The sequence below is a fragment of the Scyliorhinus torazame genome, chromosome 21 (assembly GCF_047496885.1).
Source record: "Scyliorhinus torazame isolate Kashiwa2021f chromosome 21, sScyTor2.1, whole genome shotgun sequence".
In the NCBI taxonomy this organism is placed as follows: domain Eukaryota; kingdom Metazoa; phylum Chordata; class Chondrichthyes; order Carcharhiniformes; family Scyliorhinidae; genus Scyliorhinus; species Scyliorhinus torazame.
In genome coordinates, this window is record NC_092727.1 from 10,207,655 (window position 1) to 10,268,602 (window position 60,948).

The 60,948-nt window shown below is 46.5% G+C and overlaps 1 protein-coding gene across 1 annotated transcript; it reads right to left on the bottom strand.

Annotated features, from left to right (window-relative positions):
* Nucleotides 1-26,193: 26,193 nt before the first annotated feature.
* Nucleotides 26,194-59,639, bottom strand: LOC140398731 (5-hydroxytryptamine receptor 3B-like). The gene is made up of 9 exons (XM_072487746.1): nucleotides 59,603-59,639; nucleotides 51,577-51,734; nucleotides 47,395-47,439; nucleotides 40,666-40,775; nucleotides 39,198-39,367; nucleotides 32,586-32,743; nucleotides 31,639-31,849; nucleotides 30,388-30,597; nucleotides 26,194-26,637 (listed from the first exon to the last, which is right to left on the bottom strand). The coding sequence occupies exons 1-9, from the start codon at nucleotides 59,637-59,639 to the stop codon at nucleotides 26,354-26,356; spliced, it is 1,383 nt and encodes a 460-aa protein (XP_072343847.1). The 3' UTR covers nucleotides 26,194-26,353.
* Nucleotides 59,640-60,948: the final 1,309 nt, after the last annotated feature.

A 60,948-nucleotide genomic window follows, 5' to 3' on the forward strand; every position in this document is an offset into this window, starting at 1 on the left:
GAGGATAGAACTCTCCACCTTCAACTACGAGATCTTGTACCATCCGGGGAAGCTGAACGAGCCTCCTGATGCCCTGTCCCGCGGCACTTGTGCCACTGCACAAGTGGACCGCCTCCAAGCCCTCCACGAGGACCTCTTCCACCCGGGGGTCACGCGTCTTTTCCATTTCGTCAAGACCCGCAACCTGCCCTACTCAATCGAGGAGGTCAGGTCAGCCACCAGGGACTGCCAAATCTGCGCGGAGTGCAAACCGCACTTCTAGCGGCCAGAGAGGGCGCACCTGATAAAGGCTTCCCATCCCTTTGAACACCTCAGCATGGATTTCAAAGGCCCCCTCCCCTCCACCGACCGCAACACGTACTTCCTGAACGTGATTGATGAGTACTCCCGGGTCCCATTCACCATCCCCTGCCCAGACATGACCACAACCACCGTCATCAAGGCCCTCCAGGGTATCTTTACACTGTTTGGTTTCCCCGCATACTTTCACAGTGATAGGGGGTCCTCCTTTATGAGCGACGAACTGCGTCAATTCCTGCTCAGCAAGGGCATTGCCTCGAGCAGGATGACCAGTTACATACCCCGGGGAAACGGGCAGGTAGAGAGGGAGAATGGAACGGTCTGGAAGACCGTTCTACTGGCCCTACAGTCCAGGAATCTCCCGGTCTCCCGCTGGCAAGAGGTCCTCCCGATGGCCCTCCACGCCATCCGGTCACTGCTCAGTACAACCACAAATCAGACGCCTCATGAACGTCTCGTTGTTTTCCCCAGGAAGTCCACCTCCGGGTCCTCGCTCCCAAACTGGCTCGTGACACCCGGACCCATCCTACTTCGGAAGCACGTGCGGGCGCACAAGTCGGACCCGTTGGTCGAAAGGGTCCACCTGCTGCACACTAACCCCCAGTACGCCTACGTGGCATTCCCTGATGGCCGGCAAGACACAGTCTCCCTTCTGAATCTGGCGCCCGCCGGAACCCCACGCGCACCCGAGCCATTGCCCCCACACCGCCTCCCCCACAGCACCTCACTGGAGGGTCAGTACTCCCGCCGCTCCTGCCCAGGCCCGACCACCCACCGACGCCCCCTACAGTTGCCCCACCTCCCTGTCAATCTTTTGCCCCTACAGCGCCACCTAGGGGTTCTCGTCAGAATCACCACCGAAGCCCAGACACTCCAGAAGGACGACCAGGCCGCCTGATCGACTGATTGCTGCACTGTGAACACTTTGTACATAACCTCAACATCACGGTACCTCCATACCTGGTCATACCATGCTAAAGGCGATTATTAACGGTGGCCACCACCCTGTGTTGGCTATGTCCTCATTAATGCCGGGCCAGTCCACTGCCTCTCGGGCCCGTCAGCGGCACATTTCCATGCCAAGGTGGCCCTCGTGTAGTTATTCCAGGACAAGTTGGCGCATGCTATGCGGGGTGACAATGCGGTTCAGTTTTAGAAGAACCCCACCTACTACCGCCAGATCATCACTGACATTATAGAACTGAGGGCATTGGCCCTTGAGCCACCCGTCGGTTAGGTGGCGCATGACACGCTGTAGCAAGGGGTCAGCCGCGGCGAATTTGGACAAGACGTTCATCCGTGGCAGGTAGATTGGAGGCCGCGAATGCCACATGGACGTCAACCTGGCAGACAAATCCCGCTGGGTCACATGGAGTGTTGACTGTCCTGGAGAGAGTGTCTGCAATGATGAGGTCCTTGCCTGGGTGTATACCAGCTGGAAGTCGGATCGCCGGAGCTTGAGAAGAATACGCTGGAGGCGAGGCGTCATATCGTTCAAGTCTTTCTGTATTATATTGATCAGCGGGCGATGGTCGGTCTCGACGGTGAATTGAGGAAGTCCGTAGACATAATCGTGAAACTTAACCACACCGGTCAGAAGGCCCAGGCACTCCTTTTCTATCTGCGCGTAGCGCTGCTCCGTGGGGTCATCGCACGTGACGCATATGCAACGGGGGCCCATGATGAGGCCTTATCACGTTGAAGGAGCACTGCCCCAATGCCGGATTGACTGCATCAGTCGAAATTTTGGTCTCCTTTGCTGGATCAAAGAAAGCTAAGACCGGGGCCATGGTCAGTTTTGTTTTGAGTTCTCTCCATTCGCACTCGTGGGCAGGGAGCCATTGGAAGTCTGTCGTCTTCCTGACCAGGTTCCTGAGAGCCATGGTATGAGAGGCGAGGTTAGGGATAAACTTCCTTAAAAAATTCTTGGAAAGCTTTATAAGAGATAGGATGTATAATCATCTGGAAAGGAATAATTTGATTACAGATAGTCAACACGGTTTTGTGAAGGGTAGGTCGTGCCTCACAAACCTTATTGAGTTCTTTGAGAAGGCGACCAAACAGGTGGATGAGGGTAAAGCAGTTGCTCTGGTGTATATGGATTTCTGTAAAGCGTTTGATAAGGTTCCCCACGGTAGGCTACTGCATAAAATACGGAGGCATGGGAGTCAGGGTGATTTAGCAGTTTGGATCAGAAATTGGCTAGCTGGAAGAAGACAGAGGGTGGTGGTCGATGGGAAATGTTCAGACTGGAGTCCAGTTACTAGTGGTGTACCACAAGGATCTGTTTTGGGGCCACTGCTGTTTGTCATTTTTATAAGTGACCTGGAGGAGGGCGTAGAAGGGTGGGTGAGTAAATTTTCAGATGACACTAAAGTCGGTGGAGTTGTGGACAGTGCGGAAGGATGTTACAAGTTACAGAGGGACATAGATAAACTGCAGCGCTGGGCTGAGAGGTGGCAAATGGAGTTTAATGCATAAAAGTGTGAGGTGATTCATTTTGGAAGGAATAACAGGAAGACAGAGTACTGGGCTAATGGTAAGATTCTTGGCAGTGTGGATGAGCAGACGGTGTCCATGTACATAGCTTTTATTGGTAGAGGGATTGAGTTTCGGAGCCATGAAGTCATGTTGCAGCTTTACAAAACTGTGGTCGCCGCATTATAGGAAGGATGTGGAAGCATTGGAAAGGGTGCAGAGGAGATTTACCAGAATGTTGCCTGGTATGAGGGACTTGAGGCTGTTTTCATTAGAGAGAAGAAGGTTAAGAGGTGACTTAATTGAGGCATACAAGATGATCAGAGGATTGGATAGGGTGGACAGTGAGAGCCTTTTTCCTCGGATGGTGATGTCTAGCACGAGGGGACATAGCTTTAAATTGAGGGGCGATAGATATAAAACAGATGTCAGAGGTAGGTTCTTTACTCAGAGAGTAGTAAGGGCGTGGAATGCCCTGCCTGCAACAGTAGTGGACTCACCAACACTAAGGGCATTCAAATGGTCATTGGATAGACATATGGACGATAAGGGAATAGTGTAGATGGGCTTTAGAGTGGTTTCACAGGTCAGCGCAACATCGAGGGCCGAAGAGCCTGTACTGCGCTGTAATGTTCTATGTTCTATGTTCTAAATTGACCATGCCCAGAAATCGGAGGACCGCTTTCTTGTCTGCCCTCTGGTGTTTTCGTAGCTGTGATGGCAGCTACCTTGTCCGCATCCGGCTGCACACACAATTGGGAGATGTCCCTGAGGAACTTGAGTTCCGTCTGACCAAAAGAGCATTTGACCCTGTTGAGGCCGAGGCCATGCTCATGTATACATCTGAATACGCGCTGGAGGCGACTAACATGCTCCTGCGGGGTGGTGGAACAAATTATTATGTCATCGACATAGACGCGAACACCTTCAATGCCTTCTATTAGTTTGTTCCATAATCCTATGGAACACTTCTGATGCAGATATTATCCCGAACGGCATCCTGTTGTAACAATATCTGCCAAAGGGGGTGTTAAATGTGCAAAGTTTCCTGCTGGATTTATCGAGCTGGATTTGCCAGAATCCTTTTGAGGTATCGAGTTTGGTGAAGAGCTTGGCGCGAGCCATCTCACATGTGAGCTCTTCGCGCTTGGGAATTGGATAATGCTCCCTCATGATATTGCGATTCAGATCCTTGGGATCAATGCAAATTCTCAATTCGCCGCAAGGCTTTCTTTACACATACTATGGAACTGACCCAGTCGGTTGGTTCCGTGACTTTGGAAATCACTCCTTGGTTCTGGAGGTCCTGCAGCTGCTGCTTGAGGCAGTCCTTAAGGGGTGCTGGGACCCTGCGTGGTGCGTGCACCACAGGCGTGGCATTCGGTTTTAATAAAATATTGTAGGTGTACGGGAGCATGCCCATGCCCTCGAAGACATCGTGGTACTGGTTGATAATGGCGTTGAGCTGCGCCCTGAAGTCGGTGTCCTGAAAGGCAGACGCGTCAGCAGGAGAGAGAGAGTGAACTCGCTGAACTCGGTTCAACAGCTTGGATGCCTGCAAGCCAAGCAGGGAGGCTTTCGAGGAGCCCACGATTTCAAAGGAAAGGATGGCTTTGAGTGACCTGTGCGTCACTTCAAGTTGACACGAGCCGCTGGCAGCAATGGCATTGCCATTATAATCTAACAGCTGGCAGGCTGATGGGAGGATGGCTGGTTTGACACAAAGGCTTTGGAGGTCAGACCGCGCAATGAGATTGGCGGAGGCACCAGTATCCAGGCAGAATCGTATTTGGGACCGGTTGACCGTAAGGGTGGCACACCGCTCATAGTCCGGATCAATGCTGTAAACCGACAGAGGCTGGATTCTTTGCTTCGGGGACACACTGGTTTTTGTAACGATACCGACTCGAAAAGGTGCCTTCGGGTCCTCGGTGTCAATAACGGGTAGTAGGTCCGCATCGAACTCGGTGACCGTGGTTTGAATGGCCCGGACATTCCTGCGAGGCTGGCTGGAGCGATACGAATTGGCAGGCTGAGCTGAACTTTCATTCACCTCGATGTTGCAGTGAGTGTCAAACTTGAGGAGGACCGTCCTGAATTTTGATTTATCTTCACCATCACCAAAGGTGAGAGAATTGAAAATGTGGATGGCATGTTCCCCGGCCGTGGATAGGAAGAGAGCGATCTTCCTGGTGTCCGAGGCAACTTCCCAGTCTGTGGCTTCAAGGTAGAGCTGGAAGCGTTGTTTGAATATCTTCCAGTTGGCCCCTAGGTTACCGGTGATGCGGAGCGGCGGCGGCTGGCGGACGCTGTCCATTTTGCAGGATGGCTGTATGCTGGTGGAAGGCAGATCACTTGCAGGTAGGTCTAAGAAGTTCTAATATCCCTCAACTCCTGGTATCATGATGTGTTGGGTGCTCTGGATCCGTGGAACACATACAGGCCACCAACACTTAAAATAGTGCAACACTATTTTATTAAGTTAGAAACTGTTGAACATACTTTCACTGTGGATTAACACGATGTTAGATTAAACTAAAGGCCTATGCCTGTCCGAACCAGTCTATGCACTCAGCACATGGTGAGGATCTGTGCTGTAAGCAGTAAGCTCTGTCCTTGTAGGAGGCTGCATCCCGAATGAGCGGGAACTCTGATGCCCTCTGTCTTTATAGTGAGTGTGCTCTAACTGGTGATTGGCTGCGGTGTTGTGTGTGTTGATTGGTCTTGCTGTGTGTCCATCAGTGTGTGTGTATCTGCACCATGATATACTGGTGTATATTATGACATGGAGTTGGTGCACCTCTTGACCAACCTCTCGAAGCACTTCATTGCAATCGATGTCAGGGCTACCGGACAATAAACAAATCCAGTCCAATCCATAATTCTGAACACCTTCATCCAGGCTCGCTAACCGTCTCTGTCCAACCGGGCAAATGCCCACTTTCTCAAAATGAGAAACTCCCACCTGACACATCATCTTAATAAATCTATATTTATCCTCACCAGGGTCCTGACATACTTCCTAAGACAGGGTGCTCAAAACTGGACCAATATTCTAGCTACAGTTTAAACAATGACTTGAATAGAACTTAGGACATTGGAGCAGGAGTAGGCCATTCGTCCCTTTGAACCTGCTCTGCCATTCAGTATGATCATGGCTGGACTTTTGTCTCACGTCTGCTTTCTGTACCCATATCTCCAAATTCTCTTCAGACCCAAAACCCATCAATCTTGAATGGACAGATGTTTGGATGGATTGATGGATGGATTTTGTTTATTGTCACTTGTACCGAGGTACAGTGAAAAGTATTTTTCTGAAAGCAGCTCAAACAGATCATTTAGCACATGAAAAGAAAATACATAATAGGGCAACACAAGGTACACTATGTAAATACATAGACACCGGCATCGGGTGAAGCATACAGGAGTGTAGTATTAATCAGGTCAGTCCATACAAGGGTCGTTTAGGAGTCTGGTAACAACGGTTTAAACAATTAATGGGATTAAAATCTCTTCCATCTGTAAACGTCCGGTGTGTACTTAATTTTGCGAGTTTCAATCCAGTTTACACTAGGCATGTGTGCACATTGTCAAGCTGCCCCTAATTTGACACCTGTTATTATTGTCATTCAAACAGAGCTAAGGATGGTTCGAGAGAGGAGAGAGAAAATGCTGGTCTAGTGCAATAGGAAGTGCTTTTGCTAGGATGGGAGAGAAAGCCAATGGTTGGAGATGATGTGGCCCGCCCCCCCTTTTGCTAAAGTGTACCTCAGTATAATGGTCATTCCATTCCACAGCATCAGGCGACAATCTCAGTCGGGGAAGACTCAGCATGGCCGATATGGTAAATGGTGAGGGAAAGAAAATTCAAAGAAAAAGTGGTTCTGCTCTTCGTAGCTCAAACCCTGATGGAGCGCAATTCACAAACATAATTAGAATCTGGCAGAACATTCATTCCTTTGACTATCAAAGATTGTGGCTCCAGTTACCTCTTACGTTCAATGTCATTTGACCTGTTGCCTTTCAAATTACCAGAAGTCTGTTGGTAATCATCTCTTAAATTTGCCATGCAACCAATTAAATTGGAAATTGATATCCAAATTGCTTCAATTTACTAGTTCATTAATTTTAATCTGTTTAGTCCTGATGAGATCAATCCCCTTCTACCTTGCTCAAAAGTCAGATCACTGGTCTATCTTGTGAGGGGATGGAAGATTTACCATGCTGTTTGGAGTGGTCAGTATTAAACTACACATCATTTCATTTTAAAATGAGAAAAAGCCTTGCTTAAAAGTTACGTAGCCCCATGCCGTCGCCCCCTCCTGCTCATAAAATAGTTGGGATTCAGTGTGACAGAATTTAGCTCTTTAATCCCAAGTTCTTTTGGTTGTAACAAGAAGGTGTTTCTGCTCCACTAATTCGGGCCTAATTCAGGCCCATGACTTTGAGCGAACATCACCAACAGGAACAACTTGCATTTTCTATCCCCCCACCCCGCGGCAGCTTTTCGTACGGTAGATGCAATGAGGGGTCGCCTAGTCCCAGTGAAGCCTGTGAGCTTCTGTGTGGTCCACCCACCCACTGCCGGGTAACCCATGCGAGGGGTCAACTACGACAGGACCATAAAATCCTGCCAGCGGGAGGGGGCCAGAAAATCCCACCCAAAAGTGTCTTGAACAGAATAAAACAGAATAAATTCATACATGGCAGGCCAGTATAGATGGCTAGGCCAGCATTTATTGCTTGTTATAAACCTCATGGAGGTCACTGCATCAAGACTATCAGATTCCCCGTGACATCCACTGAATCCGAACCCTCCCGGTAACGAGTATGGGGGGACTTCCCCTTAACGGGGGTTGGATCACGAGTATAAAAACCCTGACTAGGATGCAGCTCAGGGAGGGAGACCCTCCAGGGAGTGGAGGGATTGTATATCGTAAATAAAACCTAACCTTTGTTTCCTACCTGCTTGGTCAATGCCTACTGCTTTATCAGGTTCTACATTGTCCATCGTAATTGCCCTTGAGAAATTGGTGGTGAGCTGCCTTCTCGAACTGCTGCAGCCCATGCAGTGTTGGTACACCCACAGTGCTGTTAGTGAGGGATTTCCAGGATTTTTACCCAGTGACAGTGAAGGAGCAATGATATACTTCGAAATCAGGACAGTGGAGATTTGGAGGTGAACCTCCAGGTTGTGGGGTTTCCATATGTCTGCTGTCCTTGACCTTCTAGATGGTAGCTGTCGTGGATTTGGAAGGTGCTGCCTAAGGATTCTTGGTGAATTCTTGATTAGAAATAATGTAGGCAATGGCAATGCCTCTGCCAATCAGAGTCCACTTGCAACCCAATCAGTACTCTCTGCTCATACGGTATAAATTGTTATTCCCCTTAGATTTGGTATTCTCCTGAATCTGTCCTGAAAAGTGCAAGGCGAAAAACTTTGATAGCATATCTCTTTTTCAAGCAATAACGTAGGTCAGTGAGCACAGGGGTGATGGGTGAAAGGGTTTTGATGCGAGTTTGGATACTATTGGTAGAGCTTTGTATGAACTGAAGTTTTTAGACAAATAGCTTGTTAGCCTGTTGTGACATTATAGTTTAGTTTCCAAAGCTAGTCAATGGATTAACATCGACTCTCAGTTAAAACAAATCCAAACATGGTGCCACATTGCTATTTTGTTTGCCAATGCTGTTATGCTGTCAAACTAGCTTCAAACCATCCTGACCAATTTTTTGCTTTAAGTGTACAGATCTCTAACAGTCACAAAATGGAAAAGATGTGCCTCGAAGCAAACTGTTAAGATGCCTTCTGTTGGAAAAGACATGACCCACGGTGCTCTAAGGAAGGTTTTTCAAGTTATATGAAGGATATTATTAAGACCAACCAAATCAAAATGGTCATCACGTTAATGGGGCCAAATATCGGAAGAAACAAGTTCAACTGGGGAAATTGGAGTTGGATGTGATGTCAACCATTAACATTCACAGGGTAAAGAATTGCGGAATAAATATTGAAATAAGCAGTATTAATGGGTTTAACTAACTACCTGTATGTTTAAAATCCATAGTTGGTTGTCTCGTTCTATAATTTTCCAACTTATCTTTCCAGTTATGTAATCTTTATTAGTGTCACAAATAGGCTTACAGTAACACTGCAATGAAGTTACTGTGAAAATCCCCTAGTCGCCACACTGCAGCGCCTGTTCGGGTACACTGAGGGAGAATTCAGAATGTCCAATTAAGCATGTCTTTCACGACTTGTGGGAGGAAACCGGAGCACCCGGAGGAATCCCACGCAGACACGGGGAAAACGTGCGGACTCCGCACAAGCAGTGACCCAAGTCGGGAATCGAATCCGAGTCCCTGGCGCTGTGAAGCAACTGTGCTAACCACTGTGTTACCGTGCTGTCCACTCTTTATTGGTCTTACGAATTATTACCTAATTTGCCAGGTTCATGTTTGCCCTGTGACTGGAAAAGATGGGCATGATGTGCAAATGCGGGTGGGGAAAGCAGCGCCTAATATAGCCCAACTCTGTTAAAATTAACATTACCATGTTAAAATACATTTAGATACATTTCTGGAGGGAGAAATAATTGAAAGAAAATCTTGCCTTTCTATAACACACATCCCAAAGCACCGTACAACCAATTATGTCCTTTTCGAAATGTAGCTCCTGTTGTAATAAAGGAAATGCAGCACCTAACTTGTGTACAGCAAGCTCCCACAAATAACAATGCAGTAATGATCAGATAACCTGGTTCAGTGATGTTGGTTGAGGGATAAATATTGACCAGGACACCAGGGAGAACTCCTATGCCATTGGATCTCGTATGCCCACCTGAGAGGGCAGACCAGGCCTTGGCCTAACATTTCAACTGAAGGACAGCGTCTCCAAAAGTGCAATATTCCCTCAGCACTGCATTGGGAATGCCAATCTAATTTTTGTTCTCAGTTCTCTGGAATGGGAGTTGGAGTCCCATCCTTCCTGCTCCAAGGTGGTGTTGCTCTTTTTAGCCTTAGTCTAACTTGCTCTGATTTCGTCACCTTTGCTCACGAGTCGCCAGGTATCTTTATGATACCGCCACGTGGTTCAAGTTCAAGTTATGATTAATAATACAGCACACCGCTTAGTAAGGATTAAAACAACGGTCATTTATTATATACAACAAGCAATATTAATACACTAATACTACTATCTATATAATAAACCTATCACTACTGGCCAATACTTAACTTAGGAAGAGCCCACCAGGTCAGGGAAACGAATGGCTTGTCCAATCAGATCTGGCCCGCGGGATTCAAAAGGCTGCTACAGGTCGGTGGCTAGGTGTCTCTACCGGATAGCGATCGCTGGATTCAAACTTACAGTTGCCGGTTGCTGGTCTTGCGAAGGTCTCGAGCAGGCGAAGAGGAGAGAGAGAGAGATCTGAACTTGGCCCCTCACTTTTATAGGGCCCAGGGGCTTCCCGTCTCCCGGGGCGGCCCTTGACCCTGAGTCCCAAGTGATTGGATTTGTCCCCAATCCCTGGGGTCGATGTGTCCAATGGTGAAGCGATTCCTCGATCAGGGGGTGGTCGTTCACCTGTCTTTGTTTTGGCCACTGCAGGCGCCGACAGGTCTGGCCCGGTATTCAATTGCTAATATGTTGCAATTGTTCCCGGGGATAGCCAATTTAACTGCAGCTGTCTGGATAGATAGGTTGCTAACAGTCCTGAATGTAACTGCAAATATCTGGGTTGATGGGCTGTTGTTAGCTCTGAGTATCGATCTGGGCCAACTTCCCCAGAGCCAAATATGCAATACTGTCTGCAGCTGCCTGCTTGTGTCTTGTTAGCTGTTTTTCCCAGCAGCCTTTCGGGTTAGCCATTTCAAACTGGGTTTTGGCCAGATTAATCGGGATGCAGCCAATTTACGTGGCTACATTCCCGCCTTGTGATCCTAACGCGAAGCGTGAAGGATCACATAAATGTAATCCTCTTCGTTCCCTGAAAGGGGGCGGGGGGGGGGGGGCACCTCCTACATGGCCACTACTCTGACCCTAGCTATGCACAAAAAGTTACCTAAACAATTCTTGAGGGCGCTATGTCAGGCAGGGGCATGTGTCTAAAAAAAATAAACTGGGAACCTCTAATTTTACCTAAACAATTCTTCAAACATTATACAATCTTATCTCTCTAAACATACAATAACAGTCACAACCTTTAATATATTCTTTCCTGGCTTGGCAGTCAAGCTCAGGATCATACATTTCCATACATTTTTCTTTTATTTACAGGAAAAACCGCCAGTGCATGTTTTATCATTCATATGTCGCGGGGGCCTGGGGTCTGGTCATAGCTGAATATCGGGGATTGGATCCGATAGACTGGGGTTCGAGCGCGGTACACTCTCCTTTTCCACTTGCGGAGGCGCCTGGTCTGTACTGCACAACCGAGTATAGCCAATGCTAACAGTGCCTCAATGATGTACGATAAGGAGTACCAAGTTATGGACTTGGCACACCAGGATAATGCAGCGTGGTTGGTGACTGGGCCCTCGGTACTACTGGGCCGTGAAGTGTTAACAGTAAAGGGGTTTGGAGTGATGGGGTCCGCGTTCCCGCGCAACCAACTGTCCAGAACGAACATGTTGAGCACGATGAAAGGAGTCCTCATGGCTGTCCTCTTTCTTTCCTTTTCCTGTGTTCGCTGGTTTTCTCCGGACTTGGAGCTTCTGGAGTTCTGTAAGACAAGCGTAGTGTGTGTAAATACTTCGGTTTAATATCTGGTGTGTTAGTGTGTCTGTCCTTCTTGGGGGCCAATTAAACCCTTATAATTGGTCACAATATGTGACTCTCCCCCCCATTTTTTTTCCAAAACAAATGTTTGGACACGGCACACTTCCCAATGGTGGACCAGTGCTAAGTTTATCATCCAAATGTTCCAGGATGTAAATAGCATGTGGCAGCAACCCAAAGGTTGCCTAAATAAAATAAAACTGTTTTTGAAAGAAAAGGTCGAATGAGGTGCGTGTGGGCCGCGACGGGTATGATTTGGGTGGAGTCCCCGGGTAGGACGGCTACCAATACCGTATCTTCCCTACCCGAGCGTTTTTGACCAACGGGGGGTCCCCAGGCAGGGCGGGTCTCATGCCGTTTCTCCACTGCCTTAGCAACCAAAGAACGGACAAAAATGTAGTCATCATGGTGGGGTTACTGTTCTGATTCTACCATCAAATCAGAAGAGCAGCTACGATCGGGCGTCTGGTACCCGAACCAGTATCAGCTGAAAAGCTAGTTCCTCTGAATGGGCGTCTGGTCTGGTGACCAGGTGTCTGTGGACAAGTTGGTACCGCTGAACAAGCGTCTGGTCTCGGTGGGCCTCTGAGGCAAGTCCTCAGAGGTTTCGGCAGAATGGGCGTGTGGCCGCGGTGGGTGTCAGTGGGAAAAATTAAAAAGTTCAGGTGAATGGGTGTGTGGCAGTGAGAACGGTCTCCTGTTGGACGAACAACATTAAACAAACATACAAACAACGGAAAACATTCTGCAGGTTCCATCAGGAAGGACAACACTTTTCACCAAGTGTCTCCTTTAAATCATCATGTGGACACCTCAGTTCTCGGTTGCGAACAGGGTCGCAAAAGGGTTGGCGGAGTCAGGCCCGAGGTCGTCACCTTCTCCCGGGTGCCAAACTCTGGAGTGAATCAGGGCGGAAAGGGCTGCGTGGTGTGAGTTGGGATCGTCCTCGTCGTTGCGGACGAGTCTGCAGGAGTTGTCGCGGTGCCAATGAGTGGTGTCGAGTTGGGTGGGGACAAAGTCGGGGTCGTCCGTGTAGTTCGGTGGTCGGTGGTGGGGTTTATTTAAGTAGGTGATGAGGAAGGGGTCACTGGAGTCGAGGTCGGAGTTGCTGGGTGTGGGACCAGGATGGTAGGGAGGCGTGCTGTGGCTGTCGTCAGAGTCACAGTCGCTGTCTGTGCTGCTGCAGTCTGTGGGCGGTCCGGGGCAGAGCGTAAAGTTCGTGGGTGGAGTTGGTGGCGAGTCCGTGTCTGGGCTGGACGTGGAAGGGGTGGGTGTGGTTACGTTGGCTGTGGGCGGGGTTTGGTCGGCTGCGTCAAGCATGACGTGGTGGGCGTGGTTTGACTGTGCTCCATAAACCTTTAGCTGGTTTATGTGAAACCTAGCAGTCTTACCATTTTGGTATTTAATCTTATATACCGACGGGCTTATTTTGTCCGTAATTGAATAGGGACCCGAGTATTTTGGGGACAGGAACATGCTGGGGTTGTACACGGACAACATTACTTGCTGTCCTATGTTGTACTCCGTAGCATGTACTGCCTTTGCAAAACAGGCCTTGCTCTGTTTTCTTTTAGTGCCCAGTTTAACAGCGGCTGCTAACTGAGCCGTTTTTATATTTGTAGGTAATTGTTCGACGGCCTTCTCGTGGGTGAGAGCCGTGATTTCAGGGCTGGTTAGGTCTAAACCTAACAAGTATTCTGCCCCTTTCATGGGGCGTCCGGTCATGAGGGTGTGTGGGGTGAAACCTGTGGAGGTGGAATCAGTGTTACGCAGAAACATCAGCGCAAAGGGGAGGACAGAATCCCAAGTGGTGTTATTCTGCTGGACCATTTTTCTAAGGGTGGTTTTTAGGGTCCGATTCATGCGCTCCACTATACCACTCGACTGAGGGTGGTACGCAATGTGAAATTTTTGGGTTATGCCAAATATCGTGAGGACGTTCTGCATGACCCGTCCCGTAAAGTGAGAACCTTGGTCCGATTCAATGCTGCGTGGGAGTCCCCATCTTGTAAAGATGTGGTGGGTTAGGATTTTGGCGGTGTTGGTGCGGGCTGGATTCAAACTTACAGTTGCCGGTTGCTGGTCTTGCGAAGGTCTCGAGCAGGCGAAGAGGAGAGAGAGAGAGATCTGAACTTGGCCCCTCACTTTTATAGGGCCCAGGGGCTTCCCGCCTCCCGGGGCGGCCCTTGACCCTGAGTCCCAAGTGATTGGATTTGCCCCCATTCCCTGGGGTCGATGTATCCAATGGTGAGGCGATTCCTCGATCGGGGGGTGGTCGTTCACCTGTCTTTGTTTCGGCCACTGCAGGCGCCGACAGGTCTGGCCCGGTATTCAATTGCTAATATGTTGCAATTGTTCTCGGGGATAGCCGATTTAACTGCAGCTGTCTGGATAGATGGGCTGCTAACAGTCCTGAATGTAACTGCAAATATCTGGGTTGATGGGCTGTTGATAGCCCTGAGTATCGATCTGGGCTAACTTCCCAGAGCCGAATATGCAATACTGTCTGCAGCTGCCTGCTTGTGTCTTGTTAGCTGCTTTTCCCAGCAGTCTTTCGGGTTAGCCATTTCAAACTGGGTTTTGGCCAGATTAATCGGGACGCAGCCATTTTACATGGCTACAGTGGGAGTGCTACTCGCTGAGCCACTGATTGAAGAAAGAGATGTGAAACCCTTTGCAATTGCATCAGTTTTAGAAGATGGATGCTCTCCTGATAAAGGCGCAGGCTTTTTCAGTTTAATTTGCTATTCCTGTTTCTAAATGTCCTTACATTTCAAAGTGCGGGCCACAATAAAGACATTCCCGTTAAAGTTTATTGAAATCTTCTGTGAATACAACCAAGGGACTGAGTCAAGGGGAAAGGTGGTCTCCGAGTACAATCAGCAATGAATTATACAAGGAAAATAACGTTTACTTCAATCTGTCTCTAACTCAAGATGGCGTTTCTGAAAAGGTCAAGAAATTATCATAATTTTCTCTCCTGACCTTTTTTAAGTGGAACAATTTAACTAACATGTGTGTTTATCCAATGTCATTATGGTCTTTTTGAAGTCTAATGATGGTCATTAACTGCGCCTGAAATGCATATGGGTCAGTTGATTGTTCATTCATCTTCTTTCCTCTGTGTCGCTCGGGTTCAGGAAAATGGACTTGAATACGTCCGTGATGCAGTTAACCTTCATTTATAGAGCAGAGACCAGTGCTGTTTTACTAATTGGGCACAGACGCTTTCATTTCAATGCAACCGTTTTTCAATCACAAGGAGGCACGCAGCAATATTGATACAGTTCCCCATGTACCATTAGATTAGCTCTGCTGCCAATCAGGATGGTTGTGGTCATTGCAAAGATGTTTTGTCTCCAGGTTTTCCTTTGGATCTCCAATGCCGCCTCAGATAAGAAGGGAGGAGAGTTAGTACCCATGTCACAACATTGGTGTCACTGTCACTAAGAGCTGGCATGTTATGTTTCCTGTGAACATATGGCATTTTCCACTTCTGCTCATTCTAAGTCTTGCCTGTGGAGGAATGTTTATCCTGCTATCCGTTGAAAACGAATGGACGTGAATGGAGAAATAACTGCAAATCCAGAAAATTACAATCACCAGGGAAGTGGAACTGAGAAATGTGTTGGAGTCACAGGCTGAAAAGTCTCCAAGTCCTGTTGGATTTCATTTTAGGGTTTTAGAAGAGGAGCTAGTGAAATAGTTGGTGCTTTGGTTTTAATGTTCCAAAATTCCCTAAATTCAGGGAATGTTCCAATAGATTGGAAATTAATCAATGTAACACCTTTATTCAGAAGGGGAGGGAGCATAAATCAGTTAACTTAACATCTGTCTTAGGGGAAATGTTAGAAGCTATTATTGAGCATGTTACAGGAGGACACTTCGAAAAATTCAAGGTAAGGTCAACATGGTTTGGTGAAACCACATCTGGAGTACTGTGTATAGTATCGATTTTGTTATTTAAGGAAGGATATAAATGCATGAGAAGTAATTCAGATGTTTACTGGACTAATTCTTGGAATGGGTGAATTGTCTTATGCTGAAAGATTCAACAGGCTAGGTTTGCGTCCACTGGAGTTTAGGCTTCTTTTAGACCTCCTTCTGCACTGTAGGGATTCTATTGGATCTTCTTGAGTAAGAGATGACTTTGTTGAAACATATAAGATCCTGAGGGGTGACTGATGAAGGTGGAGAGGATTCTACCTCTTGTGGGAGAATCTGGAACCAGGGGTCACTATTATAAGAGTCCTTCCTGTTTATTTCCTTTGTTCCCATTTCTGCTGTGCTATTCTATTATTTTGGTCTGTGGACTCATAATTGGAATGTGCCTTCAAACAGAAGACTCAACGTTGAAGCAGCCTGCTTATCAGGACACTGTGTTCCCAGGTTTTGTCTTTAGCCAGACTCATCGGCACTGAGTGCATCTTGAGAACCAGGTTTGAAGTGAGTTGGCTCAATTGGTTGGTTGGCAACCAGTAGGTTGGCCAGGGTCAGTGTTCTACCTGTCAATGGCCAGTGATTGATTCTGGTGTGATGCTTTCTGAAAGAACTGGGCAGAAGCATTCACCTTGGAAGTGAAAGGAACTCTCTCCCTCTTTCTCTCTCTCTCTCTCTCTCTCCTCTCTCTCTCTCTCTCTCTCTCTCTCTCGCTGTCTATCTCTCTCTGTCTCTCCCTCTGTGTCTCTCTCTGTCTCTGTCTCTCTGACTCTTCTCTCTGTCTCTCTCTCTCTGTCTGTCTGTGTGGGTGTGTGTGGGTGTACATAGAGAGTGGGGGGAGTTAGAAAGGGGGAGTTGAGAAAGGGGTATTAGATAGTCTGTTACGTTTTCTGCCCATTTAATTATAATACTGTACAAAAGGTTACTTATGTTAAAGTTACAAACCTGGTGACTGTAATATTTAGGCTCAACCAAGGACCAGGGGTATTTTAAATAAAATCTAATTTACCTGTGTTGCGACTACGGTCCAGGTGGGGCTGGATTTGACCGTTTACTAGCCCAATGACATCTCGTGAGTCTCTGCAACTCTCTTCCTCAAAAGGCAGCAGAAGCAGAGCCTTTGAATATTTTTAAGGCAGAGATTTTTGAGATGCAAGCTGGTGAAAAGTTATCAGGGGTAGGCAGGAATGTGGAGTTTAGACCACAGTCAGATCAGCCATGGTCTTATTGAATGGCAGAACAGGCTCGAGGGGCCGAGTGGCCCACTCCTGCTCCGAGTGCATATGTCTGTATGTTTGTATGACCCCTGTTTTGGATTATCATTGAATTTCCACTTGTCCAATTTACTCAGTGATTCAGTTTGGGGATATTTCTAAGACATCATGTGGAATGGTCTTTATTTGAAAACACAATTTTTACCTTAGTTTCCCTATTCAGCCTGTGGTGATATGCATCACTGTATATACACAAGGTGTTAATATAAATACACTACAACTAAGTAACCACAAGAGGGAGCACCAGAGATGTCATGACATGCAGACATACAGCCAATTGGGCATTAGAACAGGATACAACATGAAACCAGGAGTGGCTGTTCAATCTATTTAGTTCAACTTAGCAAGATCCGTGACAACCAGCAACCAAACCCAGGCACGATGATCGAGATTCCAGTTTCTAATCCACTCAGATACCACGGCAATCTCAGTGCCAACTGGCGTGCATTCAAGCAACGATTTCAGCTTTACATGGAAGCATCCGGCCTAACTGGCGTAGCCGATGCTGAGAAGATTGCTCTTCTAATCACCATTGCAGGTGAACATGCAACAGCGATCTTCCGCTCCTTTAAATACTCCAAAGGGTAGGACAGAACGCAATTCCAGACAGTCCTGGACAAATTTGAAAGCTACTGCGAGGTAAACACAAAAGAAGTCGGTAAAACTGGCGCCAATACTCACCACGAGGCAGAGGTAGGGTTGCAACAGAAGCAAACGGCAATTTTGAATGGCAGCCATCTTGCGCGTATCCAGCCAGCCCAGTCCGCACATGCACAGTTCCCGGGAAGACGCGAACCGGCAAAACAGCCTCCCAGCTTCCCGTACCAGCCTCCCCGAACAGGCGCCGGAATGTGGTGACTAGGGGCTTTTCACAGTAACTTCATTTGAAGCCTACTTGTGACAATAAGCGATTTTCATTTCATTTCATTTCATTTCAACAGTGTTTTGCGCATGCACGACAAGCACAGGTGCGAAAAGAGCGCACAGTAAAGGAAAAGCGATTTGCGCATGCGCAATCCATTCCTACGCTTTACGTCACAAGCATCATGACATCAGAGGCCCCGGACCACGCCCACTTAAAGGGGAAATGTCCGAAAATTACAAAGAAGAGATTTAAAGCCGCAAAACACCATTCTTTCACCTCAAAAGACAGAACAATGCCTGAACTTCTACCAGTAGTTGAAATCAACCTCCGCAGAACCCTGCAACAAGCAGTTAGCACCACCCAAAGAGATGATTTGGGCCTTGAAGACCACTACTCAGACGATGATTTCTTCCTTGGACACAGAGAGCGCAATGACAATACCGAAACACAAGAAGATAATTGGTTTATCGAAGAATACTACTCAGACATGGCTGAGTTATTCGGATATGATGATCATGCAAGCATCAGCGCCACGGTTGAAAAGCTCAAAACGACTCTACTCATGGTAGATGAATCCAATACCATGATGCCATGGCAGATCGTCGATACATTGGATGACAGCAACCTGTCAAATACCTACAAAGAAGTCGAAGCCCACAGAGAGCGGCCTGATGCCACACAAAAAGTGGTCCTTGCACCACGAAGAGTCCCCGACTCCACACAGGGAGTGGCCCACGCACCACGAAGAGTCCCCGACTCCACAGAGGGTGGTCCATGCACCACGAAGAGACCCCGACTCCACACAGTGGGTGGTCCACGCACCACGAAGAGACCCCGACTCCACACAGAGAGCGATGAAAGACTCCATAGCGAGACCACTGCACAACTCCGTTGAGAGCGCACAGATCGACTCCACAGCGAGACCACTGCGCGACTCCACACAGGGAACAATGCCAGACTCCACAGAGAGAGCGATACAAGCCTCCACAGTGAGCTCGTTGACAGACTCCACAATGGGAGCAACACAAGACTCCAAAGCGCAGTCCATGCATGAACAAGACCATGAAGGTCTTAACAACCTTATCTGTGCAACCAGCAGCATACGATGCAAGTCTGCCACGCTCACGTGAAACAACAGAGAGACTACGACAGTCTACCCAGATTACGTGAGCCACCAGAAGAAGACTCTGACGGTCTACCCAGCTCATCTAACCAACAAGAAGACACTGCAGGTCTCCCCACTGTATGTGAGACAAGTGACAAAGGCATCACAATTCCCATACAAGATGTGCAACATCACAGCGAGACTGACAGATCTCAGCTCGTATGCACAGAGGTACTCGACAATCCAAGTGAAACTACTCGTGAGTCCAGTGCGACCACGTCAATTGAAACCTCATCCACTCGAGCCTCTCCACAAGAAAATGAAATCTTGAACATTTTGACTCCAGACGAGGGGCATCAACAATCCAAAGATGATTCAGGTGAACTGGACATGACTCCAGACGGGAAGCACGGAGGAATCAAAGACAAAACGCTCAATGAAACAGCAGATGCCACAAAGGACACTGACACAAGTAACTTTGTGAAGGACTTGAATTCTCCACTCAGAATGGTCATTGAGCGCAACAAACACAACAACAAAACCTACAAAAACAACAACACAGACAACAACAAGAAGCGTACCAAAGGCACCAACGTCAACAACAAGCACAACAAAACCAACAACACTGGAATAACGACTGGTACGACATGGTACAACCCTGCCAATGCAGGACACTGTGACAGCACAGCTCAAGACAATGTCAAGTGTGCAGACATACCATGGCATGATAACGCATCTTACAAATGCACGTTTGCTACACTACAAACAAGCAGACCAGCTTTCAAAGCAGCTGACATACGGCATCAATACCGCAAACACAAACACCAGTCCAGGTCAGACAGGAAAGATGACATCCAGAATCGTTACCACAAGCATCGAAAAAAAAAAAAGAGTCCAAATCAGACAACGAAGTGATTTGACCACGAACACCTCCTGATGACTTCTTGGTTCCTTAAGCACAGGGACACTGACGGCGTTCACAAGGAAATGACAACATCAACATCGACACTTCAATAACAAAACAAGAAAGCCACTCGACCATATAAATTCATGAACTTTGGACTCATAAATATTATTTGGTATTGTATAATCATCACTGTCATCGTGACTTGTACATGTTGTCACTTATCCACCTATTTTGTTCAATTTTCTTTAACCAAGTACAGAAAATATGTAACACGGAAAAGGGGGGGAATGTGTGATATGCATCACTGTATGTACACAAGGGTTTAATGTAAATACACTACAACTAAGTAACCACTAGGGGGAGCACTAGAGATGTCAGACATGCAGACATACAGCCAATGGTCATTAGAACAGGACACAACACAACCAAAAGCAACTGATTGAATTTATCTAGCTCCTTTACTCTAGTAAAACATGTCAAGGTGCTTGACAGGAGTGTAATCAACTTAGACCATTATTCCCAAATCAGAGAAGCTCCCCAATATTTCTTCTCTCCTGGAAAGGGTGTGTGAATAAACTCATTGTTTGTCACATGATGTCTTCCTCACATGTACTCTCCAATTTTTTTCTCTCTGTAATACTCTATTTTATCTCCTTCAGTTTTGTGCCTGTCTCGTTGCATCTATTGCATCCTATCCCTTGCCTCTGATTCAGTAAGTTGTGGGGTCAGGCCATTCTACAGAGACTTAAGCATAGAATCCAGGTTGACATGCCCAGTGAACTGCTGAGGGTGCTGCACTGGTGGAGATGCTGTCTTTCAGCTGAAATGTTAAACCAAGGGTCCCGTTTATCCTCTCAGGCAGATGTGAAAAATCCTTTGGCACAACTTTGAAGAGCAGGAAAGTTGTCCTGTTAGTGGCCTAGCCGATGTTAATCCCTCATTTAGTCAGTAACACATTGCTGTGTGTGGAAGCTTGCTCTCTGCACATTGACTGCTGGGTTTCCTACCTTACAAAAGTGACTACACTTCAAAACTACTGCATTGATATTCAAGTGCTTCAGGATGTCCTGAGGTTATGAAAGGTGCTCCAGAAATGCAAGTTCTTTCTCCCACAACCTCACTGTGCTGAAGCAAAAGCTGATTTAATTGCCCAACTCTGTAATCGTGCAGAAAATCTCAAAGAGCCATTGACCTTGCTTGATTTCTCTCCTCCTGGGCACTTCAGATTTTTAAAACCAAGGTTAAATCTCATCGAATCCAAGTGATTAATGTCTGTCCTAACTCTTTTCACCATAGGAATGTCACAGGACCTTGGCCCTGTACTGTGAGCGTGATTCAGCGGACAATGGTTAAAGTGCGCTTTGGGGCCCGTTTGGTGGGGTGTTTTTCAGCGGCTGCTGCCTGGAATCACCCCGCTATTCAACGGCACTTTGCTGTTTTGTCTGGCCTCGGGGAGTTTCTCCCCCATGAGGTACACACTTAGGCAGCTGTCCTGCACTGCTGAGCTGATCCTGCCAGCAGTATCGGCACATCGCAGATCGGGGTGCCATTTTGGAAGGTTGCACCGATCTCCAGACCACTCCTTTAAGTCCCACCTCTAGCTTTCAAGGCCCCCCACCCCTCCCCGCCCTTCACAATCCCAACCTTTTCTGGATCCCTCAAACCCTTCCTCTTACGGGGCCCCCCATTCCCGTCCCGACCCCTGGCACTGCCTACCTGCCACCTGAGCATCTGCCAGGGTGCTGGGGCACTGTGAGGGTGCCTGGCTGGCAGTGCCAAGGAGCCCGGGTGCCGGGGGAGTGCCAGGGTACCACCTTGCTCTCACCCCGACCATCGGGGAGCTCTAACACCCTGTGAGACCCCTCAACGTGCCTGGTCCACGTTTGTGGAAACCAGTGCTAAATGGCACCCTGGCGAGGTCTCGCAAAGGTGGCCATTGACTCCTGGGTGGTGGGTGCATATGACATCCAAGTATTTAAATGAACCATTAGTGTGCAGATCTGGATCTCGCCCAGCGAGGGCGCAATCCTTAGCATACCAAGCAGAACGAGTCGGGTGATTCGTGATTGGCCCGATACCTGGCATGGAGCCAGATTTGGGGCTCGCATGCAATTCACCCGTTGTGCGCAGATTCACGCCGGGCGCAACACGGTTGCTGAATCGCACCTTGTGTCTCTCCACAGAAAAAGTCAGACAAAAGGTCACATTTCATCCAGAATAATAAGTTTATTTTTTTTATACATACAATTCACACACGAGCTCTTTTATCAAGGGCAAGAAATGTACATGCAACTTGGCATTCACTTAGTACAGGAATAAAACCATAGAGGATGGCGAAGCATCATTGGAGTCTATCTGGCGAATCCCAGTGAATGTAGGGTGCCAGTCCAGAGCTACAAGGTGGCCCTATCCAAGTGCAATGTGCACAAGTGGAGTATCGCAGGATAGTTTTCCAAATGGGTCTCCATGGGTCATTTGTCCACAGATAGCTGGGGTGAAGGGTATGGATAGTGCTAGGTTTACAAACACTTGACCCAAAATTGTCTCTCAATGTGATTTACTTGCCCACATGATTCAGTTTGGATTTTGTCTCTACACCATTCGCGGTGAGGTATCAAGAGTCCTTGGCCGGGATTCTCCGCCGGCGTATTCTCCGTTATGCCGGCGCCCGGGGGTTTCCTGACGGAGTGGGGCTGCCCCACAATGCGAAACCCCATTGACTGGCTGGCGTAACGGAGAATCTCGCCGGCCGGTCGCGGAAGAAATGTGGCGCGACAGGGTGGAGAATCCCGCCCATTCTTGGGTGTTTCATATTGGTATTACCATGAACCTCAGGTAAAGGTCCCAGCAGATGCTCTCGACTGTGGAGAAATCCCAATTCATCGTTCAGATTTCGATATTTAAAAATTGAAACCCTCAATTCTCAACTGGGATTGGGCAAAATACTTTTCGGCTGTTATGCCTCAAATATTTTAAACTCGGAGGCTTTAGAGATGAAGGGCTTGATTCAACGGGAACATTTTAAAGTGTGAATTTGGGCGCATTTGACAGGGTGCGTCACAATGGCTGCATTGTCGAGATGGAGACCGCTATTCAACGGAACTCAGTCGACTTTCTGGGTTTGGGGGAATTTCTCCCCGGTCGAGGCTTTGAAATTTTTACGGCACTGGGGAGTTGAACTCGCCAGCACGACCGGCTCCTCAGAGATTCGGGCCGCCATTTTGAAAGGCTGCCCAATCTCTATGTGAGAGTGAGAGTCCATCACAACCCTCCTTTTCATTTGGTCTTCCTCTTAGGAACATCCCTCTTCACCCCCCAAAACGTTCTGCAACCCCTTCATACCCCTTTCATGGGCATGGCCCTCCTCAGGCCCTGGCACCCAGGCAGTGCCAACCCCACACCCTGGGTCCCCGTGTGTTAGCGGCAGTCTAAGTAAGTTTCTCATCCCTGGGATTATTTTTCTGCATTCTTTCCTTCACATCCTTCCAATAGTTTGGTGCCCAGAATAGTTCACAAAACTCCACCTAAGGTCTAACTAATGTCTTGTACAAGTTTAACATAGATGATTTGGAGTTGGTGACCAAGTGCAATGTGCCCAAGTTTGCAGACGACACTAAGATGAGTGGTAAAGCAAAAAGTGCAGAGGAGACCGGAAGTCTGCAGAGAGATTTGGATAGGCTAAGTGAATGGGCTAGGGTCTGGCAGGTGGAATACAATGTTCACAAATGTGAGGTTATCCATTTTGGTAGGAATAACAGCAAAAGGGATTATTATTTAAATGATAAAATATTAAAACATGCTGCTGTGCAGAGCGACCTAGGTGTGCTAGTGCATGAGTCGCAAAAAGTTGGTTTACAGCTGCAGCAGGTGATTAAGAAGGCAAATGGAATTTTGTCCTTCATTTCTAGAGGGATGGAGTTTAAGACTAGGGAGGTTATGCTGCAATTGTATAATGTGTTAGTGAGGCCACACCTGGAGTATTGTGTTCAGTTTTGGTCTCCTTACCTGAGAAAGGATGTACTGGCACTGGAGGGTGTGCAGAGGAGATTCACTAGGTTAATCCCAGAGCTGAAGGGGTTGGATTACGAGGAGAGGTTGAGTAGACTGGGACTGTACTCGTTGGAATTTAGAAGGATGAGGGGGGATCTTATAGAAACATATAAGATTATGAAGGGAATAGATAGGATAGATGCTGGCAGGTTGGTTCCACTGGCGGGTGAAAGCAGAACCAGGGGCATAACCTCAAAATAAGGGGAAGTAGATTTAGGACTGAGTTTAAGAGGAAGTTCTTCACCCAAAGGGTTTTGAATCTATGGAATTCCCTGCCCAGTGAAGCAGTTGAGGCTCCTTCATTAAATGTTTTTAAGATAAAGATAGATAGTTATTGAAGAATAAAGGGATTAAGGGTTATGGTGTTCGGGCCAGAAAATGGAGCTGAGTCCACAAAAGCTCAGCCATGATCTCATTGAATGGTGGAGCAGGCTCGAGGGCCCAGATGGCCTACTCCTGCTCCTAGTTCTTATGTTCTTATGTTATTATAACCTCCTTGCCTTTGTACTCCATTTCCTTATTAATAAAGCCAGAGACTGTATGCTTCATCAACTGCTCTCTCCATCTGTCGTGCCACCTTCAGTGGTCTATGCACATATACACCCAGGTCCCTCTGTTCCTGCAGCTCCCTCTGTTCCTGCACCCCTTGTCTCTCCATGTTCTTCCTATCAAAATGCATTACTCTCACACTTCTCTCCATTGAACTTCATCTCCCCACTATCTGCCCACTCCACCATCTTGTCTTTGAGTTCTACAACAGTTTACAATGCTGCCTGTTTTCTATAACCTGCAAACTTTGAAATAGCTCAGGGCTTCCACCCCATGGGGGTGGGGGGAGCTCCTGAGTAACTATGGTACTGATACCTCCGCCCGACAACCGACAACTCCTCCCAACCCCCCAACTATTCCTCCATACTTGACCTGTCTCCCGACCCCTTGACTCCCCCATTCCCCCGGCTACCACCCGCCCTCCCAACCCCCATTCCCCCACAACCCCCACCCCAAACTGATCTCTACTTTACCCCCCCCATAATCCTTCCAAACCACCGAGTCTTCCTCCACCCTCCAACTACCCCCACCCTCTGACTACCCCTGTGCTTTCTCACCCCACACTCCCCAATGACACACTAATCCCTACTCTTACTAGCCCCCACCCCACACTCCCCTCCCAATTCCCTGACAATCCTTCATCCCCTGATTGTACCCCACTCTTGACTGCACCTCCCACAACCAACTACCCACCCGGCTCAAAGAACAAAGAACAATACAGCACAGGAACAGGCCCTTCGGCTCTCCAAGCCTGTACTGGTCACTCCTCGATAATCCCTCAACCCCTGACTATCCTGATCCCTGACTACACCCCAACCCCTGACTATCCACCTCCCACGACCAACTACCCTCCCAGTTCCCTGACAATCCCTCAACCCCTGACTGCACCCCCACCCCTGACTACACCCCCACCCCTGATTATCCCCCCCCCCCCCCCCCCCCCACGACCAACCACCTTCTGACTAACGTAAATGGAAATCAAAGCAGGGAGGGTTGCAAATAGGACAGTCGATTCGTGTCCACCAGGTGGCGGTTGCGATTAAGATAGAACTCTCCGCATTGAGATCATTCAGTGGAAACCTGACAGAAAAGATCTCAGGCTGATACATTGAACTGTCCTCTCCTGTAGCGTGGTATCAGATCTGCTGCGCATTTGCAGCAGTTTCATATTGACTTTAGTCTGGAATTGGGTATATTCAAGCAGAAAAAAATTGCAAATGACCTTGAAATCATTTTGGTCGGATTTAAGAATCACTTTGAAACTATCCTTATTTACACACACTTCATGCTGAGTGGTTATACTCTCGTAACACTATTTCTCACAACATGCATCCTGATGGGTAATCTGTTGTGCCTTCAGGTTTTTAAGGTATTTGAGGATCTGTTATTGATTTTTCAGAGTTAAGTGTTCAGATCAGAGACTGCAGAATGAAACACTTGCTTCTTGCTGAACTATTTAGCTGTTGAGGGTCACAGGATGGAAATTCAGCCGCTGATTTCAGAGCAGCTTTTGGTGAAGAGCCTTGTGTGGCGGGTTTGAGAAGCGGCATGAATCGGCACGGGGTAGCTGATGGATTTACTACCCCTCGCAGATGATGATGCAGTGACAAAGAATGGTACATCAGGGATGCAGGCCAGCCAGCCCATTAGTCCCTGACTGGTCGACCGCCAATAAAATGAAGGGAGGAACTGACCAAGGAGCAAACCAACGTCTCACGGCACCTTACTCCACCCACAAGGGAACTGCTCAGGCTTGACATGTCGATAGTGACGTTTAAGGGGCATCTTGACAAATACATGAATAGGATGGGAATAGAGGGAAACGGACCCAGCAAGTGTAGAAGATTTTAGTTTAAACGGGCAGCATGGTCGGCACAGGCTTGGAGGGCCGAAGGGCCTGTTCCTGTGCTGTACTTTTCTTTGTTCTTTGTTCTTTGTTATGTCATCCCGTCGGCACTGCTTATCTTACATTGAAGGTTGGTTTCCTCCCCAGGCAGCCCAGCTTTCAGCAAAAGGGGCAAGAAATGTCTGAGTGGTGTAATATTGTGATGACTGACTGTTTTTGCTGCTTCAGTCTGCAGTCTCTTTGGGCTTTGCTATTTCAGGACTATGAGCTACTCCATATCAGCCAGAGAGCGGCCATTGTAATAGTGTAAACTCCAAGTATCACCAAATACAAACGGAAAAGAAACGTATCAAATCTGTAACAAAATGCCAGCCAGTCATTCTTGGGATCGGTCTCATTCTCCAGCTGGCTCAAGCAGAGCTTGATTGAAGAAATCTCCCTCAGCACCTCTTTCATGGTTAACTCCTTGGTCTGCACACTTTGGGCCTCTGTGTCCAGGACGTCCTCTTGCGGTTGTAGCGGAGTTCCAGTCTCACCGTCAGAAACTGTGTTAAGAGGGGACACAAGAGCACTTCAGTAAGTGTTGAGCGTTGGAGATGCGGCAATCAATGTGAGGTTGACTTCAGGATGGAAAGCGTAGTGATCACAAAGAACTAAACTAATTTTATTTAATAATAATTAATATAATAATCACTTATTGTCACAAGTAGGCTTCAATGAAGTTACTGTGAAAAGCCCCTAGTCGCCACATTCCGGTGCCTGTTCAGGGAGGCCTGTACGGGAATTGAACCCATGCTGCTGCCTTGTTCTGCATTACAAGCCAGCTGTTTAGCCCACTTTGCTAAACCAGAGTTCGACACTTAGTCCTATGGTAAACAAATATTATTAAACTACACTCATTAACACTATCTCTATATTCTAACTACAATTATATCTTATCTTACTAGCTCTACAGTGCCTCCAGTCTCCTCTAACTCTAATTTACCCTTTCCAGCTCACTCTCCCAGAAATCCAAGAGTCAGTGAAATTTATAGTACTGTCCCTTAGCTCCCTCTTGTGGCTAGTTTCAACATAACATTAACTCTTCGCATGCTGTACATTTGTATAATGTCACAGCAGTAACAAGAGGAGACCATTCACCTCCTTGAGCCTCATCCACCATAAGATTAGTCCCTGCCTGATCTGTATAATACTTACTCCATTTACCTGTCTTGGCTCCGCATCTCTTAGACCTGCCTGACAGAAATCTCATCAATCTTTGTTTTTCAAATTTATGATTGACCTCCAGCAATGAATCCTTTCATCATTTTAAGCATTTCAATTTTGGGTGCATTGCTGTTAAAAATTCTTACTGTCGTGAAATTGTGTTGACGGTTTTGAAAATTCGCGGGATAAGCAGGCCAGAGCGTGTGGAAGAGATCAAAGCTAATTTTCCGGACGATGTAGAAACCAATTTGCCATGGGCTCCGCCTGATCAATATGAGTGGCTGAGGAACAAAATGTCAGCTGTGGTTCCATTAGTAGCACTCTTGCCTCTGAATCAGAAGATTGTGGGTTCAAATCCCACTCCAGAGACTCGAACACTTGGCTACACTTAGTGCAATAAGGAAGAGGTGCTGCAATGTCAGAGGGGTTAACTTTTAGATAAAACATGAAATCAATACCCTATCTGTCCTCTCAGCTGAACATAAAAAAAGGTCCTACTGTGCTACCTTGGAAAGGGAAAAGGTAATACTCCCCCGGCGACCTGGCCAATATTAATCTCTCAACTAATATTCACAAAAACAGTTTAACAGATCATTTATCACATTGGTGTTTGTAGGTGCTGTGATGATGTGCATCAATGTAAATGCCTGTAGGCTAGCTAGACACTAGAGGGAGCACAAGAGACATCACACACACACTCAACCAATAGATCAGTTAGATAGGACACAACCAATGGACATTCACGATACACACCGAGGTGACACAACCACAGGAGGGCATTACACCAATCCATATATAAAGGACACCACACACATGATCTGCCTCTTTCCAGTGGAGACAGTCAGTGAGAACAGACACAGGGTTGATTCAATATCACTCCCACCACGTGGATTGCAGCAACTGGTTAGTCAGTCTGGGTAGCTATAGTAGGATTAGCAGTAGCGTCGAACCCGAGTAATAGAAGTGTAAATAGTTTAATAAACGTGTTGAAGTTATCTCCATGTCTGAACCTTCCTTTTTCAAGTGCACCACAAGGAATCCGCTTATGTTACACCTAGAACATAACAAATCATGGTACCAGAGTGAACTGTTTCAATCCATATGGCCATACCTCAGCATACAGTGACAACCAGCAACAATATCCAGGCAAGATGTTCTAGATCTGGGTTCCGCGGCGGCTCCAGTGCCACGGCGATCTCCGCAAAAACTGGCGGGCATTCCGGGAAATGTTTGAAATCTTCCTGGTAGCAGCCGAACTAGAAGAAGTGGCCGATGCTGAAAAGACAGAGCTTCTGCTCACCACCGCCGGTGCCGGAGCAGAAGAAATCTTTTAAAAATTCAAGTTCTCCAAAGGGCAAAACAGGAGCGATTTCCAGGCAGTCCTGGACAAATTCGGCAAATACTGTGAGGAAAACACATTCCAACCAGCAAGAAAAGGTAAGAGAAGCGCCAGTACTCACCTCGAAGCCGAGATCCCGGAGCAGAGAACAATTTTGATCGGCGGCCATCTTTCTAAAGGGACTGCACTTGCGCAGTTGCGCGAGAAGCGCACAGAACGGGAAGGTCCGTTTGGGCATGCGGAGACGGCCCGACATTGGGCGGGAGCGGGATCTTCTGGTCCTGCTGTTGTCAACAGGATATCCTGTTGAGTTCACCCCTCACCAGGACTTCCTGTTAAATTATGCCATTCTCCACAGTGAGAATGCGAAGGCAGGAAAGACAAATTTGCCTTTCCTTGCATGATATTCCCAAGAACCCAGCTGTGCAAGATCTATCATGTTCTTTGAGCTATTCAACTCTTTCCATAGCTTCCAGATGCCTTGGGTAGCGTGGTGTTACGTGTTAACAGCCGCCGATCCCGCCTGTGAGAAGGAGTCTTGGCCTGGCTTGCTTTAATCCTTTCTCTTGCTCTCCAGGATATACTTCTTTTTGAGATTTTCCAGTTGTGTTAGGAATATTGCGAGGGCCCTGGTCTCTGGTGAGTTAGCAATTCTTAAAAGAAGCAATAGAGGGAGTTCTACAATTGGTCCAAGCTCTCCCTCCAACCAACCTCTCCCCTCCTCCACTCTGTGGTGATCAATGTGAGGTTAACTTCAGGATGGAAAGCGTAGTGATCACAAAGACACTTGAAGTTCTTTTCATGAACTAAACTAATTTTATTTACACTACTTGATTTAGAGATCAACACTTATTCCAATGGGAAACAAATATATTATTGAACTACACTCACTAACACTATCTCTATATTCTAACTACAATTATACTCTATCTTACTAGCTTTGCAACGCATTTTAGTGGTGGCACGGTAGCACATCAGTTAGCACTGTTGTTTCACAGCTCCAGGGTCCCACGTTCAATTCCCGGCTTCGGTCTGTGCGGACTCTGCACGTTCTCCCCGTGTCTGCGTGGGTTTCCTCCAGGCGCTCCAGTTTCCTCCCACAAGTCCCCAAAGATGTACTGTTAGATGAATTGGACATTCTGAATTCTCCCTCTGTGTACCCGAACAGGTGCCGGAATGTGGCGACTTGGGGCGTTTCACAGTAACTTCATTGCAGTGTTAATGTAAGCCTACTTGTGACAATAAAGATTATCACTAATCCAGTCTGCTCTAACTCTAATTTACCCTCTCCAGCCCACTCTCCCAGAAATCCAAAAGTCAGTGCAATTTAGTACTGTCCCTTAGCTCCCTCTAGTGGCTAGTTTTAACATAACATTAACTCTTCACATGCTGCCCATTTGTATAATGTCACACACTCCACAGCCACCATCCTGCTGGGATTGGAGTGAGTTAGAGACCAGGCAGGATTCCAGTTCCCGAATCCTATCCAGTGATCCCCTTTTCAAAGTATTTGTGACCTGCAAACCAGGTGGGGACCAGATGGAGTCTGACTATGATTGTTCTCACAGATTGAAAAGCCTGCTGGCACCTCCCGGTGAGAATAACCACATGAGGGTGGTAATAGAAAGCAGCTGCACCCGTGGAACCCAGAGAAAGATGAAAAGGGACAAAAACAATAAAAGGCCAGCTATTGGGAGCTAACGTGGGGACTGGGAGTGAAGAGTTTTTGCAGCAGTAAATGGGGTCTCACCCCTGTCATCACAGATTCCTTCTTGAGTCCTCAGTGAAGTGCAGGGGCTGTCGATGGTGCTCCGATCTGAAGTAGGATCCTCAGAGAGGCAGCACTCGGAGAAAACAGTCTTGGCCTTGGATTCCTCATTCATGTTCAGGAGCTTTGCAATTAGGATCGATTCCGCCAAACTGATCACAAGTAGGGCCATACAGACAGCAAAGAACACCCCTGAGGAAGGGCAGATCAATGGTAGATGTTTAGTTTCAGTGAGTACCCAAAGGCTTTTAAAAAAAATAAATTTAGAGTACCTAATTCTTTTTTTTCCCCAGTTAAGGGCCAATTTAGCGTGACAAATCCACCTACCCTGCACATCTTTGGGTTGTGGGGGTGAAACCCACGCAAACACGGGGAGGTTGTACAAACTCCACACGGACTGTGACCCAGGGCTGGGATCGAACCTGGGTCCTCGGCGCCATGAGGCAGCAGTGCTAACCACTGCACCGCCATGCCACCCTGAGTACGAAAAGGCTTACTTGGGCATTTTACTCCTTGTTTCCCATCAGATACACAACTTCAAGTTTTAACTTTAAAATTATTTCCCCAGCTTTTCTCTTCTGACAATTAACCTGATTGACAGAAGCCTCTGCTTTAATGAGCCTGATTAACAGAAGCAGTAGCAGAGAGGACGGGGAGGAGCCAAGGAGAGATTGCCATCTTGAGGGAGGAGTCTAGGGATAGTTCACAAGGGGAGAGAGATGGTGGTCAGGCAGGTGGAGTGTGGCCAGGGCAGAGGGGGAAACAGAAAGGTGGGTTATATGTAAGGTTGTTAGATGGGAGGTGGGAGGTGGGGAATGGGGTAGGGGAAGCGCTTCTGTTTCTCTTGGACCACAAGCAGCGCTGTAAATGCAACTGTCCTAAGGATCTAGATTTTCGGGCCTTATTTCACCTGACAGATTTCCTGAGGCCCGGGAAACCAAGCTGGCATCAGTTAACAAAATAAAATTACTGTTAAAACGCTTTACTTCAAAGATTTTACTGACTTACCCATTTCCTTGCCTATTCCCTATCCAAAATTTTCTATCCTCATTTTATTTCAACATCTGGGCTGAATTTGAGCCAAAGTCTGCAAGATGGAAGGCCAAGGAATAACACACCAAGGGCCCAAACTCTGCCAGTACGAGATATTTGAATGCAGATAGTTGCTCATTTCTGTCTCACTGTTTATTTTAACAAATGGCTCAGGGCATGGAAAAGGAAAGAGGGTATTACCAATGAGAGGTGTTTTCATCGCAGTAGCAGGAATGTCATCACTTAGGTTCATCCGAAACACAGTGTACCCCAGTAGGATGCTGCATTTGAAAGTTATTCGTCCACTGCTGTTCGGGGGCAGGAAGTAGCTGGTCACATCTACAAGCATTAGAAATATGCTGGGCAGCAGCAGACGGACCACGTAAAGCAGTGGCCTTCGTCTTATTACAACCTGCAATGCAAAGTTTGAGTTGACTGTTCATTATTTTTGCCACTCCCCTTGAAGAAGGGGAGGAGAGATGATGAGAGATTTGCAGAGCCAGTCCCAGTCAGGTCCCAGGACGCCTCAGCAGTGACCTCCTTGACCTGAACCAATCTCTCATTGCAATATGTTCAGGGGTACTCCCAACGCCCAATGGATCAAAGAATCATTTACGTTTTAAATCTAGCCTCTACCACCCCACCCTCAATGTGGAGCCACCCTGGATCACCCCTCCGGCATCAATTATCCGACTGGTAAAGGTTTTGTAGGATTTTAAATGACCTGAAATGAGACCCTAGCCAAGGGAGCCTGCTGAGACTCCAAGAGGTTAAAGGAAGGAAATCCTTGAGGCAGCTTTGGAAAACCATTTCCCCGCCCCAAGATATGTCCCAATAAAGAGGCCAATGTGTGTGCGGGGAGGATGTCGTGGCTGCTTCGTAAATTGTCCATGGTCCCCCCCCCCCCAACCTTCAAACTGCAGTTTTGAAGGTGGGAGTGAGGTGTAATCCTGGGGGACTGTATCTAGTTTCAATTCTGAGTGCATCTGCAAAATCAAGCCACCCCCACGCCAGGGAACCTTAGAGCCCCTGTATGACTAGGTGGTTTTGAAATGAGCTGCATTGAATGTATTAATTTAAAAAAGGTTTGCGAAATCTTGCTGATCGTTATGCGCATGGCTTGGACATGACCTCTCATATCTACTTACGTTGAACTGAATTTGCGCATATTCCCTCCCTTCATCGAACATCTTTTCATATTTGGAAGGAACAGAAAGGAGTTCCCATTCACCATCGCCTAAGAACGCCCTGGTATTATTCTCAATCTCTTCGAAGCTTCTCCAAAGCTTGAGATTGATATCATTCACTGCAAAATGAAGAGAGAGAAGGGGGTGAGGTGGCTACTGAAGAGGCTCGTCAGTTGAACTTAAACCTTTCACACGTGGAGCCAAGAGAAGCAGGGATGCTGCTTTTAGAGGCCTCACAAGGAGGGTCACAGCTTTCACGACCATGCATTAACCTCACCCCCATCCCCTTCCCTCCTCATCCCTATAATAATAATCTTTATTGTCACAAGTAGGCTCACATTAACACTGCAATGAAGTTACTGTGAAAAGCCCCTGGTCGCCTCATTCCCGCACCTGTTCGGGTACACAGAGGGAGAATTCAGAATGTCCAATTCACCTAACAGCAAGTCTTTCGAGACTTTCGAGCACCCGGAGGAAACCCACGCAGACACGGAGAACGTGCAAGGGAGAATTCCAAGCCTGGAATTGAACTTGGGACCCTGGCGCTGTGAAGCAACAGTGCTAACCACTGTGCTACCATACGCCCTTGACTGAGGCTGGTGCTGCCTGTGTATCTCTTATTCATTCACAGGATGGGGGCATCATTTGCAAAACCAGCATTTATTGCCCATCCTTAACTGCCCTTGAGCTGTTTCTTCAGGCAGCTGAGTGATTAGCTAGGCCATTTGAGAGGGCAGTGAAGAGTCAACCACATTGCTGTGGGTCTGGAGTCACATGTAGGCCAGACCAGGTAACAAAGACAGATTTCCTTCCCTTTAGGAGACTAGTGAACCAGATGGGTTTCTTTATGAGAATCCGGTAGTTTCATGGTCACCATTACTGATACTAGCTTTTTATTTCCGTTTTAGTTAATCAAATAATAAGAAAAGTCAATTGGGTAAAAGCCAACTTCAATGGGGTAAGAATGGATCTGGCCCATATAAATTGGAGTCAAAGATTATCAGGAAAATCAGGTCCTAGGGTGCTGAAAGACATGGAGATTAAACTGAAGCAGAAAAAATGTGCTTAAATGACAGATAACAGGTAAATAATGTGGTGATATACATCACTGTAAGTACACAAAGGGTTAATGTACATACACTACACCTAGCTAGACACTAGAGGGAGCACCAGAGTCATGACACACAGACAGTCACCCAATAGGACAGGAAGATAGGACACGACCAATGGGCATTCACGATACACACAGAGGTGACACTACCACAGGGGGGCATTACACCAACCCATATAAAAGGACACAGCACACATGATCTTCCTCTTTCCAGTGGAGACACTCAGTGAGTACAAAGGGTTGATTTAAAACACATCACTCTCACCACGTGGATTGTAGCAGACTGGTTAGTCAGTCTGAGTAGCTATAGCAGGATTAACAGAAGAATCGAATCCAAGTAGGAGAGTTGTTAATAGTTCAATAAACATGTTGAAGCTATCTCCAAGTCTGAACCTTCCTTTGTCAGAGTGCACATCAAGGAAGCAGCTTATGCAACGTCAAGAGCATAACAAAACAAATAATACAATTGAGAAGCAGGTGGAATATAGAAGCTGAGGTATTTAAATGGATACTTTGCATCTGTCTTTACAAAGGAAGATGTTTGCCTGGTCATGGCATAAGAGAAGTTAATTCAGACTCTTGGGGGGTTTAAATTAATAAGGAAGACATATTGGAAAGGCTATCTGTCTTAAAGTTAATAATACACCAGAACCCGATAAGAAGCATCCAAGGATAATGAAGGGAGTGAGAATGGAAATAGTGGAGGCCCTGGCTATAATTTTCCAGTCTTCCTAAGACTCGGAGTGGGGCCAGGGGACTGGAGAAAGGCAAATGTTACACTCTTGCTCAAAAACGGTGCAAAGATAAGCGAGCAACTACAGGCCAGTTTAACCTTGGTGGTGGGGAAGCCTTGAGAAAAGATGATTAGGTCAAAATTAATGGACACTTGGGAAAATGCAGGTTAATTAAGGCAAGTCCTAAAGGGTGGTGCCCAGTACGAGACGTAATGCTCCAATTGAGGCCAAACTAGTGTTTTTTTAAAGTTTTGTCATGACCTCTTTACTTTTGCACTCTCTGCCCATATTGATCAAGCCTAGGGTGCAAATGCCACACTCTCAACCTGGGCTGCCACCTTAAATGATGTATGCACATAAACACTCAGATCTCTCTACTCCTTTAGAATTCTGATGGGCAAATTATATTTAATTAACTTCTGATGAGGTAACAGAAAGGATCGATGAGGGTTACGTAGTGCACATGGACTCCCAAAAGGCATTTGTGCCGCACAACAGACTTTTGAGCAAAATTTAGCTCATAAAATAAAAGGGACAGTAGGAAACTGCGTACAGAATTGGCTGTGACGTGACAGGAAACAAAGAGTCGTGATGAATGTTTGTTTTTCAGACTGGAGGAAGGTTTATAGTGTAGTTCCCCATGGGACCGTGTTCGGGCGCCTGCTTTCCCTGATATATATCACTGACTTAGACCTTGGTATGCAGAGCACAATTTCAAAATTTGCTGATGTACCGAGATTTAGAAGCATTGTGAATCTTAAGAAGGATAGAACTTTGGGTTGGTGGAATGGACAGACAAGTTTCAGATGTAACTTAATGTAGAGAAGAGTGAAGAGATTCATTTTGGTAGGAAGAACGCATGTGAAATAACAGGTCAGAGTTTCTGCCCCCCTCCGGCGTGTTTTCCCATGGCGGGTGCGGCTCGCCAATGTTCGCAGGTGGCATCTTCCGATGTTCACAATGTTTTGTGTGGCCTGCCCGTCCTGCCGCTGGGGAACCAGTGGTCGGGGTGGAATATCCTGCTGGTGGGAAGGGGCAATAGGGTCCAGTTCTAAAGGGGATGCAGGAGTAGAGAGATCTGAGTGTATATGTGCATACATTATTTAAGGTGGCAGAACAGGTTGAGAGTGTGGCATTTGGTACCCTAGGTTTGATTAATATGGGCAGAGCGTGCAAAAGTAAAGAGGTCATGTCAAATCTTTAAAAAAGCACTAGTTTGGCCTCAATTGGAGTATTATGTCTCGTACTGGGCACCACCCTTTAGGAAGGATGTGAAGGCTTTAGAGGGGGTGCAGAAAAGAATCATGAGAATGGTTCTAGGGATGAGGAACATTAGTTATGTAGAAAAATTGGATACGTTGGGATTGTTCTTCTTGAAGAAGAGAAGGTTGAAAGGAGATTTGATAGAGGTATTCCCAATCATGAGGGGTCTGAACAGAGTAGATCAGGAGAAACTGTTCCTGTTGGTGGAAGGATAGGGAATCAGAGAGGTCAACTTAAAATAATTGGCATAAGAAGCAATAGTGGCATGAAGAATAACTTCATCGTGCAGTGAGTGGTTAGGATCTGAAATGAACTGCCTGAGGATGCCATGGAGGGAGAGTGAATCGAGGCCTTCAAAAGGGGATTGGATCATTAGTGGAAAGGGAAAAATGTGCAGGACTATGGGAAAAAGGTAGGGAAGTGACACTAGGTGCATTGTACCTTCAGAGGGCATGTATTGACATGATGGGCTGAATGGCCTCCTTTTGTGTTATAACCATTATACGATTCTGTGATGATATTTAATTTCCTCAGCTATGGCCATGCCTGTTGCATATCCAATATAATCCTACATTATTTATTGAGGGTACAAAATAATCAGAGTCAAGGTTCCAAGAGCCTGTGTCTGAAGATTTTCATCATCATTAAACCTTTGAACAAAGAGTTGTCTATATAACATCCCTTTCTAAGTACAGGAGCAGGGTTCTCTTGTACAAATCCAGGCAGGCTCTTCATCCTCTATTTGCCATTAAAATGTTGTCCTTTTCCTTAACACACAAAGCGCTGACAAGAATAAGGTTTTGTTTTTAGATCTGTGATCAGTGTAAGTGCTGTGGATTGTAAACGAGAAAGACAAGATAATGGAGGCCTCTCTCATCGAAAAGCAAATGGAAAATTGATCACAGAAAAGATATTTAATGGGATAATTTTTAATGTGGATGTGAATATCTGAGGGATAGTAATTACATTATGAAGTGAAGGCCCGTTGAGAAAGGACAGGGAATAGATATCCCACCGCAAAGCCACAGCCCTTGTCTGAATTGTTATCCCCAGAAGGTTTATCTAGCTGGTGCTTGCTTTTACTGTGCCTCTCTAATTGTTGATAAAAGAGGCTTTAATAGCCCTGACAGGACTTCAAAAAATTCCCCCCACCCGGCGCCAAATCATTTTATCCTGACCTTGATTTAGCAAGACCGAGAAATATTTAAAGGAGGAAGAACCACAGAGAGGAACCACCGAGAACGGCATGTTCTCTTTTATTTATTCTTTTATGGGTTGTGGGTGTCTGCTGGCAAGGCCTGCATTTATTACCCATCCCTAGATTGCCCTTGAACCGAGCGTCTCGCTAAGCCATTTCGGAGGGTAGTTAAGAGTCAACCACATTGCTGTGGATCTGGAGAGGCACACAAGGCAAATGTCCTTCCCTAAATGGGAGTGAACATAGATTTTCGAGACAATCCATGAGAGTTTCATTTTCCAGGTTCATTTAATTGAACTTAAATTCCTCCAGGGGGCATGGTGAGGTTTCGATCCATGTCCTTCAAACTTTAGCGTCAGTGGTACTAGTCCAGTAATAGTACCACCGTGTCAACTGGTATTGAGCCTCGGACAACGCTATCTGCATTCTCCGGCCCTCTTTCCCCACACTTGCTCTACACACTGTAATGCTTTCCTCCTTTTCATCTATTGATCCATTTGCATTTCAAAAAAACTATTGTGGCTTTATTTCCACCATTGTTTCTGATAGGCCACTCTGTATTTTGACCCTGACCGGACTGCAGGAAGAAAATTCTCCGAACCCTTCTGAATGGTCTTAAATTTAAGCCCTCCAGTAACCAGTTTGCTGAGATGCACACAACAAAGATGAGGTTCAGATGGACCATAAGCGCCAGCACAGATCAATTGGGCCGAATGGCTTCATTTCCTGTAAATCCTAGCTCTGATGAAAAGAGCTCCTTCGTTGATGTCAAGAAAGGCCCCATTGCTTATTTCCTCACTGACCAGATAGTTTTGATTTTTCCCCCTAATTTCACCCCATATAAAGCCTGTGCCAGCTTTCCCCGCCCCCTCCCCTGCTCTTTCCCCATAGCCCAGCCCACCTTTCCTTTCAAACATTTATCCAATTCCCTTTTGAAACTTACGATTGAATCTGCTTCCTTCATTCTTTTAGCCAGTGCCACGATCATGTCACTCTCCTCATTATGCATGGTGGCACAGTGGCATTGTGGTTAGCTCTGCTGCCTCACAGCTCCAGGGACCCGGTTCAATTCTCGCCTTGGGTGACTGTCTGTGTGGAGTTTGCACTTTCTCCCCATGTCAGCGTGGGTTTCCTTCTTGCCACTTGCCAGTTGGTGTCCAAAAGATTAGGTGGGGTTACTGGGTTATGGGGATAGGGCGCAAACGTGGGCTTAAGTAGGGTGCTCGTTCCAAGGGTGGTGCAGACTCGATGGGCCAAATGGCCTCCTTCCGCACTGTAGGGATTCTGTGATTCTAAGTTTCTATTCTATAATTTTGTCTTTATAGTTTTTGGTACTTGGATCGTTAATGGGGACAAACTTTTAAGTCGAGCAGAGGAAGTAAGGAACTCAAAGTGTCAGAATAGTGCACTGTGTTATAAAGTCTTGTATTGCGCGTAGAAGAACCCAGAATTTTTTGGCATCCGAGAGATTGGAGGGATTGGTTTTGATTGGTTGGCTGGTGGTCATTGGATTGGGCAGGGACAGTATTCTGCCCGGCAACCGACAGCAATTAGTTCCTGTCGGGTAGGGTTTTCGGAGAGAACCCAGGAGAAGCCATTGGTCCCTTAAGGCGGAAGCAGCTCTCTCTCTCTGCTCTACTGCCTAATGTCTGAAGGCAAAAGCTTCTGGACGCTGAAAAGGCTGTCTCTCTCTCTCTCACTCGAATGCTGGCTGCTCGTTATTTCTGTAAGTACAGTGAAAACCATCAGAAGCTGAAATAAAAGATAACATCCATCCGAAAGTCTAGATGAAGAAGAAACTAACTGGAAGATGTCTAGCTGAAACAAAGCCTGTATCCTCTTACTTTCATCATTACTTTACTCCCTCTTTCCCCTCTGTGTTTGTTTGTCCATGTGTGTGTGTGTGTAGAGTGTGGGGCAAGTTAAAGAGGGAAAGGTTAAGAGATTATATAGTAGTTAACCAGTTGTATTTATTGCCTACTTAATTATAGTTACTGTTAATCATAAAAAGTTAACTGTGTTTAAATTTACAAACCTGGTGACTGATTATTGGGCAGCCGCAGACCTTGAGTATTTTAAAATAAATGTTCATTTCAACCGTGATGTGACTCTGGGGCAAGTGGGGCTGGAATTGACTACACACTGGACCAGAGTGTCGTAGCAATGTCACTTGGCATTTAATCTTGCCTGACAACACTCCTGTTGATGTTTCAGTGTGTTACGGACGCTATATGAATGCAAGTTGTTACTGACTTTCCTCTGCTCACCTGTATGCAGCCAGCTACAGAATGTGAAGGTGCAGTTCTGCTTGTCAAACGGAAAGGCATATATCTCCAGGCTGCAAGCAGAGACAACCTGGATTGGCTTGTAGTTTTTAACGGTGCCTGAGGAATTCACGTATACATAGGGCAGGTACGGTGATCTGCCTACGTCAATGCTGCATGAGGAAAATAACATGGTTCAGTTATGTATATCTGGGTTGGGCTCACAAACTCTGAATGACATAATAATTATAATAATAATCTTTATTAGTGTCACAAGTAGGCTTACATTAACACTGCAGTGAAGTTACTGTGAAAAGCCCCTAGTCACCACACTCCGGCGCCTGTTTGGGTACACTGAGGGAGCATTCAGAATGGCGAGTTCACCTAACAGCACGTCTTTCAGGACTTGTGGGAGGAAACCGGAGCAGCCTCAGGAAGCCCACGCAGACACAGGGAGAACGTGCAGACTCCACACAGACAGTGACCCAAGCCGGGAATCGAACCTGGGACCCTGACGCTGTGAAGCAACAGTGTTAACCACTGTGCTACCATGCTGCCCATAGAGAAAATCAGGCAGATGCAAAGCCTGACAAACCATCCAGTCAAGGCAGTATTCATGGGTGAAACTAAACAAGGGACCTAACATAGACCCTTAAAACCCACAGGCATGGTTGTGCTCTCACTGAGAATAAAACTGTTCCAAACTTTTACCCTCATGAAGTTTATAATTTGTCCTTCAAAATGTTAATAGCGGACAGAGTAAATGGGGGAATGGGAAACGTTGCTTTGACAGCACTGCCACTCTCTTTATTAGTGGTTGTCCATTCTGAAGCAGACATGCAGTCCTACAGTGTCAGCTATGGGCTATGGCTCAGTGGGTAGAGGTCATATTTGTGAATCAGAAGGTTAGGGGGTTCAAGGCCCCCTCCAGAAATTTGAGTATGAAACATCGCAAATGGTGCTGATGTTGTCCAATCATCAGGGAACATCCCAACTTCTGGCCTTATGATGGAGGGAATGTCATTGATGAAGTAGCTGAAGACGGTTGGGCCAAGGATGCTACCTTGAGGAACTCATGGTCTTAATCACATTGCTATTTGTGGAACCCCTATGGATCATTTGGATGCTGAGGTTCTGAAATTGCAACATTGACAACATCGTAAAAGTGTCTTGGTATGTTCTGAGGTTGTGAAAGGTGCTACATAACTGCACATCTTTCCGTGAGGAGTTTGCACATCCTCCCTCGTGACTTCATGAGTCTCACCCCCACAACCCTAAAAGATGTGCAGGGTAGGTAGATTGGCCGCATTAAATTGCCTCTTAATTGGAAAGAAATTGGGTACTCTAAATTCATTTTTAAAACTTAAAGAAAAACTGCACATCTTTCTTCTTGATTATCTTGATGAAATGAAAAATCTGTTCAATAATAAAAAAAATAGGGAATACTGTTCACAAAACAATTGTTACTCACAACTCTTGAATTAGTACATCAGGGATCCAAATAGTTTCAATAGGCAGCGAAATTTCATTGATGCCGTCAAAGCTTGTGGGGTTCCACATGAGGAACTCGTCCGTCCATATCTGCCACAAGAGTACAGGAAGGCCATGTGAAGATGCACGGATATACTTGTGATATTCTTTACAATAGGCTGTGGAAGAGTACGACCTGTGGCTGGTGTTGGTGCTGGTGCTGGGTGTCGTGTTATTCACCCTGGGGTAACACGGACTGCAACAGGATGCAGATGAATGGTAAAGCATACACCAAACGTAGACGTTGGTTCAATACGATTTATTGAACTTCTGTAACAATGCACACAGCTGGCTGTGGGTCGACACTCTGCTACTCTAAGTGTACTAACTCCAACTTACTAGACCAGGCTAGCTGTGATCCACGTGTAGAAGGTGCTGACTGATATATACACCCTGACTGTCACTATAGTTGTAGCCAGTGGAAAGAGGCGGAGTGCTGATGTCTCATGTGTTTTATAGTTGGAAGCCCCCCTCTGGTGTTCTGTCTGGTGATTGGTTGTGTTCTTTCCTGTATGTTGATTGGCTAACCTGGGTGTCTGTCACTGCCTGTTTTTACCTCATGACGTGCATGGGTGCATATTATGACATCCACCCCTTTTTTAAAAAATTGTCGGTTGCTTAGAGCATATACAACATATTTACAGATATAACTATTTACAACAAATGGCGTGTGAATGCCTGTGTACATGTAAGGTGTCTAGCGCGCAGATACAGAACAATATGTACAAAGGAAATATTTATAAGTCCAATCTCTGGGGCTGGCGTTGGATCCTTGTCGACCGCCTGAGAGGTGGAGGTGGGGATGAAGGCGCCTTGACAGGCGGGATTGCTGCCAGATTGGTGGCCTCGTGGAGCAAGGTGTCCGGAAAAGGCATGACGACAGGTGGGAACGTGAAGTCTGGTGGTGGGCAGGCAAGTTTGCGTAGTGCCCTTCTGTTGAGCCTGACAATGGATCCATCAGCCATGCGAACCACGAACGACCTGGGAGCAGAACAACAACAGCTGGAGCTGACCAGCCTCCACCAGGCAACTTGGTGCGAACAGCATCTTCCAGAGAGAGCACGGGCAGATCAGTAGCATGAGCATCATATGTCAGCTTTTACCGGTTTCTGAGTTGCTGCACCTCTTGCAGCACTGGGAGGTGATCCAGGTCAGGTAAATGAATGGCCGGAACAGTCGTCCGCGGGTCACGATTCATAAGGAGCTGTGCCGGAGACATACCGGTGGACAGAGGGGTTGCCCTGTACGCCAGGACCGCAAGGTTAAAGTCAGAAGCGGAGTCCGCAGCCTTGCAGAGCAGTTGCTTCACGATATGGACCCCCTTTTCGACCTTCCCGCTAGATTGCGGGTAATGCGGGCTCGAGGTAATGTGCTTGAACTGGTATAGATTCGCGAAGTTGGACCACTCTTAGCTGTAGAAGCAGGGACCGTTGTCGCTCATGACTGTGAGCGGAATACCATGCCTGGCAAATGTCTCCTTGCAGGCCTTGATGACACGCCTTGATGTGAGGTCGGACAGTTTCACCACGTCGGGGTAACTTGAGAAGTAGTCAATTATAAGCATGTAGTCACGCCCATTGGCGTGAAAAAGGTTGTTTCCCACCATAGACCACGAAGAGGTCACGATCTCGTGTTGCTGGAGTGTTTCTTTGGGCTGAGCAGGCTGGAAACGCTGGCAACTCGCACAATTGAGGACCATGTTGGATATGTCCTCATTGATGTCAGGCCAATAGACAGCCTGCCGAGCCCTGCGCCTGCATTTCTCGATACCGAGGTGTCCCTCGTGGATCTGTTTGAGCACTAAGCTCTGGAGGCTGCGAGGAATAACGATACGATCCAGCTTGAGGAGGATCCCCTCGACAACTGTTAGGTCATCCTTGACATTAAAGAACTGGGGGCATTGCCCTTTCTGCCAACCATTTGCAAGGTGATGTGTGACCCGCTGCAGAAGAGGGTCCTTGGCAGTCTCTTCTCGAATGTTGACGACTCGTTCGTCTGAGGCCGGAAGGTTGCTGGCACACCGTTGCACCTGTGCCTCAATTTGGCGGATGAAGTCGACCTGTTCACAGGGCGAGGCGATGGCGCGAGACAGGGTATCTGCAATGATTAGCTCCTTGCCCGGTGTGTAAACCAATTCGAAATAATACCTGCGGAGTTGAAGGAGAATGCGCTGAAGCCTGGGCATCATGTCATTCAAGTCCTTGTGAATGATATGGACTAGGGGTCTGTGGTCAGTCTCTACTGTGAAGGTTAGTAATCCGAAGACGTAATCATGGAACTTTACAATATCGGTGAGGAGGCCCAGGCACTCTTTCTCTACCTGAGCATACCTCTGCTCAGTGGGAGTCATGGCCCTGGACGCATAGGCCACTGGAGCCCAGGACGAGGAGTCATCCTTCTGGAGGAGCACCGCACCAATGCCGTCCTGGCTGGCATCCGTGGAGATTTTTGTCTCCCGCTCTGGGTCAAAAAACGCTAGTACCGGAGCAGTGGTGAGTTTTGCCTTTAACTCGAGCCACTATGCTTGCTGTGTGGGTAGCCACTGGAAGGCAGTGGACTTCTTCACCAGATGCCTGAGAGCCGTGGTGTGTGATGCGAGGTTGGGAATGAACGTTCCCAAGAAGTTAACCATACCCAGGAAGCGGAGTACCGCCTTTTTGTCTTCCGGGGTCTTCATGGTGTTGATGGCCTTGACTTTGTCCGAGTCCAATTGCATGCCCTGCTAGGATGGTTTGATCACCCAAAACCTTGATTGATGGCATGCCAAAGGAGCATTTGGCCTTGTTCAACTTAAGGCCGTTGGCATGTATGCATCTAAAGACTTGTTGGAGACGAGATATGTGTTCCTCTGGGGTCCTGGACCATATAATGACGTCATCAACATAACCCGCACACCCTCAATGCCTCCAGCATCTGTTCCATGATCCTGTGAAAGATTTCAGAGGCTGAAACAATACAAAACGGCATGCGGTTTAACAGTACCTCCCGAAAGGTGTATTAAACGTGCAGAGCTTCCTGCTGGACTCGTCCAGTTGTATCTGCCAGAAGCCACACGATGCTTCATGAAGAATTTGGCATGTGCTATCTCACTGGTTAGCTCCTCCCACTTCGGGATCGGGTCGTGTTCCCGCATTATGTTTCGGTTAAGATCCTTGGGATCTATACATATGCGTAGTTCTCCAGAGGGCTTCTTCACACAGACCATCGAGCTGACCCAGTCAGTCGGTTCCGTCACTTTGGAGATGATGCCCTGGTCTTGGAGCTCCTGTAGCTGTGCCTTTAAACGTTCCTTCAGAGGAGTCGGCTCCCGGTGTGGTGCATGGATCACAGGCGTGGCATCAGGCCTGAGTAAGATTTTGTAGCGGTACGGCAGCGTGCCCATCCAACTGAACACATCCGGGTATTGTGACAGGATTTCGTCAATGTCAGCCTGAAGATTCATATTGGCAGAGGACATGGCATGTACGCGCTGGACGAGATTGAGTAGCTTGCATGCATGGGCACCAAGCAGGGAAGCCTTGTCAGGCTTGACGATTTCGAATCGTAGTGTGGCTTTGATGGCCTTGTTGGAGACATGCAGGTGATAAGACCCTAACGCAGTAATTGCATTGCCATTATATTCAAGCAGCTGGCAGGCCGACGGAAGAATTTCTGGCTGCCTTTGGATGTGAGCGAGATCTGCTTGAGATATGAGATTGGCTGAAGCACGAGTGTCCAGCTTGAACCGGATGCTGCATTGGTTGACTTGTACGACAGCACGCCATTCGTCCGCAGAATCCACGTTGAGGATGGGTAGGCGTGTTGCTGAATGTGAGGAGGCCTTTTCATACGTGGTAATGATGCCCACACGATATGGGGACTCCAGGCAGTCGTCCTCTGGATCCGTGGTGTTAGCAGGTTCCGAATCCAGCAGCTCTTGCTGCGCGCTTCGAACTTGTTTGCGTTGGAACTGGGATCGCTGGCCCACGATCAGAGGTGCAGACCTGCTCAAGGCTGCATAATAGCCAGGCTTCCCACAATTTAAACATCGCCTGCCTCTTGGAGGGCATTGCCGCTATAAGTGGGTGGTGCCGCAGTTCGGGCACGTCATGATGTTGACGTCGTAACGCTCCGTGCGTCGTCGCACATGCGCAGTGCGGTCTTCGGCCGCTTCGTCCTCCCGTCCGTGATGCGCATGCGTGGGACCCTCGGAAATGGCTGCCTTCATCGATGCTAAGGCGCCGCATTCGGGCGATGGCCTGTATACTCTCTGCCTCGTGGGAGGCAAATTGGTCCTGTTCTGCCGATTTAAGGCGGGAGTAGCGACTTTTCATCTGTTCATGCACTTTACACGTCTCCATGGCAATTGGCAGGGTCATGTTTTTTATTTTTTGGAGCTGCTCCCGCAGGGCGTCGGAGTGGACCCCAAACACGATCTGATCCCTGATGAGGGAATCAGCGGTGTCACCGTAGTTGCAGGACTGCGCTAATATGCGGAGATGAGTTAGAAAGGATTGGAAAGGCTCATCCTTACCCTGAAGGCATTGCTGGAAGACATAGCAGCCAGAGCTCTCGTTCGCTTCGACTTCATAGAGATTGTCGAATTTGGCTAACACGGTCTGCAACTTGGTCTTGTCCTCGCCGTCGGCAAAAGTGAGTGAATTGAAGATTTGGATGGCCTGGTCCCCCGCAGTCGGCAGGAGCGGCGCGATTTTTCTGGCATCGGACGCTTCCTCGAGGCCCGAGGCCTCAATGTAGAGACTGAATTCCTGCTTGAAGACCCGCCAGTTGGCGCCGAGATTTCCGGAGATCCGGAGCTGTGGAAGGGCCTGGATCGTCTCCATGCCGCTGGAAGGCACTTGCTGGTCGTCACTGAATTATTTAAGGTAAATTACTTTGATGAAGTAGACTCCTGGTATCATGTCGTGCTATTTACTCTGGGGTAACACGGACTGCAACAGGATGCAGATGATCTGCAAAGCAGACACCAAACGTAGGCGTTGGTTCAATACGATTTATTGAATTTCTGTAACAATTGCACACAGCTGGCTGTGGGTTGACACTCTACTACTCTAAGTGTACTAACTCTAACTTACTAGACCAGGCTAGCTCTGATCCACGTGTAGAAGGTGCTGACTGATATATACACCCTGACTGTCACTACAGTTGTCACCATTGGAAAGAGGCGGAGTGCTGATGCCTCGTGTGTTTTATAGTTGGAAGCCCCCTTCTGGTGTTCTGTCTGGTGATTGGTTGTGTTCTTTCCAGTGTGTTGATTGGCTAACCTGGGTGTCTGTCCCTGCCTGTTTTTACCTCATGATGTCCATGGGTGCATATTATGACACTGGGCATATCAGTGGCCCCGGCTTGTCAATCCAGATCGCAAAGGTTTCAAATTTAACTCCTGGGTTGTGTTGCATTGTTTGATCTTATGGTACCAAGCCAGCGATTGACCCCTGAGTCGGAGTTCATGACCTTGATAGCTCTGCAGTGACCTCTGCCGCAACGTCTGTGTGCTTTGTACTTCAGAGACTTCAGAGACTTCAGAGCAAAATTTTGTCCGACACTACACTGCAGTGTTGAGGGAGCGCTGCCCCATTGTAGGTATAGTGGATGAGATGGAAAATTGAGATCCTGTCTGCCCTTTCAGACCTGACACTATTTGGAGGAAGTGCAGAGCAGTTCTCCCAGATGTCCCGGCCAATATTAATCCTCAACCAATATCACAAAAACAGATTATCTGGTCATTATCACATTGCTGTTATGGGAGCTTGCTGTGCACAAATCAGCTGGTGTATTTCCTACTTTACAACAGCGACTGCATTTCACTCTTACCCGGAAAATGGTTAGAGACATCCTGAACTGTGCTGTAAAATGCAAATCTATCCAACTATTTGTAAGGCACTGCCAAGTAATGCTGCGTTTGGCATGGAAATAGGGAAGGAGAGAGGCTGAGAAAAAAATGATACAATATAAAGGAAAACTCAGAAAGATACATGGGGTCCATAATGCTGTGGCTTGGCGGTCTGGTATTATTGGCAGGTAAGAAGAATATTCTATGCTCGATACAGTCAGTATGTCCATGATAGTGGATGGGCCACTTTACGACTGTTTATTTATTAATATTTTCTCATGGGCTGTGGGCATTGCTGGCTAGGCTGGCACATAAAGCCCATCCCTAAATGTCCGTGTGAGGGTTGGCAGTGAGCTGCCTTCTGCAGTCCAGCTGTTGTAGGAGACCCCGCTGAAGCCACAAACTATATTGAAGTGAGACAGACGCATGTAATTGCAACTTGGGTGGCGGCTGCGTGCTGAAGATACCCAATTGCTCATTAACATTGCATCCTACAGCAAAGGGGGGGGGCGGAGGGGGCACACAAGTTTACAGTTAAAACTTCTCTCTTGTGCGCAGCCCTCTCCTTCGAACAGAATCACTCCTATCAGTTTGCTCGGCCTCTAGATTCCAATTCTTCACGAGGGTCTTTGTTTTAAAAAACGAGAAACACTAAGTGCTTTGGGGTGGGCAGCAAGTCTTTAATTGATGCCAGCGCCTGTTATTCCCACCCCGAACCCTCGAGTCGTGCTCCAGGAGCTTTACGTTTCAGGCACTGGGAGCTCCACAAGAATACAAGAATATTTAGGTCATTGCATTACACATGTTATGGGTCTGATAGGCTCATATGAAACATACCTGTTGGTACCAGATATTTGTTCTCAGCTTTTGGTTCTGGCCATCCTGAAAACACAAAAAAGAAATAGATCTTGTTTCAACAGGGGACATTGTCAGTTCAGATCAATGTTTATGGAAATCTGCAGGGAGAATGTTCATCAATACCAGTCAATTATTAAAACCAATCCATCAACATCAAATATGCCTAACTAGCTTTGCCAGAGGTTGTTGTGCTTGGGTTATAATGGTGTGCGGGTAAATGGCGGTTCAATGGGTAACAGTCTTTCATAGATTATCATAGAATTTACAGTGCAGAAGGAGGCCATTCGGCCCATCGAGTCTGCTCCGGCTCTTGGAAAGAGCACCCTACCCAAGGTCAACACCTCCACCCTATCCCCATAATCCAGTAACCCCACCCAACACTAAGGGCAATTTTGAACACTAAGGGCAATTTAGCATGGCCAATCCACCTAACCTGCACATCTTTGGACGGTGGGAGGAAACCGGAGCACCCGGGAGGAAACCCACGCACACGGGGAGGATGTGCAGACTCCGCACAGACAGTGACCCAAGCCGGAATCGAACCTGGGACCCTGGAGCTGTGAAGCAATTGTGCTATCCACAATGCTACCGTGCTGCCCTCTTCCTCTTGCCTCTTCTTGAGTCAGAAGATTGTGCGTTCACTCCACAGACCTGAGCACAAAGTCCGAGATAATTGTTATTTTAATTCTTCCATGGGGCAAGGGCATCATTGGCCAGGCCAGCATTTGTTGCCCATATCAAATTGCCCTTGAACTGAAATGGCTCTGTCACTCCAGACAGCAATTAAGAGTCAACCACATTGCTGTGGGTCTGGGGTCACTTGTAGGCCAGACCGGGTAAGGATGGCAGATTTCCTGATTCGAAGGGTATCATGACTATAATAACGCGTACAAGACCACGGGGACACATTGATTGATCGACATATGACACAACGTTGGGTGGGAGGGTGAGCTGTGAGGAGGATGCAGAGATCCTTCAGTCTGATTTGGACAAGTTGAATGAGTGGGCAAATGAATGGTAGATGTAGTATAATGTGGATAAATGTGAGCTTATCCACTTTGGTAGCAGAAACAGGAAAGCAGATTATTATCTGAATAGCTATAGATTGGGAGAGGGGAATGTGCAACAGGATCTGGGTGTCCTTCTACACCAGTCACTGAAGGTAAGCATGCAGGAGCAGCAGGTGGCAAAGAAGGGAAATGGTATGTTGGCCTTCATTGCGAGAGGATTTGAGTGCAGGAACAGGGATGTGTTGCTGCAATTATACAGAGCCTTGGTGAGACCCTACCTGGAATATTGTGTGCAGTTTTCATCTCCTTATCTGAGGAAAGATGTCCTTGATATAGAGGGAGTACAAGGAAGGTTTGCCAGACTGATTCCTGGGATGTCGGGACTGACATATGAGGAGGGATTGAGTCAGTTAGGATTGTTTACTGGAGTTCAAATGGGGGATCTCATAAAAACCTATAAAATTCTAACATGACGAGGCAGATGTTCCGGATGGTGGGGGTGTCCAGAACCAGGGGCCGCAGTCTGAGGATACGGGGTAGACCATTTAGGACTGAGTTGAGGAAAAGTTTCTTCACCCAGAGAGTATTGAGCCTGTGGAATTCTCTACCACAGAAAGTAGTTGAGGCCAAAACACAATGGGTGGGTTTTTCCGTCCCGCTGCAGCAGATTTCTGGTTCAGCATGCCGTTGGGATTGTCCGTCTCGCCGGCTGGTCAATGGGATTTCCCATTGTGGGGCAGCCCCGCGCCGTCGGGAAACCCCCGAGCTGCCGGCAGAAAGGAGCATCCCACCGGCGGAGAAGCCAGCCCTGTGTGTTTTCAACAAGCTATTTTTTGGTTGTTTTGGGGGCTCATAAATTATTATGGGAAGTTCATCCCGAACCTAGCTACCTCGCCAGAGTGAAACGGAAGTTGGTGTCATCTAAGCTATTGTCGCACTACCATCCATCGAGACCACTCGTCATCACATGTACTCTCTTCCCGTACGCCATTGGGTTAGTGTCCTCCCAACGGCCGGATGGAAAGGCCGATAACAAATGGAAAGATTACGCCAATCATTCAGGACTCATGGGATTCCAGAGGTGCTCCGTACCATCCATCCTCAAATGCTTTGCCTGAGCGGGCCGCCAAAACGTTCAAACAAGGTATCCGGAAACAGAACATGGGTTCCCTTGTATCAAAGTTGGCACGGTTTTTATTCAACTCCCAAATGATGCTGAACATCCCAACCGGAGTAACTCCGGCAGAATTGTTGATGGGCCAGTGCCTCCGGATCCACCTGGGTTTAATGTTCCCTATTCTTGGTGGGAAGGTAGAAATGAAGCAGGATCTCCAGAAGAGGGACCGTGATCACTGAACGCATGTCAAAGATTTCAAATTAAGGGACATTGTTCACGGTCGGAGTTTCGGGGATGGCTCCCAGTGGGTCCCAGGGACTATAGTGGAGAAAACGGGATTATACAGGCGGGACTAGAGAGTGGACCATGTGGAAGCTCATGGACCACCTCAAGGGCAGGGATCGCACCCCCCGCCCCACCCTCGGAGGAAGCCACAATGGATGAATCTGTGCCTCGACCACCCTCTCTGCCCTCCTTTAGTCAGGAAACGCTTCCCACATATGGACACTGAATCCTCAGTATTCTCAGAGGATGTAACAATCGGAGATGGGCCCCCAGCAGGGCCCCTTTGTCGTTCTACACCTCCCGACACGATATACACCCCTGACCTGGCCCTGCAGCTAATGGAAGCACAACCATGGGCAAAATGACGAAGGAGACCCCCTCAACAACCCATTGCAGGGAAACCTAACCTTCAGACTTAGGGGAGGGGGGAAGGATACAATCAGCCGCATGAGACCCATGGGTACACATCAATCAATCTTCCCATGGAACTCTTAGAATACGATCTCCCCTGCTCGTAAGCTCACCCGTCACTTCCGGTAGTCTCAACTGAGACCTGTGAGCTGTAAGCCACGATGCGGCCTTTACTTTATATTTACGAATTAGATGTTGTTTAATTCACCTTCTCGGGCCTCCCTGAGCTTTTATAATAATTTATGAGACAAGCTTAATTAATCAATCAATTTGCATTTAAACTTCACCAGCTTCTATGGTCGGATTTGATCAGAATATTAGCCTGGGCCTCTGAATTACCAGCCCAATAACATTACCATAATGTCACCATCTCCCCCTGCTCTCTATTGTAATGCTGAGGGAGTGTTCTATTGTTGGAGTCACCATCTATCGGATTATCTGGTAAATATTTCTGCTTGTGGGCCCCAAATTAGTTGCTCCATTTCCTCCGTTACGAATTCAAGAACGGCTGTAAAGTTCTTTGGGACACCAGAATGACAGGGAGTGGGATAGCTTGATCTTGGTTTCGGACAAAGCTCGGCGCAACATGTTCTATGTAAATCCCAAGGCTGTAATGTGAGGATTCTACACGTATGTGGCAGGATTCTGCATCCCGCCGGCAGCAGCATCCTCCGTCCTGCCTGCCAGCCAATGGGGTTTCCCATTGTGGGCAGCCCCACGCTGTCGGGAGATCCCCGGGCGTGGGTGGGCTGTCGGCGTGACGGAGAATCCCGCCAGCGGAGAATCTAGCCCACACAGTTTCATCGTACACAAAACAACTACAAGCAGGATCTTTCCAGCTGTAAAATCTGATTGTGTTGTCATGTTTGTCGTGTTGGGTGTTCCGATACACAAACGAGCCAACACGGTTGTAGATGGTACAACTCTGTTTTACTATTCTGTACAATAATAACTGTTAACTTCTGGCTGTGGTTCGTACTTCACCAGCTAACCTGTGGACCCAGCCCTAGCACTATCTTAGTGAGGCACTCAGCACATGGACTATGTCTGAGTGGCACGCTGTCAGCTCTGTGCTCTGAGCTATCTCCTGGTAGAATGAGCGGGAACTGTGGTGTTCCCTGTTTTATAGTGCGTGTGCTCTCGCTGGTGATTGGCTGTGGTGTTATGTGTGTGCTGATTGGTCCATCTACCTGTCCATCAGTGTGTGTGTGTGATTGCACCATGATATTTAATATGGATATCTTGACAATGTTATGACAATTAAATAAGAAAAACATGTCACGAGGCATACATATACATGCGTCTTGAGAATTGTTTTCTCTCAAGGTGAACACTTACCACTTCCAGGACAGCATGAAGGATGAAGTCAATGTAAATGGTTGTGGGCTGTGTCCAGTCTTTAACCGGTCGAACTGCTTTGTTGTAGTTTGTCTGTAATTTCTCCATTAGTTGATGTAATGTTGAATTCTGAGAGGGTGCCGTATAAGCAAAACTTCCTGAAAATAACAGAACGTGCCAAGTTGATCAGCAAAAGAAGCAGGGGGCAGATGAGGGGAATTAATTTCATGCAGCAAGTTGTTGTGATCTGGAATGCGCACCCTGAATGAGTAGAGGAATGCTTGTGATTGTGAAAGACGTATCATTGTTGCATCAACTATTTTAGGTGAAATTTACTTTTTTATTTGAAGCATCATTCACCTGTTAATTCATGTTTAATTTATGTTCATTCTGATTGTGTGACAGTAAAAGTTACAAAAAGTGAAATTTTGATGGTAATTTCTTAACTTGGTTATTTTGGTGTCTAATTCCCCCATGCAGATTGTAACTGATCTATGACCTAAAATTACATTTCAAAATATCTAATTAGGAGCACAAATAATTGTGGAAGTTGATTAATTTTTGCACTCAGGAAATTGACTCAGAATTTCTTCTGTACAAGTGTCACCAGTTTGGCTTGAATGGAACTGAAAGTTTAGAACCATAGACTTCCTCCAGCACAGAAGAAGGCCATTCGGCCCATCGAATCTGTACTGACCCCCTAAGAGCACCCTACCTCGACCCACTTCCCCACTCTATCCCCACAACCCCACCTAACGTACACAGCCTTGGACAGAGAGGGGCAATTTATCGTGGCCAATCCACCTAACCTGCGCACCTTTGGACTGCGAGGGGAAACCGGAGCACCCGGAGGAAACCCATGCAGACACGGGGAGAAGGTGCAAAATCCACACAGACAGTCACCAAGGAATTGAACCCGGATCCCTGCTGCTGTCAGGCAGCAGTGCTAACCACTGTGCCACCGTGCCGCCCAAATAGCACATAGTAATGGGCAATGCAATTCAACAAGTTATGCACTGTTTTCAAGCTGAATTGCTGTCCAACAGAATTCCTCTTGCAAAATCCCTGACATTCATCAGCCTATGGAGTTCCTCTTGTCCCAGCCACCAATAGATACCAACCAATAGTTTCCTCCTGTCCCAACCATACTGAGCACCTTCTGTTTCAAACATTGAAAGGCACTGATCTGTCAAGTTCTTCCTGTCCCAACCACTAATAAGTCTGTATGAGCCAAACAAAGTCCATTTGCCAAGTGAGAGATGGCAGAGAGTCATTGTGAATGGCTATTCCCAGAGCGGAGGGAGGTCTACAGTGGTTTTCCCGAGGAGGCTGTTTTAGATCTGCTGCTCTTTGGGTTTATATTAATGACCTCACCTTGGGTACAAGAGGACATAATTTCAAAGTATGCAGATGACGCAAACCTCAGAAACATAGTTAACAGCATGGAATATAGAAGCAGACTTCGGGTGGATGTAGACAAACTGAAGGAATAGGCAGCCACATGACAGGTTAAACTGTGACAGGTGAAATAGTAACATTATGGTGGGGCAAATAGTAACATTATGGTGGGGCAGGCAATAAACAAAGAAATAACGGATGCATGTAGAAATGGTATAGCAGTTATCATGGGGGATTTTAATCTACATGTCGATTGGTTTAACCAGGTCAGTCAAGGCAGCCTTGAGGAGGAGTTTATAGAATGTATCCGCGATAGTTTCCTAAAACAGTATGTAATGGAACCTACAAGTGAACAAGTGGTCCTAGATCTGGTCCTGTGTAATGAGACAGGATTGTTCATGATCTCATAGTTAGGGATCCTCTTGGAAGGAGCGATCACAACATGTTGGAATTTAAAATACAGATGGAGGTTGAGAAGGTAAAATCAAACACAAGTGTTTTGTGCTTAAACAAAGGAGAATACAATGGGATGAGAGAAGAGGTAGACTGGGAGCAAAGACTTTATGGCGAAACAGTTGAGGAACAGTGGAGAACCTTCCAAGCGATTTTTCACAGTGCTCAGCAAAGGTTTATACCAACAAAAAGGAAGGACGGTAGAAAGAGGGAAAATCAACATTGGATATCTAAGGAAATAAGGGAGAGTATCAAATTGAAGGAAAAAGCATACAAAGTGGCAAAGATTAGTGGAAGACTAGAGGACTGGGAAATCTTTAGGGGGCAACAGAAAGCTACTAAAAAAGCTATAAAGAAGAGTAAGATAGATTATGAGAGTAAACTTACTCAGAATATAAAAACAGATAGTAAAAGTTTCTACAAATATATAAAACAAAAAAGAGTGGCTAAGGTAAATATTGGTCCTTTAGAGGATGAGAAGGGAGATTTAATCATGGGAGATGAGAAAACGGCTGAGGAACTGAACAGGTTTTTTGGGTCAGTCTTCACAGTGGAAGACACAAATAATATGCCAGTGACTGATCATGTTCTATGTTCTATAGTGTAGATGGGCTTTAGAGTGGTTTCACAGGTCGGCGCAACATCGAGGGCCGAAGGGCCTGTACTGCACTGTAATGTTCTATGTTCTATGATAGAAATGAGGCTATGACAGGTGAGGACCTTGAGAGGATTGTTATCACTAAGGAGGTAGTGATGGGCAAGCTAATGGGGCTAAAGGAAGACAAGTCTCCTGGCCCTGGTGGAATGCATCCCAGAGTGCTAAAAGAGGTGGCTAGGGAAATTGCAAATGCACTAGTGATAATTTACCAAAATTCACTAGACTCTGGGGTGGTCCCGGCGGATTGGAAATTAGCAAATGTGACACCACTGTTTATAAAAGGAGGTAGGCAGAAAACGGGTAATTATAGGCCAGTGAGCTTAACTTCGGTAGTAGGGAAGATGCTGGAATCTATCATCAAGGAAGAAATAGCGAGGCATCTGGATGGAAATTGTCCCATTAGGCAGACGCAGCATGGGTTCATAAAGGGCAGGTCGTGCCTAACTAATTTAGTGGAATTTTTTGATGACATCACCAGTGCGGCAGATAACGGGAAGCCAATGGATGTAGTATATCTGGATTTCCAGAAAGCCTTTGACAAGGTGCTACACAAAAGGTTGCTGCGTAAAATAAAGATGCATGGCATTAAGGGGAAAGTAGTAGCATGGATAGAGGATTGGTTAATTAATAGAAAGCAAAGAGTGGGGATTAATGGGTGTTTCTCTGGTTGGCAATCAGTAGCTAGTGGTGTCTCTCAGAGATCAGTGTTGGGCCCACAATTGTTCACAATTTACATAGGTGATTTGGAGTTGGGGACCAAGGGCAATGTGTCCAATTTTGCAGACGACACTAAGATGAGTGGTAAAGCAAAAAGTGCAGAGGATACTTGAAGTCTGCAGAGGGATTTGGATAGGTTAAGTGAATGGGCTAGGGTCTGGCAGATGGAATATAATGTTGACAAATGTGAGGTTATCCATTTTGGTAGGAATAACAGCCAAAGGGATTATTATTTAAATTATAAAATATTAAAACATACTGCTGTGCAGAGAGACCTGGGTGTTCTAGTGCATGAGTCACAAAATGTTGGTTTACAGGTGCAACAGGTGATTAAGAAGGCGGATGGAATGTTGTCCTTCATTGCTAGAGGGGTGGAGTTTAAGACTTGGGAGGTTATGCTGCAATTGTATAAGGTGTTAGTAAGGCCACACCTGGAGTATTGTGTTCAGTTTTGGTCTCCTTACTTGACAAAGGACGTACTGGCACTGGATGGTGTGCAGAGGAGATTCACTAGGTTAATCCCAGAGCTGAAGGGGTTGGATTATGAGGAGAGGTTGAGTAGACTGGGACTGTGCTTGTTGGAATTTAGAAGGATGAGGGGGGATCTTATAGAAACATATAAAATTATGAAGGGAATAGATAGGATAGATGCGGGCAGGTTGTTTCCACTGGCGGGTGAAAGCAGAACTAGGGGGCATAGCCTCAAAATAAGGGAAGTAGATTTAGGACTGAGTTTAAGAGGAACCTCTTCACCCAAAGGGTTGTGAATCTATGGAATTCCTTGCCCAGTGAAGCAGTAGAGGCTCCTTCATTAAGTGTTTTTAAGATAAAGATAGATAGTTTTTTGAAGAATAAAGGGATTAAGGGTTATGGTGTTCGGGCCGGAAAGTGGAGCTGAGTCCACAAAAGATCAGCCATGATCTCATTGAATGGTGGAGCAGGCTCGAGGGGCCAGATGGCCTACTCCTGCTCTTAGTTCTTATGTCTTTATGTCCTTATATGAAACCAACGCAAAGAAGTATGGTCATGGATTTTGAAAGGAAGAATGAGGTGAGGCAATATAAACTGAATGGTACAATTTTACACAGGGTGAAGGAGCAGCGAGACCTTCGAAGGACATATATGACAAGGCTGCCGATTCTATTGAGGTAAAACGCCACAGATTCTCCGCACTTAGTCTCAGGAACGGTGAATCCAGCCCAGGATGTTTGGCTTTATAGGTGGGGACATAGTATACAAGATCAAATCTTTAAAAAAATATCTGGCTTGGTCTCAACTGGAGTACTGTGTCCAGTTCGGGGCACAAGTTTTAGAAAAGATGTGAAAGACCTTGAAGAGGGTACGCAAGAGATTTATTACAATGGCATCAGGCCCGAGGAACTGCAATTATGTAGAGAGAGACTAGAGAAGCTGCGAATGTGCGCAGAGAAGGTTAATGAGGGGATCTAATAGACGTGTTCAATATTGTGAGGGGTTTTGATCGAGTAAATAGGGAGAAAAAGTATTTCCGCTGGCAGGAGAGTCAGTTAGATAAGGGAACTGATTTAAGATAATTGATAAAAGAAAAGGGAGAAGACGAAGAAAGTATTTTTGAAAGTAACAAGTTGTTGTAACCTGGGATATGCTTTGAGAGATCAAAGCAGGCCTTTGTGGTAGCTTTCCAAAAAGGAACTGGATAAGTACTCAAAAGAGAAAAATGTGGAGCGATTTGACGAAAGAGCAGGGGAGTATGTGGGACTAATTGGATAACCTGTTCGAACAAGATTCTTCCTGTTCCAACCATGAACAGATAGTGGTCTATAAAGATTATCCTGTCTTAAACCGTAATGCACGGCCCCAGAGAGTATGTCATGCCTCCGCCTACTAATAAGTGGGGGATTATATTTTTTACTGCAATACCAATTTTTGCTTTCAGATCTTCAAGTGATCCCACCAGACCCATTCACCATGATATTCGTGATATCATTTGATGGTTATGACATAACCCTTGTTTAAGATTCTCATTTGAGGCCCACTTCATTCGAAATCAATTTTCAGCACTTATTCCCGACCGCCCTGGCCTGTTAATGGATGTGCGTTAAGGGCCTGATTTCCAAAGTAAATATGTCTCTAAAGAGCTATTTGCCAAAGCGCATTTACTGTGCAAATGATCACTGTAGCGATTTTCTACTAGCTAATTAATGCTTCGGTCATGAGCTTGAGGACTATGCAGTATTCTCCACATGGAGAGAGTTAACACGGAACATCAAGATTTTCTTAAACCTATGTCCGTTTTCCTTTTAGCATTAACCTTTGAACGACTGTTTTTACTGGGGAGGGACATCTGAGTGGGGAATTCTGTTACTTTTAAATGCCCCACGATATCTATCAGACACGAATGCAAGAAGAGATTTAAGCCTCAAATGTCTAACTACATGCACTTTGGGGCACAGAGTTTCCCCCCCCCCCTTCATTTTTAATGGAGTGAGGCTGTATCCAGCAAAGCCAATGTTTGCTGTCCATCTCTAATTGCCCTCGAACTGAAGATTTCAGAGGACAGTTAAGAGTCAACCACATTCCTGTAGGTCTGGAGTCACATGTAGCCAGAATAGGGTAAGGACAAGCAGATTGTAACCGTCCCCCCCCTCCCTTTACAGGACACTAGTGAACCAGATGGGTCTTTAGAACAATTGGCGGTATCTTCAAGGCTGCTGTTTAGGAGACTAGCTTTCCAATCCTGATTTAGAACATAGAATTCCTCCAGTGCAGAAGGAGGCCATTCAGCCCATCGAGTCGGCACCCGCCCTCTGAAAGAACACCCTGTCTCAACCCACTTATTAATTGAAATTAATTTCTAGCTGCTGCTGTCGTGAGATTTGAACCCATGTATTTCAGAGCGTTAGCCCGGGCACCTGGATTACCAGCTCAGTGACATTTCCACTATGTCATCATCTCCCCAATTATCAGAAGAGTGCTTGTGACTTTCCAATCTGAAATGAGAGAAGCTTTGTGCTAACAAAATCCATTTGGGACAAAAAAAATTATAGTTATAGTTTGTGTTTCCACAACAGTTTGAAGAACTGCAACTTTAGGCATCAATTCAAATGTGCAGTTACCAAGGTAAATAACATAATTTCAATTAATGGGCAGTTTGATCAGCAGAAAAGGAAGAATAAAATAGAAGGATAAGTTGTACATTATAGAGTGTATTCAGGACAGCACGGCGGCACAGTGGTTAGCACAGCTGCCTCATAGCGCCAGGGACCCGGGTTCAATATCGGCCCCGGGTCACTGTCCGTGTGGAGTTTGCACATTCTCCCGTGTCTGCGTGGGTTTCCTCCGGGTGCTCCGGTTTCCTCCCACAATCCAAGATGTGCAGGTTAGGTGGGGTTACAGGGGTAGGGTGGGGGAGTGGATCTAGGCAGGGTGTTCTTTCAGAGGGTCGGTGCAGACTTGAATGGGCTGAACAGCTTCCTTTTGCACTGTAGGGGTTCTGCGGATTCTAGTCTGTGGCTATGTTGATGCGATTGGGTGAAGAAGAATGGGAGGAGGTTCTGTGGAATAAACTGCAACTCAGATCTGTTGGATCGAATGGATTGTTTCTTTGCTTTAAATACTTCATAAATTTATTTTCAGAGTCTCCTTGTTTGCGTCATTCTTTAAAAGTTAATTCACACAAGGAATGATTTGGAACACACAGAGCCTGGGATTCACCATTCCATACAGGAAGAATGCAGCATGGAGGAGTAAGAGAACCAATAAGTAGAACTAATAAAACAGTGAGAGGTAAGAAAGATTCTTGCAGAGGGATAGAAAGTTGCAGATGAATTGAAAGGGGTGAAAATTTATAAAAACATATCGCTGGAGATATTTAAATATTGAGAATGGCAGGAGTAAGGAATTTTAACTGATGTCTGAAGGTTCACTCTCCAAACTGTTATGAGACAGGATATATAATTCTGCCCGTGATCCAACTATATTTCAACAATATAAACACATTACTAAAAGAGTCTATCATCAGCAGCGTGGAGCTTATCTATATTGAAAAACTTGGGCAAATGACCAAGGTTCAGAAGAGTAAGAGAGAGAAAAAGATAAATGAAAAACTGTTTAAGTGACTAAGCATCAGTTTCAAAGTCTGCACATTATAGTAGGACGTGATTATTGGAAATACGGCAATTATCGTACAAATAACAATATTCCTTCATATGAAATAAAGAACTGCGTTCTAGCAGTGGAATGACTCCTGGGCAACCCATAGGTTCAATTATTTGTTGCTTTTTATTGTTGCAATTATTGAACCAATTCCTTATCAACATAGAGACACAAAAGTTGCTGCATTCCAAATGTGTTCATTATCTGAACTTCGCAAAGCCCCGCGAATGCAAATGGTTAAAAATAAAACCTTTGCCATACCCTGTTTCAATTTGACTTCTTCCAGAGTAGAATTGGAAATGCATAATAGAATTATAGATGACAATTATTTAGAACAATTTGTACCGTGCTTATCATTGCAATTATCTATTCATTGGGATGCACTGGTTTATTTAAAAATTTGTCCTATGCCGTCAAATACATTTTGGCTCAAAACAAATCCTCTTGTTTGTACTTTTCCCTCAAAATGGCACTTACACACGACTGATAAAAACCATCCCATAGCAATGACCAACACATTCTGTACTCTGCATTGTTATGGTTGTTCAATAAATTGGGATGAAATTAGTTGAACCTTTCAAAAGACATTCAATTGTTTTTTCAAAATACACACAAGCTCATTCAGAGTTCAGAGATGGACAAGAAGTGTTTTTGACAAGAACTTACCTGAAAACAGGTAGAAGAGGAGTGGAAACAATGCCATTTCTGTCCTGCATGAATTGGGTTCTAGTCGTTGTTGCTTTATCTACTACATATGCGCTGAAACCAGACGGAATTTACTTAGCAAGTCTCAGCAGATTGACTTATGTATGGTTTAAATAGCAGCCTGGTTAATTAGTCCCAAATCTCATGTTAGCATTATCAATCTGTTTCTTTCTGTTATAATCTGATCTCTGACATTATCTTGAAGCAAAAGGTCAAAGCTAGGAGAGATTTCCTCAAGATTGTAATTTGGTCTCCAGTTTTCTGACTGGAGATTGCAATTTGATTTCATTGTGAAGTGAGAGAAGTTAAATGGATAATGGTTTAATGGGAGTGGATCTCCTGGGGCTTGCAATACCTACTCTGAGCAAATATAAACACACTTACTGCTTTCCTACAATTGTCTGCAGTCAGGGATAATATCATCCCAGACATGGCTGACTCCCAACATTCTCACCTGTTGCCGCTCTGGATTTTGAGCGGAGGGCTATGTTTTTTGAGTGAGCTGTCCAGATATTTCTGTGGCATAAATCAGGTGCTAAACTACCCTCTGAAATGTCCAAATAGGCCCCTCACAACAGGGGAAGTGAGTATAAATGGTCTTCCTTGCCAGTAACTCTCACAGTAACTGGGCAGCACGGTAGCATTGTGGATAGCACAATTGCTTCACAGCTCCAGGGTCCCAGGTTCGATTCCGGCTTGGGTCACTGTCTGTGCGGAGTCTGCACATCCTCCCCGTGTGTGCGTGGGTTTCCTCCGGGTGCTCCGGTTTCCTCCCACAGTTCAAAGATGTGCAGGTTAGGTGGATTGGCCATGATAAATTGCCCTTAGTGTTCAAAATTGCCCTTAGTGTTGGGTGGGGTTACTGGGTCATGGGGATAGGGTGGAGGTGTTGACCTTGGGTAGGGTGCTCTTTCCAAGAGCCGGTGCAGACTCGATGGGCCGAATGGCCTCCTTCTGCACTGTAAATTCTATGATAACTATGATGTCACGGACAAATGATTATAAAACAATTGTGATTTAGGAGACACTAATGGCAGGGACTTTGCTGAATTTACCTCTGAATGCCATTACCATCTGTGCAGCCAGTGATTTCAGTGACCACACCATTATGACTCAATGCTACTGTAAAGATAAGACAAGCACATTTGGAGGTGATCCTTGGTGGTCAGAATGACTCCCTTTCTGAATTAGAGGCATCAAGAAGGGCCATCTCAAGCGCAGATTTCACCCTATTCTTTCAGAACTCCAGGCACATTCCTTTGCTAATTCTTTTATAAAAAATGTCCAAATAAGGGGCAATTTAGCGT

Excerpts from the sequence above, each read along its gene's own strand:
- LOC140398731 (XM_072487746.1), bottom strand. The coding sequence starts at position 59,639 with ATGGCATTGTTTCCACTCCTCTTCTACCTGTTTTCAG. Across the intron at positions 39,368-40,665 it reads GATGTACTAATTCAAGAGTT|CATTGACGTAGGCAGATCAC; the intron begins GTGAGTAACAAT and ends TTCCTCATGCAG. Across the intron at positions 31,850-32,585 it reads ATGCGCAAATTCAGTTCAAC|GTTGTAATAAGACGAAGGCC; the intron begins GTAAGTAGATAT and ends TTTGCATTGCAG.